General features: G+C 48.0%; 1 protein-coding gene across 1 annotated transcript; it reads left to right on the top strand.

The window, feature by feature from the left end:
* Positions 1-44,035: 44,035 nt before the first annotated feature.
* On the top strand, positions 44,036-62,968 carry LOC136588310 (myosin-9-like). The gene is made up of 4 exons (XM_066587420.1): positions 44,036-44,635; positions 44,683-46,230; positions 46,665-46,751; positions 62,933-62,968. The coding sequence occupies exons 1-4, from the start codon at positions 44,036-44,038 to the stop codon at positions 62,966-62,968; spliced, it is 2,271 nt and encodes a 756-aa protein (XP_066443517.1).
* The last annotated feature ends 9,121 nt before the right edge of the window (positions 62,969-72,089 follow it).

Below are 72,089 nucleotides of genomic sequence, written 5' to 3'. Positions count from 1 at the left end.
TTGCAAGACAACAGTACTAACCACTGAGCCACATCCACTGAAGAGCCGCCCCCTTCCCCATTAGAGATCTTCTGAAGGGCAAATTAGTGAACTTGATTTTTACTCAGGCTGTACCGGGTTCATGACTATTATTGTAAAATTAGGTTGCACCCCTCCCCTCCCCCCCACATAATTCAATACTCACTCATCACTAGTTCATACTCACTGAACTTAACAGGATGCTAAAATACACAGATTTTGGTGTTATTTTCCCTTCTCTGGATGGACACTACAGGGTAAGGGCTTATTCACACAAGCGTATATCAGCCCCTTTTTTTCACAGCTGGCCGATATACGTGACCATCTGATACATTGGATTCCAATGCATCAGTTCAGATGGCCGATGCTCCGGTGCATAAAAAACTTCCGAAAAGATACACATTCTGGTGCGCATTCTGTCTAGCCATTTTTACGCCAGCCGGAAAAGATACTTCTGGCCATATCATTCGGCCGGAATACGTCGGCTGGTCCCATAGACTCCTATGTGAGCCTATGAGAGCTGCTGGAAAATGGAGGTGGAAGGGAGTTTAGCAGCGTCTCTGCTGAACTCCCTCCCCCTTTCTGCCACTTGCAGGCTGTTGGCAAAGGGAAGGGGTAAGCGGGGTAAGCGGAAGATTAGCACACCAGCTCCTGCCCCATCCCTTTGCCGACAGCCGGCAAGGAGCAGAGAGGGAGGGAGTTTAGCACAGCTAAACTGTCTCCCCCGCCTGACAGTATTCAAGGTGCGGCGTATACTCGCTGCCCCCGGGCTGTCTGAATCGGCGCATACACAGGAGATGTAGCTGTGATTTGGTCACGACTGCCTCTCATGATGCAACCGACCAAAAATCGCAGTGCCCGTGTAAAGGAGCCCTAACACAGGACTTTATGGACTTGAGACTTTTCCCGATCGTTGGGAATATTGGTGGGGCTCAGGGTCGGCCCCTCCGGGGTGCAGTGCTGCTCACGGCTCGGTGGCTTCGGGTGATATCCTAGAGTCTGCGAAGTGGGGATTTATTATAACACTACTGGGAACCTCTGTATAATGCGCCACTCCAGACAATCTGACTTCAGCCATAAATCCAAGTACACTGGGCATTTCCAAGCAGCTAACGAGTTGATGGTAAATTAGCTGCCAGGAAATAGCCAATTAATGCAACACCAAACGAGACGCTCAGCATTTATATCTACACTTATACGTATGTGACCGGAATAAAAGGCGAGTCAGAGGATGAGAAAGGTGGAGCTGCGCGCAGCGAGTGGGATACTGACCTCCAGGGATCGGATACGCTACATGCAAGAGTGCAGAAATACCTATGGCTGAGCTACATACGGCATACAGAAAGTCCCCACACCCTCTCACTGTCCTACATGTTATGTTGTGTCCCCATCATTCTGCACTCAGGACCTCATAATGACAAAGTGACAACAGAACCGGAGAAATCTTTATACACTCACTGTCCAAACCAATCCCTCCACTAGAAGGAGTATATACATATATATATATGGGAATGGTTGAGGAATTACAGGTGGCTGGGACCTTAGGAGGCAGTGATCATGATATCCTTGGATGTTGGATAACAAGGGGAGGAAGACCTGAGAAGACTCAGACCTCAAGGTTGGATTTCAGAAAGGCAGATTTTACTGAACTCAGAAAGAGGAGAGGAAGAATCCAATGGCTGGATGTTCTTAAGCAGGGGTCCCCAACTCCAGTCCTCAGGGACCACCAACAGGTCATGTTTTCAGGATATCCTATAGTAAGAACCCCTGTGGCAATGTCTGAGGCGCCGACAATAATTACATCACCTGTGCAATACTGAGGAAATCCTGACAACATGGCCTGTTGGCGGTCCCTGAGGACTGGAGGTGGGGAACACTGTTCTTAAGGACAAGAAGGTTGGGAAATTTTGAGATTCTCAAAGCACAATCGTTACCAATCCCTAAGAGAAGGAAGAATGGGAAGCATTTAAAGAGACCCGGATGGATGAACACAGAACTTGTACATGTTAAAGAGGAAGAAAAATATGTTTATCAAATGGAAAGAAGAATATAATGGGGTCTGCAGAAACGGTAGGGCAAGTGTCAGAAAAACTAAAGCTGATAATGAATTGAGGCTTGTAAGAGAGGCCAAAAGCAATAAAAAGGGATTTGGGGGGTCAAAAGCAAAAGAAAAGTCAAAGATGTTTACAGGATGAAAATGGAGAATTGGTTAAATCCCTATTTTCTATCTGTTTTCTCTCAGAAAGTAGATGTAACATCAGCTGATCTTTCCTGTGCTATAGGGGAAATAAAAGAATGCAGGCCATCTGTAAGCAGAGAGATGGTGAGGGAACACTTAGCTAACTTACATGAATTCAAGTCTCAAGGTCCAGATGAATTACATCCTAGGATACTAAAGGAAGCAGTGGAGGCAATTGCTGAACCACTCGCCATAATCTGTGAAAACTCCTGGAGAACAGGAGAAGTCCCAGAAGAATGGAAAAGGGCAAATGTTGTCCCTATCTTCAAAAAAGAGAAGAAGGTGGATCCAGGAAACTACAGACCTGTGAGCCTCACTTCTAAACCGGGAAAGATCTTTGAACAAATTATTAAACAGCATGTATGCAAGTACTTGGATGAGAATGGAGTAATTAACCAGAGCCAGCATGGGCGTATAACAAAAAAGTCATGCCAGACTAATCTAATTTCCTTCTATGACAGAATTACCGACTGGGTTGATCAGGGAAATGCGGTGGATATAGTATATCTTGACCTTAGTAAAGCATTTGACAAAGTATCTCATACCATACTTGAAAAATGACCAAATCTGGGATTGACAAGACAACTGTTAGGTGGATTCACAGCTGGCTGAGTGATCGTACTCAAAGAGTGGTCATAAATGGCTGCACATCCAAGTGGAAGAATGTATCAAGTGGGGAACCACAAGGCTCTGTCCTAGGCCCAGTGTTGGTCAACATTTTTATGAATGATCTGGAGGAGAGAATTGATGGAAACTGATTAAATTTGCCAATGACGCAAAGCAAGGAGGGATAACTAACACTAGGGAAGAGAGAGAGTATTCAAAAGGATCTAGAAAAGCTTGCACAGTGGGCAGCGACTAACAGAATGGTATTTAACAAGGAGAAATGCAAAATCCTACAACTGGGCAAGAAAAATGAAGAACACACATACAGAATGGGAGGAATTGGGCTAAGCAGCAGCACATGTGAAAAAGACTTGGGTATACTAATAGATCATAGACTGAACATGAGTCAACAATGTGATGCAGCAGCCAAAAAGGCAAACACAATTCTGGGATGTATTACGAGAAGCATAGAGTCTAGATCACGTGAGGCCATTATCCCCCTCTACTCTTCCTTAGTCAGACCTCATCTGGAATACTGGGTCCAGTTCTGGGCGCCACACTTTAAGGACATAAACAAACTGGAGCTGTTAGGAGGAAACTTACCAGGAGCGCGGTCGGGTCTCGGCAGCACGCCGGTTCAGCTGCAGGGGTCCAGGCACGCCGTTCTTCCTTTCAGGTCCGGCAGCATTTCCCTTAGGGCGGCCGTGCGGCTCTGGGAGCCTTTTCTGATGTGAGTGGGTGGGTCTTCTTCCTCCCACCCACCAGCATGTTATTGGCTCCGCCCCTGTTCTAGGGATAAGAGGCAGCAGCTGGCAAGTTTCATTGCCAGTGTTTGTTTGTATCGAGTGAGGTTAACTAGGTCTCTCTGGTCCTCTTAGTCCTTGTGCTTCAATCCTTGTTTCCCTTTGCTGTAGTTTCATTGAGTCTTTTGTGTATCTCCGTGGTAGTTTCTTCCGTAGTTCCATTTTCCCCCCATTGTATCAGGCTCTCCCCCTGGTATGATAACACTGTTAAACTTGCTGTGAGTTTCATCTGTGTGCATGTGAGCTCTGGGTGGAGTCCGTGTTGTATGTACTACCTGTTGTAGTCTGGTGTGAGCAGTCTTGTTCAGTGCTCACTCTGTCTCTGTTTGTGGTGTGAACAGGTTGTATGTGTGGTGGCTGCTAGAAAGGTTGTGTTGCAGCTTGCTGTGTGACTTGTGTGCTGTTGCAGCTTGCATTGTGAACTGTGTCCGGTGCCTCTGAACTCCTGGTTAGTGTAGGGACTGGCAGTATAGCCAGGAGCCATGAAGTGGCCCGCTAGCTTCCACGTTTTGATCAAAATGTCAACTAATACCTGGTATTTATATTACTACCTGCTACTAGTGGTTGCATTTTGGCTGCTGTATGCTGTGTTTTCTGGCTCTGTGTGTCTTCTTGTTTTGTCCCTGTCATGTGGCATGTTTGTCCTGTTCTGGTGCGTGGTTCCTAGGAGCAGCTAGGGCCCAGATCCAAAGACCGCTGGGCCGCCCTTTATTGGGGTGATGTCCCCGCTTAGGTAGGGCCATGTCATCCTCCCTGTAGCACAGGGCCAGTTGCCTGAAACCTGTGTGTATCCTTCTCTTTGGTCACGATCGCATGGGCCCCGTGCTTAGTTCATAACAGGATCAAGTTCAGAGAAGAGTTACTATGATGGTGAGCGGTCTGCAAATCATGTCCTATGAGGAACGGGTAAAGGATCTGGGAATGTTTCGCTTGCAGAAGAGAAGGCTGAGAGGAGACTTAATAGCCATCTACAAATATCTGAAGGGCTGTCACAGTGCAGAGGGATCAGCCCTATTCTCATCTGCACAAGGAAAGACTAGAAGCAATGGGATGAAACTGAAAGGGAGGAGACACAGATTAGATATTAGACAGTGAGGGGGATCAATGAGTGGAACAGGTTACCACGGGAGGTGGGGAGTTCTCCTTCAATGGAAGTGTTCAAACAAAGGCTGGACAGATATCTGTCTGGGATGATTTAGTGAGTCCTGCATTGAGCAAGGAGGTCAGACCCGATGACCCCGGAGGACCCGATGACTCTGGAGGACCCTTCCAACTCTACTATTCTATGATTCTATGAAATGCAGTGTCCGTTGAGCGGGCCTCAGCCTAAGAGACAGTGGGGTAGAGTTTGGGCCTTGTCACAGGGCTCTACTGTCTCCCACCCTGAGGGTAGCATGGGACCCGTCCAAGTTGCTGCTGGAGGGGAGTTGCACAGGAGTAATCCAATAAGTGGTTTACCTTAACAGTCCTTGGTCACGGGTGCCACCACCGTTCCTTCCTCTGCTGTGAATCTGGAAGGTGAATTAAATGTTCCACACTCACAGGGAACGTTTAACTAGCAAACCCGGTAACGGTCGGCTTTACTGGTAGGAAAGTACTTACAGTCCAATCACAGGTGCAAACTCACGCCAGCAGGAATAACGGTGCATAAATCACCAAATGAGGCGACAGCGAGGAAATCACAGGATGACAGAAGAATCTGCAGTCCCAGTTATCTGCAGGGTTCTGTTCCTGGTACCAACTCCTTTTACTCTTGCCAGCTCTCTACTGGTCGACACTCACGTTTGGCAGGCACTCCACACTCTCTCCAATCATCAGTGGCTCAGGGCACCACTGGCATCTCCTGGGTGAAGCAGACCCAAGGAAAGCTGAGGTTATCTCTCAGTCTCTTCCATCTCAGACTACATGGGACTGAAGGTGCCCGTGTGGCTCACTTGTAGCTCCACCAACACTCTTCTCACTTACAAGTCCAGAACCGAAGACAGAAGACACCTTGTATCCACATATATAAAGCACAATCACATGACAAACAACAAGATACATTTCTCAGACATCTCACATACCAGACAGTTAATTCATTCAGCACTGCAGTTATGCCATACACATCATATTCATGCAATAGGAAAGACACTGACAATACAAAGCACAAGACAAATGCATTCATACATTATGGAGGGGCCCCGCTAACTCCGGGCCACTACATATATATATATTACACATACACTCATTGTCAGTAGCATTCCTCCCCTAGAAGTTGTCGGGATGAAATTTTCTCTGTGTGTTGGAATGTTGATATAAGTGATTACAATGTCAGAGCAAAAGCGTCATTTAGCTGTCACACGGGCAGGCATGAAGGCTCTAGTGCCCTGTTGTACCACCTCTAGCTTGGATACAAGATGTGATACAGGCAGGCATGGAGGCTCTAGTACCCTGTTGTACCATCTCTAGCTTGGATACAAGATGTGATACAGGCAGGCATGAAGGCTCTAGTGCCCTGTTGTACCGCCTCTAGCTTGGATACAAAATGTGATACGTGCAGACATGGAGGCTCTAGTACCCTGTTGTACCATCTCTAGCTTAGATACAAGATGTGATACGGGTGAGCATGGAGGCTCTAGTACCCTGTTGTACCACCTCTAGCTTGGATACAAGATGTGATACGTGCAGACATGGAGGCTCTAGTACCCTGTTGTACCATCTCTAGCTTAGATACAAGATGTGATACAGGTGAACATGGAGTCTTTAGTACCCTGTTGTACTGCCTTTTGCTTGGACACGATGCGATACAGGTGGGCATGGAGGCTCTAGTACCCCGTTGTACCGCCTCTAGCTTGGATACAAGATGTGATACGGGTGGGCATGGAGGCTCTAGTACCCTGTTGTACCGCCTCTAGCTTGGATACAAGATGCGATACAGGTGGGCATGGAGGCTCTAGTACCCCGTTGTACCGCCTCTAGCTTGGATACAAGATGTGATACGGGTGGGCATGTAGGCTTACAGGTTCTGTATGGTATCCTGCAGCATATTGCTCCACATTTGCTGTAATCGAGCCTCTAGCTCTTGAAAACTTGTAGGCTGTGGAAGTTGGAGCCTTAGATGGTCCCATACATATCCTATTGGGGATAAATCTGGCGACCGGTCAGCCAAGGAAGTGTGACAATGTTTTGGGGACACTAGGAACCCGGCCGTCGTCAACGGCCAAACTAAACCTGGATTCATTGTTGAAGACAACTCGGTTCCCCTCCGCAGCATCCAGTTTTATCGTTCATAACATCACTGCAAATGGAAGCGATGGTGGATGTCAGAGACCGTACATGTAATTCGGGCCGTGAGACCAAAATGTCCTTCAGCCAAGTGCCTGGAAAAGGATTCAACAGACTCAGGGGTGCAACGATGGTGCTCCCTGTCTCTGAATGGCGGACAATGGAACAGTTGGAGCTGCTGATACTTGTACGATCAGACACTCCTCTCTACTGTTGATCTGTAGGGGGTGTCCTGAGCCCGGTCACCTTGTGTGCCCCCATCTACTGGTCCCAACACCTCCTAACAGTCTGGTCAGATGCTCCTCTCTACTGGTGGTCTGTAGGGGGCGTCCTGAGCCCGGTCACCTTGTGTGCCCCCATCCACTGGTCCCAACACCTCCTAACAGTCTGGTCAGATGCTCCTCTCTACTGGTGGTCTGTAGAGGGCGTCCTGAGCCCGGTCATCTCATGTGCCCTCACACATCTACTGGTCCCAACACCTCCTAACAGCCTGGTCAGACGCTCCTCTCTACTAGTGGTCTGTAGGGGGCATCCTGACCCCAGTCATCTTGTGTGCCCTCATACATCCACTGGTCCCAACACCCCCTAACAGTCTGGTCAGATGGTCTTCTCTACTGGTGGTCTGTAAGGGGGTCCTGAGCCCGGTCACCTTGTGTGCCCCGATCCACTGGTCCCAACACCTCCTAACAGTCTGGTCAGATGCTCCTTTCTACTGATGGTCTGTAGGGGGCGTCCTGAGCCTTATGTACAGAAGTTAATGTGTATGAATATGATGTGTATTGCACCTTTGCAGCACTGAATGAGTTATTGTCTGGGTTATGTCTGGGAAAGTATCTATCTGTAAGTCATGTGACCTCGTTATATGTATGTCGATGCAAGATGCTTGAATGAGGTCTTCTGGTCTTTTCATTTGGTTGCTGTTTAGTCTACACTGTGGAGAGAGGAGCCAGTGGGTACTACTGGACTAGGCCTGTACTCCGATACCTTAAATCTGAATAGAAGAAGAGATAGAAGAGGCTGCGAGGATACCCCTCTAATTCTTCTATTCTACCCTTGTTATGTGTAGTTTTTTCCGCCATGCAGTGTGAGGTGAAGAGGATGTCAAGTTCCGTGAGAATGGACCAGTAGAGTGTTGGTGGTGTTTCTCAAGAGTCTGTGTCCGGGACCAGGGAACCAAAGTTTACGTGGCCTGTGTAAATCACCCTGTTTCTCCCGTGTTTCTTCCCCATCGCTTCACGTGTTCTAAACCCTCACTAATGTGCCAGTGGACGAAAAGAGGACTGTTGTGATTGTTATTCAAGTTATTCCGTAAACGGCTTTACTGACCATTCCCGGTTCAGCCTGTTGAATTCTACCCCGTGTGTGGACTTATTTATTTCTTCAGAGAGATCACCGTGGAGGAAATAATGGTGGCATCACAAGTGACAAAGAAGAACCAAGGTAATCCACTTGTGGGTTCCTATTTAATATAGCCTACCCGCGCGCCCTTGGACTTGTCCCTGGTTACCCTCTGGGTGGGAGACAGTACAGCCACTGTGAAAAGTGAACTACTCTACCCCGCTATCTCCTAGGCTTGGGCCTGTTCCTCGGATGCTGCACGGTCACCTTGTGTGCCCCCATCCACTGGTCCCAACACCTCCTAACAGTCTGGTCAGATGCTCCTCTCTACTGGTGGTCTGTAGGGGGCATCCTGAGCCTGGCCGCCTTGTGTTCCCCCCATCCACTGGTCCCAACATCTCCTAATAGTCTAGTCAGACGCTCCTCTCTACTGGTGCTCTGTAGGGGGTCCTGAGCCCGGTCACCTTGTGTGCCCCCATCCACTGGTCCCAACACCTCCTAACAGTCTGGTCAGACGCTCCTCTCTATTGGTTGTCTGTAGGGGGTGTCCTAAGCCCGTCCGCCTTGTGTTCCCCCCATCCACTGGTCCAGACATCTCCTAATAGTCTGGTCAGACGCTCCTCTCTACTGGTGGTCTGTAGGGGGTCCTGAGCCCGGTCACCTTGTGTGCGCCCATCCACCAGTCCCAACACCTCTTAACAGTCTGGTCAGAATGGTCGGTGGGGGACAACTCATCAATACGACCATCCAGCTTCTCACACCCCAATAATGCGCCCCCCTCTGGTAACGGGGTCTCTTCTCTGCGTCTAGTGGCCAACAAGCTCTACACAAGCGGAAGAAGAGGTCACTACACACAAGGAGCCTCGAGAGCCTTTTATAGGCCAAGGGGGGAACCATTCTTAGGGCCGCCAGTGACAAGACCGTCCATCTAATCACCACAACTCTCATCATTTACAGATCTGCCTGAGATGGAACCGCAGGATGGGATCTGCAGCAGAACACCTAATTCTTCTGGGGGCGGATGGTTTTTGACAAAAAATGCATTTTTTTTAAATTGACAAAACTACCATTTTGCACTGAGATAAGTATTCACACCCTTTAGAATAACACTTGTAGCTCTGGAGTTTCCCATTTCTCTTGTTCATCTCGGAGCTCTTTCTAACTTTCATTGGAGTCACCTGTGGCAAATTCATTTGATTGGACATAATCACCCCCCCCCCCCCCCCCGGCACCCTTCCTCCCGTCTATGTTTGGTCTCAGTGTTCACAATGCATTTCAGAGCCATAACCAAGCCATGAGGAGGAAAGTACTGCCTGTAGACCTCGGAGACAAATACATTTCTGCTGCCCTAAAAGTTCCCAAGAGCCCAGCGGTCCCCATAATACTTACATGGAAGAACAACCAGGACTCTTCCCAGAGCCGCCGACCCAGAAACTAAGGGGAGAAGGGTCTTTTAAGAGAGGTGACCAAGAACCCAACGGTCACTCTGGCTGAGCTCCTAAGATCCTCTGTGCAGATGGGAGAAACTTCCAGAAGGTCGACCATCCCTGCAGCCTCCACCAATCTGGGCTTTATGGCGGAGCAGCCAGAAAGAAGCCTCCTCAGTAAGACACACGGAAGATGCCTGGAGTTACCAAAAAGACCCTTAAGGCTCTCAGACTGTGAGAAAAAAGATTCTCTGCTCTGATGAAATCAGGATGAAACTTTTTGACCTCTAAGAGTTCCATCTGGAGGAAACCAGATATAAAGTATTTGGAGCTTTACTCCATCCACACCCAAAGCAGAACTTCGCTGGTTGCTGCTTATAATTGGCTTATCATACTTCTAAATCACACAACCATCCTGGATTCAGCGGGACAGTCCCAGATATTTGGTGCAGTCCTTGGAGGTGGGAGACATGGTCCACAGTGGCCGCTGGGAATGGAGTAAAATAAAAAAAAGCCTATACTCACAGGCTTCACTCACACCCGTGTGCTGGTCTGCGCCACCCGGGCCTGCAATCACATGTAATCTAGCATATGATAACTGCAGACAATAGCAGATCTCGGCTGCACCAGCGCCGAGCCCAGCTAGTGGATGCAGCAATCATGTGACCACACTGCCCAGAACTAAGCGGAAGATCAAACTGCTGCAGACCAGAGCAAGGCGGGGGACGATAGAGGGGAGTATAGGCGGTATTACTACTTTACTGCAGAAAAGGGGCATTACTAATGAGGGGCACATGTGTGGGCATTACTGCTGAGGGGGACGTCAGGGAGAATTATGACTGGGGGAGAGATGGGGGCAATATTGTTGAGGAGACATGTGATGGCACTATTACGTAAGGGACATATGGGGGCATCACTACACAGGGGATGAGTGGGGGCATTACTAATGAGGGGCACATGTGTGGGCATTACTACTGAGGGGGAAGTCAGGGAGAATTATGTCTGGGGGAGAGATGGGGCAATATTGTTGAGGAGTAATGTGATGGCACTATTACTTAGGGGACATATGGGGGCATTACTACAGAGGGGATGAGTGGGGGCATTACTATTGAGGCGGTATTCAGGGAGCATTATGACTGAAGGAGAATTGGAAGAGCATTATTACTGAGTAGAGCATTTGGGGGCATTATTTGTAAGGGGGAGGGAAGGCTTTATTACTGAGATGGGATGTGGAAGCATTACTATTGGAGGGGACATGTGGAGACATTAATTTTGAGGGGGACATTTAGGCATATTGTTAAAAAGGAGCACATGTGGGTCATAATAACTAAGGGGTATGTATAGGAAAATCATTACTAAGGGGGACATGTGGGGCCATTATTACTGAGGAGGACATGTGGGGCCAATATTAGTAATGGTGATACTGGGGGCTTCATTGCTGAGGGGGACATGTGAGGGATTACGGAGGGGGACATGTGGAAGCATTATTACCAAGGGGGACATGTGGGGACATTATCACCGAGGGGGACATGTGGAGGCATTATTACTGAGGGGCACATGTGGGGACATTATTACCAAGGGGGACATGTTGGGGCATTATTACGGAGGAGGACATGTGGGGCCAATATTAGTAAGGATGACACTGGGGGCTTCATTACTGAGGGGGACATGTGGGGATGTTATTACTGAGGGGGACATGTGGGGACATTATTACTGAGGGGACATGTGGAGACATTAATTTTGAGGGGGACATTTAGGCATATTGTTAAAAAGGAGCACATGTGGGTCATAATAACTAAGGGGTATGTATAGGAAAATCATTACTAAGGGGGACATGTGGGGCCATTATTACTGAGGAGGACATGTGGGACCATTATTACTGAGGAGGACATGTGGGGCCAATATTACTGAGGAGGACATGTGGGGTCAATATTAGTAATGGTGATACTGGGGGCTTCATTGCTGAGGGGGACATGTGGGGACATTATTACTAAGGGGGACATGTGGGGACATTATTACTGAGGAGGACATGTGGGGCCATTATTACTGAGGAGGACATGTGGGGCCAATATTAGTAATGGTGATACTGGGGGCTTCATTGCTGAGGGGGACATGTGGGGACATTATTACTAAGGGGGACATGTGGGGACATTATTACTGAGGAGGACATGTGGGGCCATTATTACTGAGGAGGACATGTGGGGCCAATATTAGTAATGGTGATACTGGGGGCTTCATTGCTGAGGGGGACATGTGAGGGATTACGGAGGGGGACATGTGGAAGCATTATTACCAAGGGGGACATGTGGGGACATTATCACCGAGGGGGACATGTGGAGGCATTATTACTGAGGGGCACATGTGGGGACATTATTACCAAGGGGGACATGTTGGGGCATTATTACGGAGGGGGACATGTGGGGACATTATTACTGAAGGGGACATGTGGGAACATTATTACTGAGGGGACACGTGGGGACATTATTACTGAGGGGGACACGTGGGGACATTATTACTGAGGGGGACATGTGGGGACATTATTACTGAGGGGAACATGTGGGAACATTATTACTGAGGGGGGCATGTGGAGGACATTATTACTGAGGAGGACATGTGGGTACATTACTACTGAGGAGGACATGTGGGAACATTATTACTGAGGGGGACATGTGGGGACATTATTACTGACGGGGACATGTGGGAACATTATTACTAAGGGGGACATGTGGGGACATTATTAGTAAGGGTAACACTGGGGGTTTCATTACTGAGGGGGACATGTGACTGACATGTTGCGAAATAATTACTGAGGGGACATGTGGGGACATTATTACTGAGGAGAACATGTGGGTACATAGTTACTGAGGGGACATGTGGGGACATTATTACTGAGGGGGACATGTGGGGATATTATTACTGAGGGGACATGTGGGGACATTATTACTGAGGGGGACATGTGGGGATATTATTACTGAGGGGACATGTGGGGACATTATTACTGAGGGGATATGTGGGGACATTATTACTAAGGGGATATGTGGGGACATTATTAGTAAGGGTGACACTGGCAGCTTCATTACTGAGGGGGACATGTGGGGACATGTGGGGAAATTATTACTGGTGGGGACATATGGGACATTATAACTGGGGGGGACATTATTACTGAGGGGGGCATGTGGAGACATTATTACTGAGGGGACATGTGGAGACATAATTAGTAAGAGTGACACTGGGGGCTTCATTACTGAGGGGGACATGTGGGTACCTTATTACTGATGGGGGGCATGTGGGACATTATAACTGAGGGGGACATGTGGAGACATGATTACTGAGGCGGACATGTGGGGACATTATTACTAAGGAGGACATGTGGGGACATTACTACTGAGGGGAACATGTGGGGACATTATTACTGAGGGGAACATGTGGGAACATTATTACTGAGGGGGGCATGTGGAGGACATTATTACTGAGGAGGACATGTGGGTACATTATTACTGAGGAGGACATGTGGGAACATTATTACTGAGGGGGACATGTGCGGACATTATTACTGACGGGGACATGTGGGAACATTATTACTAAGGGGGACATGTGGGGACATTATTAGTAAGGGTAACACTGGGGGTTTCATTACTGAGGGGGACATGTGACTGACATGTTGGGAAATTATTACTGAGGGGACATGTGGGGACATTATTACTGAGGAGAACATGTGGGTACATAGTTACTGAGGGGACATGTGGGGACATTATTACTGAGGGGGACATGTGGGGATATTATTACTGAGGGGACATGTGGGGACATTATTACTGAGGGGGACATGTGGGGATATTATTACTGAGGGGACATGTGGGGACATTATTACTGAGGGGATATGTGGGGACATTATTACTAAGGGGACATGTGGGGACATTATTAGTAAGGGTGACACTGGCAGCTTCATTACTGAGGGGGACATGTGGGGACATGTGGGGAAATTATTACTGGTGGGGACATATGGGACATTATAACTGGGGGGGACATTATTACTGAGGGGGGCATGTGGAGACATTATTACTGAGGGGACATGTGGAGACATAATTAGTAAGAGTGACACTGGGGGCTTCATTACTGAGGGGGACATGTGGGTACATTATTACTGAGGGGGGGCATGTGGGACATTATAACTGAGGGGGACATGTGGAGACATGATTACTGAGGCGGACATGTGGGGACATTATTACTAAGGAGGACATGTGGGGACATTACTACTGAGGGGAACATGTGGGGACATTATTACTGAGGGGAACATGTGGGAACATTATTACTGAGGGGGGCATGTGGAGGACATTATTACTGAGGAGGACATGTGGGGACATTATTACTGGGGAGGACATGTGGGGACATTATTACTGAGGGGGACATGTGGGGACATTATTACTGAGGAGGACATGTGGGGACATTATTACTGAGGAGGACATGTGGGAACATTATTACTGAGGGGGACATGTGGGGACATTATTACTGAGGAGGACATGTAGGTACATTATTACTGCGGAGGACATGTGGGGACATTATTACTGAGGGGGACATGTGGGAACATTATTACTGAGGGGGACATGTGGGGACATTATTAGTAAGGGTAACACTGGGGGTTTCATTACTGAGGGGGACATGTGACTGACATGTTGGGAAATTATTACTGAGGGGGCATGTGAAGACTTTATTACTCAGTGAGACATGTGGAAACATTATTACTGAGGGGACATGGGGGGACATTATTACTGAGAAGGACATGTGGGGACATTATTACTGAGGGGACATTATTACTGAGGAGGCCATGTGGGGACATTATTACTGAGGGGACATGTGGGGACATTATTACTGAGGGGAACATGTGGGAACATTATTACTGAGGGGGGCATGTGGAGGACATTATTACTGAGGAGGACATGTGGGTACATTATTACTGAGGAGGACATGTGGGAACATTATTACTGAGGGGGACATGTGGGGACATTATTACTGACGGGGACATGTGGGAACATTATTACTAAGGGGGACATGTGGGGACATTATTAGTAAGGGTAACACTGGGGGTTTCATTACTGAGGGGGACATGTGACTGACATGTTGGGAAATTATTACTGAGGGGACATGTGGGGACATTATTACTGAGGAGAACATGTGGGTACATAGTTACTGAGGGGACATGTGGGGACATTATTACTGAGGGGGACATGTGGGGATATTATTACTGAGGGGACATGTGGGGACATTATTACTGAGGGGGACATGTGGGGATATTATTACTGAGGGGACATGTGGGGACATTATTACTGAGGGGATATGTGGGGACATTATTACTAAGGGGACATGTGGGGACATTATTAGTAAGGGTGACACTGGCAGCTTCATTACTGAGGGGGACATGTGGGGACATGTGGGGAAATTATTACTGGTGGGGACATATGGGACATTATAACTGGGGGGGACATTATTACTGAGGGGGGCATGTGGAGACATTATTACTGAGGGGACATGTGGAGACATAATTAGTAAGAGTGACACTGGGGGCTTCATTACTGAGGGGGACATGTGGGTACATTATTACTGAGGGGGGGCATGTGGGACATTATAACTGAGGGGGACATGTGGAGACATGATTACTGAGGCGGACATGTGGGGACATTATTACTAAGGAGGACATGTGGGGACATTACTACTGAGGGGAACATGTGGGGACATTATTACTGAGGGGAACATGTGGGAACATTATTACTGAGGGGGGCATGTGGAGGACATTATTACTGAGGAGGACATGTGGGGACATTATTACTGGGGAGGACATGTGGGGACATTATTACTGAGGGGGACATGTGGGGACATTATTACTGAGGAGGACATGTGGGGACATTATTACTGAGGAGGACATGTGGGAACATTATTACTGAGGGGGACATGTGGGGACATTATTACTGAGGGGGACATGTAGGTACATTATTACTGAGGAGGACATGTGGGGACATTATTACTGAGGGGGACATGTGGGAACATTATTACTGAGGGGGACATGTGGGGACATTATTAGTAAGGGTAACACTGGGGGTTTCATTACTGAGGGGGACATGTGACTGACATGTTGGGAAATTATTACTGAGGGGGCATGTGAAGACTTTATTACTCAGTGAGACATGTGGAAACATTATTACTGAGGGGACATGGGGGGACATTATTACTGAGAAGGACATGTGGGGACATTATTACTGAGGGGACATTATTACTGAGGAGGCCATGTGGGGACATTATTACTGAGGGGACATGTGGGGACATTATTACTGAGGGGACATGTGGGGACATTATGACTGAGGGGACATGTTGGGAAATTATTACTGAGGAGGACATGTGGGGACATTATTACTGAGGGGACATGTGGGGACATTAATTTTGAGGGGGACATTTAGGCATATTGTTAAAAAGGAGCACATGTGGGTCATAATAACTAAGGGGTATGTATAGGAAAATCATTACTAAGGGGGACATGTGGGGCCATTATTACTGAGGAGGACATGTGGGGCCAATATTAGTAATGGTGATACTGGGGGCTTTATTGCTGAGGGGGACATGTGAGGGATTACGGAGGGGGACATGTGGAAGCATTATTACCAAGGGGGACATGTGGGGACATTATCACCGAGGGGGACATGTGGAGGCATTATTACTGAGGGGCACATGTGGGGACATTATTACTGAGGGGGACATGTGGGGACATTATTACTGAGGGGACACGTGGGGACATTATTACTGAGGGGGACACGTGGGGACATTATTACTGAGGGGGACATGTGGGGACATTATTACTGAGGGGGACATGTGGGGACATTATTACTGAGGAGGACATGTGGGAACATTATTACTGAGGGGGACATGTGGGGACATTATTACTGAGGGGGACATGTGGGAACATTATTACTAAGGGGGACATGTGGGGACATTATTAGTAAGGGTAACACTGGAGGTTTCATTACTGAGGGGGACATGTGACTGACATGTTGGGAAATTATTACTGAGGGGACATGTGGGGACATTATTACTGAGGGGGACACGTGAGGGCATTATTACTGAGGGGGATATGTGGGGACATTATTACTAAGGGGATATGTGGGGACATTATTAGTAAGGGTGACACTGGCAGCTTCATTACTGAGGGGGACATGTGGGGAAGTTATTACTGGTGGGGACATGTGGGGACATTATTACTGAGGGGGACATATGGGACATTATAACTGGGGGGGACATTATTACTGAGGGGGGCATGTGGAGACATTATTACTGAGGGGGACATGTGGAGACATTATTACTGAGGGGACATGTGGAGACATAATTAGTAAGAGTGACACTGGGGGCTTCATTACTGAGGGGGACATGTGGGGACATTATTACTGAGGGGGGGCATGTGAGACATTATAACTGAGGGGGACATGTGGAGACATGATTACTGAGGCGGACATGTGGGGACATTATTACTACTGAGGGGAACATGTGGGAACATTATTACTGAGGGGGGCATGTGGAAGACATTATTACTGAGGAGGACATGTGGGGACATTATTACTGAGGGGGACATTATTACTGAGGAGGACATGTGGGGACATTATTACTGGGGAGGACATGTGGGGACATTATTACTGAGGGGGACATGTGGGGACATTAATACTGAGGGGGACATGTGGGGACATTATTACTGAGGAGGACATGTGGGGACATTATTACTGAGGGGGACATGTGGGAACATTATTACTGAGGGGATATGTGGGGACATTATTACTGAGGAGGACATGTGGGGACATTATTACTGAGGAGGCCATGTGGTGACATTATTACTGAGGGGGACATGTGGGGACATTATTACTGAGGGGACATGTGGGGACATTATGACTGAGGGGACATGTTGGGAAATTATTACTGAGGAGGACATGTGGGGACATTATTACTGAGGGGACATGTGGGGACATTAATTTTGAGGGGGACATTTAGGCATATTGTTAAAAAGGAGCACATGTGGGTCATAATAACTAAGGGGTATGTATAGGGAAATCATTACTAAGGGGGACATGTGGGGCCATTATTACTGAGGAGGACATGTGGGGCCAATATTAGTAATGGTGATACTGGGGGCTTCATTGCTGAGGGGGACATGTGAGGGATTACGGAGGGGGACATGTGGAAGCATTATTACCAAGGGGGACATGTGGGGACATTATCACCGAGGGGGACATGTGGAGGCATTATTACTGAGGGGCACATGTGGGGACATTATTACCAAGGGGGACATGTTGGGGCATTATTACGGAGGAGGACATGTGGGGCCAATATTAGTAAGGATGACACTGGGGGCTTCATTACTGAGGGGGACATGTGGGGATGTTATTACTGAGGGGGACATGTGGGGACATTATTACTGAGGGGGACATGTGGGTACATTATTACTAAGGAGGACATGTGGGGACACTATTACTGAGGGGGACATGTGGGGACATTATTACTGAGGGGGACATGTGGGAACATTATTACTGAGGCGGAAATGTGAAGACTTTATTACCCAGTGAGAAATGTGTGAACATTATTACTGAGGGGACATGTGGGGACATTATTACTGAGGGGGACATGTGGGGACATTATTACTGAGGGGGACATGTGGGGACATTATTACTGAGGGGGACATGTGGGGACATTATTACTGAGGGGGACATGTGGGGACATTATTACTGAGGGGGACATGTGGGAACATTATTACTGAGGGGGACATTATTAGTAAGGGTAACACTGGGGGTTTCATTACTGAGGGGGACATGTGACTGACATGTTGGGAAATTATTACTGAGGGGACATGTGAATACCTTATTACTCAGTGAGACATGTGGGAACATTATTACTGAGGGGGACATGTGGGGCCCTAGTACTGAGGGGGCATATGGGGAAATCATTACTAAGGGGGAGTTGGGAAGGCAATATTACTGAGAGGCACATGTGGGAGCATAACTAATGTAGCGTTTTAGGCACTGGGTTGGAGCCACGGTGTTGTAGCCGTGCAGATCCAGAGAGTTGTCAGGATAGAGCCAGGAGTTGGCAACAGTAGGTCTCAGTTTATGGTACAAGGGAGGAGGTGGGAAGGGTAGCGTAGTCAGGGGGAAAAGCTGAGGGGGACATGATTAGTAAGGGTGACACTGGGGGCTTCATTACTGAGGGGGACATGTGGGGAAATTATTACTGGTGGGGACATGTGGGGACATTATTACTGAGGGGGACATGTGGAGACATTATTACTGAGGGGATATGTGGGGACATTATTACTAAGGGGATATGTGGGGACATTATTAGTAAGGGTGACACTGGCAGCTTCATTACTGAGGGGGACACGTGGGGACATGTGGGGAAATTATTACTGGTGGGGACATGAGGGGACATTATTACTGAGAGGACATGTGGAGACATTATTACTGAGGGGATATGTGGGGACATTATTGCTAAGGGGATATGTGGGGACATTATTAGTAAGGGTGACACTGGCAGCTTCATTACTGAGGGGGACATGTGGGGACATGTGGGGAAATTATTACTGGTGGGGACATGTGGGGAAATTATTACTGGTGGGGACATGTGGGGACATTATTACTGAGGGGGACATATGGGACATTATAACTGGGGGGACATTATTACTGAGAGGGGCATGTGGAGACATTATTACTGAGGGGGGCATGTGGGACATTATAACTGAGGGGGACATGTGGAGACATTATTACTGAGAGGACATGGGGAGACATTATTAGTAAGAGTGACACTGGGGGCTTCATTACTGAGGGGGTCATGTAGGGACATTGTTACTGAGGGGGACATGTGGGGACATTATTATTGAAGGGATATGCGGGGACATTATTAGTAAGGGTGACACTGGGGGCTTCATTACTGAGGGGGACATGTGGGGACATTATTACTGAGGGGGGCATGTGGTTAATAGCAGAAGGTCTCAGTTGTTTGTTGAGGATCAGGTTAGTAGTGGAGCTTGACTAAAGCTGTGGAGCTTAATAATAATGAGCTAAGGGAGTGGCAGGGCCAAGCCTTTATAATGACCCTAATCAGGAACCGGGCGGATCTAGGACAGGGACTGGGGTTGCAGGATCTGGGAACAAGACAAAAGTCATGCAGGGGGACTGTCCAAACGGCTGGATAGCTCAGCAGGGAGAGCTACTGACTGGAGAACAGGAGGTCCCGGGTTTGATCCCTGACAGTAGGCCCCTCCTTCTAGGATAGCCTTGAACATCCCAGGGGCTGACATACCCAGATGCTTCTTGTGGAATTCCCCTGAGAGCTTTGGAGCATGTACATAATGGTTTTGGTTCCCATGAGTTCTCTTATAGCCCATATCCCATCCACTGCACTAGATACTGTAGTCTTAGCCCATGCCTTTTGAAATTAAAGATTTTTTCCACTACAAACTCATCTTGACCTTGCACGTTTACAGGAGGCAGAGGTGGTTGCTGTCTTCTGTTGAAGGTGTTCTCCTAAAAAAGGTTTTAATAGGGATCCATGGAAGACGCGATGAACCCTCAGGCTGCCCGGAGCTGTAAATGGAAAGCTACCTGGTTGATCCTTTTCTATGATTTGGAAAAGTCAGATGAATCTTCGCACAAGTTTGGGAGAGGTTATATGAGCCTTTAGATTCTTGGTTGACAACCACAACTTTTCACCAAGCTGGAAGATAGGGGCCGCTTGGTGGTGTCTGTCTGCTGCTTTCTTATAAGCATCTTGGGCTTCCCGTAAGGCTTCCCTCAACTTCTTCTGCATTTTAGACAATGCCATTAGTCTGTGATTGACAGTCGAGACAGAAGTATTAATAGGAAGGTCAGGAATGAAGACAGGATGAGTACCATAATTAGTGTAGAAGGTTCTAGGCAGTTGAGCTGTGTTTGGCATTATTGTAGATAAACTCCGCAATTGGTAAATAATCCTCCAGTCGTCCTGGAGATTAGAAATGAAGCAGCGGAGATACTGCTCCAGTATCCGGTTCATCTTCTTGGTCTGGCTGTTAGACTGGGGATGAAAGGCAGAAGATAGAATTATGGTGGTTCCCAGGGCTGTACATAAGGGTTTCCAGAATTTTGATATGAACTGAACCCCTATCAGAGACCTCATCGTCAGAAATTCCATGTAGTCTGAAAATCTCCCAGATCATCAACTCCGTGGTGTGGTCGGCAGTGGGAATTCCTTGGATGGAGATTTAGTTGGCCATCTTATCTTTGTAAGTAAGTCCACGATGACAAGAATGGTAGTCATTCCTTTTGAGAGGGGCAGATACATAATGAAGTCCATAGATAAAGGTCCCCATGACCTAGATGGAACTGGAAGGGGCTGTAGAAAAGCCAGAGCATGAGCCCATGGCGTCTTGTTTCGAGCACATGCATCAGAAGAGGTGACATACCTCTTTCAGTCAGGCCACCAGGAGAAATACAGTAAGAGTTCCAAAGTTTTTGTGACCCATGGTGACCAACAAACTTTGAGTCATGGACAAGTCTAAGGACTTCAAATCGACTAGCCTTTAGGAACATACAGTTGTTTTTTTTGCATCAACCGTCCATTCTTTAAAGCAAACCCCACATACTTAGAGGGATGACTTAGATAAGTGTAATTTTTGTATCCTTCTTTAAACCTTGCTAGTAGGTGTTTGACCCCCTTCATGCTCCAAAAATATCCTCTGCATAAGTGAAGAAAGAGAAGAAGAAGGGCAAAGCACAGTGTACAGACCAATTTTCCTGCACTTTCAATTCTTATTGAGCCCTAATGTTAAGACAAGATTCCTGTACTTGCCTGCTACTGTCTACCTCAGAGTGAATCCTTGTTATTGAAGATATTGGCTGTTTAATGATACTCCGGGAATTCCCTTCTCACCACCATAACATCTGCACTGAAGTATACCCCACCACACTCTGGGAGGAAGGCTACTTTTCCATTTTATTTTTATTTTCTCATTTTTTTTACTTATTATTTTGTCCGGCACGGGTCTCGGCCTGTATACAGACTGGCGGCACGAACATGGCAAATACTTAACAGCCCCATATACTGCCTGACTTCAAGGGTAGCTCAAAACATCATGAATAGAGATGAGCGAGCACCAAAATGCTCGAGTGCTCGTTACTCGAGTCGAACTTTCAGTGATGCTCGAGAGTTCGTTTCGAGTAATAAACCCCATTGAAGTCAATGGGCGACTCGAGCATTTTTGCATATGACTGGTGCTCCGCTAAGGTTTTCATTTGTGAAAATCTTAGCAAATCACCAAAGTCATGTAAAAAACACAGAAATGGATAGGGCAGGCGAGGAGCAACATGCAGGGCTGCATTTCGGGCTCCGAGGTCTCACTATTAAGCCACAATAGTGGCAAGAGTGAGAACCCCCCCCCCCCCCCGCACTGCCAGCATAACGATTGTTCTCCTCTGCCACAGCTGTAACAGCTGTGGCAGAGAAGAATGATGTTAGCCCATTTAATTCAATGGAGCCGGCAATACAGCTGGCTCCATTGAAAGCAATGGGCTGCCGGCGAGCGCGGGATGAATTTTCGGAAGGGCTTAAAAATATAAGCCCTTACCCGAAAAAGAAAGATTTTAGTGTAAAAAAGAATAAAAATGCAGGCACTCTCTTCAATGGAGCCGCTGCTGCTGCCGGCGACTCCATTGAAGACAATGGTCCGCTGGCACACCTGAATTCTTTTTCAGGGAAGGGCTTTACATATAAGCCATTCCCTGGAAATGAATTAAAAGTGATTTAAAAAAAAAAAAAATAGATACTCACCTCCCTTCAGCTGCCGGGGAACAGCCGCGTCTTCTCCTGCTGTCCCCTGCACTGTGGTGCTGAACTGCTGTCATTCAGCTGAGAGCTGCGCTGAGCCAATCAGAGGCAACACTCACTCACCCATTCATGAATGGGTGTGAGTGAGATCTGCCTCTGATTGGCTCAGCGCTGAGCCAATCAAGGGCATGTCTGACTCACACCCCCTTCACACCCACTGCAGGCTGGCCGCGCTGAACTCCGTCTGCCAGGACAAGGTGAGTATATATATTTTTTTTATTTTTACACATTTCTGGATGAATTGCAGGGAAGGGCTTATATATTTAAGCCCTTCCCGACAATTCATCCCGCGATCGCCAGCAGCCCATTGCTTTCAATGGAGCCGGCTGTATTGCCGGCTCCATTGAATTCAATGGTCAGTGCTCATTTAATCGAGACGAGTACCGCGTGGTGTTCGTCTCGAGTAACGAGCATCTCGAGCACCCTAATACTCGAACGAGCATCAAGCTCGGACGAGTACGTTCGCTCATCTCTAATCATGAATAGACTTTATTTATACATCTGTTGGTAACCACCATTTGTGAGGGTCACAAAAGAGCCACCACCGTGATAGCATCCACAAGACCCCCTTCACAAGCGTGCCTACCACAGATCTTGGCGTCAAGAACAGGATTGTCTCTCTGTGCCTTATTGCTTAAAAATGAGCCGGACGCAAATCTTTAGCGTCTTTAATGGTTAAACCCCCAATAAGATTCTATACGCATTAAGCTTCTTTACCTTAGAAGAAGATTTTATGCTGAGAATGTGTCTCAGTGCGGTGGAAAGTGTGTTTGAAAATGTGTCAGCATACATAGGGTTAATCGGCCATCTTGGAAGCATAGAGGTCAGTTATTTAAAGAGAATTATGTAAGCGGAATGTATTGGCTATAAAGAGAGGCAGAAAAGAGTACGTGATGTGCTGTTTGCCTCCATAAGATGAGACTATCTCAAACATTATTGCCACGATAGAGATGTCCGAAATGGCGCCGAGAGAATGGAGAATTTTTGCTGCGCCACAGATTCACAAAATGGCGCCAGACAACAGAGAAGAGCGTGAAAAAAGCCTGCCTGGAAAAGCGCGCCAAGATACAGGTAAGAGAAGGGAGGGAGCAAGCCCCCGCAGTGGAGCGCACCCAGCCAGAGACTAAGCCCCGCCCTGGGGCGGATGCCACCGACTGCCCCTGCCAGTTATCCTGCCCCTGTAGGCACCATTGTCCCAATGGATGCCGCAACCTCTGAGATAGTGGAGGGAATACAATTTTCCGCAGCAATGGCTGTCAGACTTAGAGCCGCAGCAGCAAACAGAGAAATATCTCCAGTAGGAAAGACAACACGGGCCCTTCAGAGTGTCCATCCTGGATCCTAGTGGCTCAAGAGGACTTTGATAGTCTGTACAAGTTACCGGATCTCTTATGGCCTCATGGGATCTTGTACCCAACATATGAACTGGCCTTTCTATTTCGCCTGAAGGGCCATTCCAGTAAACCTTCCCTCATGAGGGAAATGTTGGCCCCCGCTGGAGCCATTATCATGGTGGTTTCGGGCCTATCTCTGCGTTAAAGGTCGCACCACAAACCGCACAAGAACCCACACATTCAAGAAGGCCCACACCTTCACGAAACCCGGTGCAGCAAGCTGCACAAAAAAAATCCCACCTCAGGCCGGGGCATCCGAAAACACCCCTAAACGCACACTGCAAATTGCGCAACACGCTGCGCAGGAAAACGCGTCTCAGGGAGTCATCTCTGGTTATGGGCTTAGACCTGTGCAAGCTTCTACGCCAGAAGAGGCGACATCACTGAGGCCTGCCTCAGACAGAAGAAAGCTCCGTCCACCCTTATTTCCATAAGTTGGTCGGGGAAGGAGAACGAGCGAAAAGATGACACAGCCTGTGGCCGCATTTATGCCGCAGACTGGGAACAGTTCCAATGTTGATGATGAGTACATGTGGGACCACGATAATGAATTCTACCCCTGTCGGAGAGCTTCTGTCTGCATGTCAGAGGGGGGTAGTAATTTTGGATCAGCAGAATCCCAATCTATTACCGGTTTTACCGCATCCATTACCGCACCGTTTAAGGATGTGCCAGGAGAGGCACCAGCACTGAGGTTCGCCTCAGCAAATACACTGAGTCAGCACTGTCCACTATTCACCCATCCATGATTTCACCTCAAACCTGGAAACAATTGCAGAAAGAAAAAGTTGCTCAAGAGAAACGGGCTGCGCCGACACAAGAGACCTGGGATGAGGAGGCCCGCTACAAACAGTCATCGCTTTCCATGTGGAGAAAGGCTATGGGTTCCTCCAGTCAGAAGATACATCAGGGACTGTAGTTGTGAATCGTCGATCAGGAAAACGACCACAAATCCCAGCATTCTTGTACAATTTGCAAAGAGGTGAAAAAGTGTATTTTCAGAAAATAAAAAAGTGAGAGCGGGCCGTGGGCTGTCAGAGTGATGCTCCCACATGAGAATCCTTCCGCTCACCCCACCTTCCTTAGTTGATACCTATGCCCCCCCTCCCCAACCGAGAACTTCTGGCCGACTTGTCCGCCTGTAAATATTGGATTCCCGTTGTAGAGCCAGTATCCCATTTATAAGAAACACCAATTGTCATGGACTCCCGTATGCAGAGCCATGTATCGCTTCCCAAGTGTGTTCCTGTCTATTATTGTCATCACAGCCCGGTGCAGAACATTTTATTTGAATATGGTCTGTGTGCCCCGAGCTGCGCCCAGGGACGAAACCTAGAAAAGATCACGTTTAGCCCTTTCCAATCCAATTTGTATTCTGGTTTTCCTAGGGGGCTTACTCTTTTTCTGCTGTTATACAATAGCGCTATATGCTGGCTAAAGCCAGTACTGCATGAGGTGACACGTTGGATAGGCTCTGACAGCAGAGAGGCTGGTAATATATAGTAAGAGAACCCCAACGGACGTCTTCCAACATCGGAGGTGTACAGCCTTAAATCATAATGTCTTCAGACGTCAGACAGTGGATTGGAAAGGGTTAATATATCTGTTCATCCTTCAAGAGGGTGTTGTGCACCCAACAATTTAGAGTCTTGAATTAAGCTTGTATTTGGGGGCCCAGTGCCATTGTACATCCATTGTTGTGCTACTACACGGTCGGGGACATGTTTGTAACATCTGGAGTAATATTGTGCCGGAGGAGGTGAAAAGTGTCGGTAAAATGTTATAGAATGTTTGAAGTATTTTGCAGAGGAGGGAGAACCACATGCATAAGGCATCACTGAGAAATGTAATTACGTCCTGCCTCATCGCCCCGCCGCTCTATTTTCAGGTTCTGCGATGAAGTATTTCTCGTCCAGACATGAAGGAGAGAGCGATGTTCTCTAAGCTGATGTTCCCAGGTGACACCTGGCTCAGCACCAACACTCAAAAAGAACATTTGGGATAGATCTATATATTTAGGCACGCTGTGATGTACCGTACTGGTTACTGGAAGTGACACTCCCTAGCCTAGACCCGAGTGGGGGGAAAGTGTAGTGAGCCACCGCCACCATGATAACATCCACAGATTCCCCTTCGTGCCCACCGCAAAATCTTCTGTAGAAATTTGCAAATCCGATAAGGTGCTGTACATCCTTTAAATGTTTTTGAATGAGCCAATCCATGATGGCTTTAATCTTGCTGGGGGGCCATCTGAAGAGAGAATGTATCCCAGGAATTGCATCTGGGTTTGTTCAAATTCGCACTTCTCTAATTTGATGTGGAGATTATTCTTTCGGAGTTGCTCTAAGACCACCCAGATGTGCTGCGATGTTCCTCCAAGTTATCAGTAAAGATAGGGATGTCATTGACTATGCCACCACGAATTGGTCCAACAAGCCTGGAAATACGTTGTTAATAAAGTGCTGGAAGGTAGCGGGAGCATTGCAAAGGCCGAATGGCATTATCAGATATTCAGAAGACCATGCCTAGTTCTAAATGCAGTCATCCACTCAACCCCTGGGCGAATCCATACAAGGTTATAAGCCCCTCTTAGTTCTAGGTTGGGGAAGATCTTAGCAGAGTGGAGTCTCTCTAGCAGTTCCAAAATCAAGGGGAGGGGGTAGCAATTTTTTAATCCTAATGTTATTTAACTCCCTGTAATCGATACATGGTCGCAGGGTTGAGTCACTCTTTTCCACAAAAAATATCGTCGCCCCAGTCGGGGAAGAAGGAGGACGAATTATCTCCTTTTTCAAGTTTTTGTCCAGGTATTCTCAGAGAACCTTCAATTCCTCTTCTGAAAGGCTGTAGCTCTACCCCAATAAAAATAGAAGCCCTGGAGAGCAACTCCACTGAGCAATCATATGACCGATGGGGTGGTGGTTGGTCAGCTTTCTTCTTGCTGCAGACATCCTTGAATATTTGGTACTGAGCCGGTAACTTTTCAAAATTCTGCTGACCATCCTCGGGGTCTTGCGCTGATTTGGGGGTGGTTGGTGCCATCTTGTAGTTTTCCCCACAGTATTCTGAAGGGAAGGATTCTGAGTAGAAAACCAGGGGATCCCGAGAATCACCGAAAATTTAGGGGAAAAGAAGGGATGGAAGCTGATTGTTTCTTGATGGTCAGGTTTTATGCGGCGCTCCAGTTCAATTGTCTTCCGTGTGACTGGTCCCGAGGACAAGGGTGACCCATCCACGGTTTCCATATCAACAGGTATGGGCTTAGGGCTGCTTGTAATGTTTTTGTCAAGAGTGAATCTTAAGTCCATGAAGTTTCTTCCTGCTCCTGAATCCAACATCACAAAGCACTGCGTCCTCTGACTTCCCAGTAAGATCTCTACAGCGAGTACAAAATGGTGGAACGAAGGAAGGGTTTTCACTTCATCTTGAATTACAGGTGCAAAGGCTTGTCTAGCGGCATCCCCCTGTTTCGTGATGGCTGGATTGGTCGTGATCTTGACATTGGTTAGGGCAAAAGTTTTTGGGAACTTATTTGGGCAGTTTAAAGCATAATGACCTGGGCTTCCACAATAAAGTCACAGGTTTTCAGCACGGCACCTTTCATTTTTAGTAGTGGAAAGGGGTTTACACATGACATCCACCTGCATCGGTTCTGGTGCGACTTCAGTCCTCAGGTGGGGACTCAATGTGGATTGACTAGGAGTAGATAGGGTTGTTGCCCCAACCCTGCAGTCTCTCCTTTTGCTGCTTGAAAAGCCTCTGGTGAATTCGAATGCACAGTTGAATAAAATCTTCCAGGTTACAAGGGTCTCCACTCTGGCAATAGTTTGTCAAAGGTTGTGTAGTAGCTGTGCAGATCCAGAGAGTAGTCAGGAGAGAGCCAGGAGTCAGCAACAGTAGCTCTAAGTTTATGGTATAAGGGAGGAAGTGGAAAGCGTTGTCAGGAGGAAAGTCAGAGGTCGATAACAGAAGGTCTCAGTTGTTTGTAGAGGAGCAGGTTAGTAATGGAGCTTGACTAAAGCTGTGGAGCATAATAATCACGTGCTGAGGGAATGGCAGGGCCAGGCTTTTATAGTGAGCCTGATCAACAAGATCCGAACAAGGCGGAGCTCGTAGTAGCCCGGAGTTAGAGTGTCTCTCTGTGATGTTTGTCATCTTTTTGTGGATTATAGTATGTAAGTTTATTGGTGTTTGCGCTTTGTGTTAACTCATCCTATCCTAGTCATGTGTTCTGTCTCCCTAACCTGCTGAATGCGGGATATGTGTGATGAATCAGAAAAAGGAGGGACGACTTAAAGTAAGTGGTTGTCATTGGGAAGAGAGAGAGGAGGTGTGATGCTACAGAGCAGCAGCTAAGGTTGCTCAAGCAAGAGTGGAGATGTGATCGGGGAAGGAGACCGTGCGAGGAGACATTAGATCTGGAGCTTACCATTGCCAAGTCCCAGGCTTACTCCCGTGGCTATCGGAGTCCTTTCCTCTGGGGAATGTGAGGAGCAGATCCTTTTATCTTGGAGTCGATGGTGGTGGGTGCATGGTTCCTCGGTTCATCTACCATAGTAGGAAGCGCAATAGAGAAACTGAATACCCAGAGGGATGAATGTGATTGTAACAGAAACAAATGTATGTGGCATGTGCCGAACAAGTAACGGGAGCACCCCAGTAATTATCCGCCAGATAACTTAGACTGTGGATATTCAGAATGGAGAGTGACTTCTGAATACCAACTTGTTGAGAGAAGAACTTGCACAGGAGTGTTTGCATTATAATGCCCAAGACTGTTAAATGCTGTTTTTTGGACACCTTTGCCTTGACTGTACAAGTAAAAGAAAACCACGTGCCTCTGGTTTAAAAACTATCTCTTTGACTGTGGACTTTATTACTTGTCTTATATAATTGCGAATGGGCACTGGCGTCACGAGGACAAGACAGACAATCAAGTTATTCAGCGCAATTCGCTATTCTTGGGTCCTGTGTGCGGCTGGGCCGACTGCACCTTGGGTTTGTTGGAAAAGATAGTACAGCCACTTGTGACATATAAAGAGATTTATCCACGCCATCTTTCCCGGGCGAAGGACTGTCCCTGCCCGCTACATAGCCCCGCCTGGCTTTCACGAACAGGATCACACCTCTGTGCCTTCCATGTTAAAAAGGACATTTGTTGCTCTCATCCTTGGATTACACGGGCAACTTTATTAGGACTAAGATGTATGTGAAGAAAATGCTTTACAAAATGAGAGGTGACTGCGTAGTGCTTGTGGAAGAAGTCACACTGTAAAACATTAATGAAATGCCAGAACTAATGGGCACTCAAGATAGCACCCGGCCCAAACCCTCCTTCTCTGCCAGAAAAGCCCGTTACGTAGGGAACAAGACAAAAGTCATGCAGGGGAACTGTCCAAAGAGCTGGATGGCTCAGCAGGGAGAGCTACTCCCAAGTTCGATCCCTGACAATTAGTGAGACGGACATGTGGAGACATTATTACTAAGAAGGACTATGAGGAGGAAATGTGGGGGTATTGTTACTGAAAGGGACATGTGGGGGTATTGTTACTGAAAGGGACATGTGGGGGCATTATTACTGAGGGGCACATATGGGTCAGCTCCGTACCTGTGTATGAGGTTATGTCTCCGCAGGTGTGTGAATTTCTGCAAACCACATTCAGATGAGTGCAACAAATGTGCCTTATGTGATTAGACCCCAACTGTGCAGCCCACCTCTGTGTCACCACCGCGCCTGCCCTCAGCTAAGAGCAAAGTCACCATATTCTAAATGTAGCTGTGAATGCAACTGAAGTGTAGGAACTGATCACACATGGACTGCTATGCTTCTACTCACGGATGCATGTAGAGAGCAACACATGAGGTCTTTTGGGATGCATGTAGAGAGCAACACATGAGGTCTTTTGGACAGTTTAACCCCTTCTCGAACAGCCCACAAAGCAGCAGCTGGTAAAGCTTCTTCTATGGAATTTATAGAATCGTAGAATGGTAGAGTTAGAAGGGTCCTCCAGAGTCATCGGGTGCTCTGGAGTCATCGGGACCTCCGGGGTCATCGGGTCCTGCGGGGTCATCGGGTCCTCCAGGGTCATCTGGACCAACCCCTGCTCAGTGCAGGATCACTAAATCATCCCAGACAAATGTCTGTCTGGCCTCTGAGGACTTCCATTAAAGGAGAACTCCCCACCTCCCGTGGTAACCTGTTCCACTCATTGATCCCCCTCACTGTCTAATATCTAATCTGTGCCTCCTCCCTTTCGGTTTCATCCCATTGCTTCTAGTCTTTCCTTGTGCAGATGAGAATAGGGCTGATCCCTCTGCTCTGTGACAGCCCTTCAGATATTTGTAGACAGCTATTAAGTCTCCTCTTAGCCTTCTCTTCTGCTAAACATTCCCAGATCCTTTAACCGTTCCTCATAGGACATGATTTGCAGACCGCTCACCATCTTGGTAACTCTTCTCTGAACTTGCTTCAGTTTATTGATGTCTTTTTTAAATTGGGGTGCCCAGAACTGGTCCCAGTAGAGTCATACCTCTACTTTCGTCGCCTTCATCTTTCGCCCATTTCCAATTTCGCTGATTCTTCAGGGCAGAATCTTGCCTCTTCTTTCGTCGCTTGCTTTTAGTCTCGCCAGCGGCCCACATGACCTCGCTGCTGATGTCACAGCCAATCATGGATTGCTCCAATCACAGCCATTCAGGGATGAATGGCTGTGTGTTTGGAGCATCCAGCGCTGGCTGTGAATGACTGAGAGGGCTGTCACTCAGCCGATTCAACCAATCAGAGCAATCTCTTGTTGGATGCAGGAGATTTCAATCCCCCGTCACTAGTAAGATGCTCTTCTGGCTTGACCAGCCTCCACAGAGCTCCGGACACCGACGGAACCTGCTAGGTGAGTATTGATTTTTTCTTTCTCAGGCAGTGTAGCTAGGGCATTTAGCGCTGCCAAAGAAGCAGTACCAAGTTGTGCCGTGTTTTCGGCAGCGCTGAAACCACTGCCTATTCGTTTTAATGGGCAACGCAGGGTCGAAAACGCTTGTGTGAGCAACCCCATTGAAATAAATGGGATTGTTGTACAGCGTTCAGCGCTGCGCTGAAAAAGCAGCGCTAAATACTGTACTAAATTGTGGTTTGGTGTTTTTTGAAATGTCGAGAACGAAATTGGATTTATATTGATCCCTATGGAAATAATTACCTCTAGTTCATTGGTTTGAAGTTTAGCCGATTGCTTTCGGACGGATCACCAACGAACTGGAGGTCTGACTGTATTCCAGATGAGGTTTGACCAAGGAAGAGTCGAGGGGGATAATCGGGGATCAGAAACTTTTACACCAAGAAGGACTAAACAAGGCCACCCTGGTGGTCCCTCTGTGACTGACAGGAGCGGATTGTTCTGGGTCTTATCTAATAGCTCTCAGGAATGATGCGATTCCTCGTAGCGCCGCTGACTCCATTCGGTTGCACATGTTTGTTTCATGGATTGATGGACGGAGGGGACACTGTGGCGTGAACATTCATCAGCCCAGCCAGGAACAGGATATCCACGAAGGTGAGAGGTTAATGGAAGAGTGTAAAACAAGTTGTAATGTGCGCTAAGTGCTAATAACAAAGATGTTATCGGCATCATGAAAGAGGAATTAATCATAACTCCCAGCAGCGGTGACATGAATTACCACGCTGATGTCACTCACTTGGCACTCACCGCCGGCTAAAAATTTGGATCAAGGCTCCACTAGACAAGGTTTGTGGAAGGTAATGATGCCGGTGGCACAAAGAAGCAGGATATTGACGTATTTATGTTATGCATGGCCGGACTATGCAACCCCTGGGGCAACTGGCTTGTACGGGGGCACCAAGAAGAGGTTGGCTGGAGGTGATCACCCCCTTAGGTCCACCTGGGCAGGTGATCTTGTCTGTGTAGCAACGTCTTGTGGAGCAGCATGAGTCATCCTGCTCCTGGCTCTGTCTACTTCATCAGATGTTCTGAGATGTAGCTGTCAGCTCAACGGCGCACCCATCACAATGGCTTAGTTCTGCTGCTATAGTTACTTACTGAGCTTGGTCCTGGTACTCAAACTCCCAACTTTTGAGCAAGAAAAAGAAGGATAATCTTAGAGGGCAGAGCAGCAGATTTTCGTGACAGACCACACCCCTTTTATGCTAGGCCATGCCCTTTATATTCCGTAATAGTGCCCATCTGCAATATGGAGATTCATCCAGGCCTGACCACTGGTCTCTTGAAGAACTGAACCCTATGGAAGACTGAACCCTATGGAACCCCAACAGTAGAGGGAACCGGAGAGCATCAAACACTGAGGAACCTCAACAGCAGGGGGGAGAAGAGAGGACTGAAGACTGAACATTGACGAACCCCAACAGCAAGAGGAAGAGGAGAAGACTGAACCCCGAGAAACTCCAAGCATAGGGGGAAGAGGAGAGGACCGAGGACCAAACCCTGAGGAAACCCAACAGCAGGGGCAAGACGAGAGGACCGAAGACTGAACCCTAAGGAACCCCAACAGCAAGAGGAAAAGTAGAGGACTGAACCCTGATAAACCTCAACAGCAGAGAAAAGAGGAGAGAATCAAGGACCAAACCCTGAGGAACCTCAACGGTAGGGGGAAGAGGAGAGGATTAAATCCTGAGGAACCCCAACAGCAGGGGGGAGAGTAAATGACCAAACTCTGAGGAACAACAACAGGGGGGAGTGTGCTGGGGGCTGAACCCTGAGGAATCCCAACAACAAGAATAAGAGGAGAGGACCTAACCCTAAGGAACTACAACAGCAGGGGGAAGAGGAGAGGACTGAACCCTGAAAAATCTCAACAGCAGTTGGAAGAGGAGAGGACCTAACCCTGAGGAAGCCCAACAGCAAGAGGAAGAGGAGAGGTCTGAGGACCTAACCCTGGGGAACCCTGAGAGCAAGGGGAAGAAGAGAGGACCGAGCACTGATTCTGGAGGAATCCCAATAGCAAAAGGAAGAGGAGAAGACTGAACATTGAGGAATCCCAAATGGAAGAGGAATGAACCAAACCCTGAGGAACCCCAACAGCAGAGGAAGGAAGAGAAGGTCAAATACTGAACTCTGAGGAACCTTAAAAACAAGAGGAAGAGAAGAGGACCAAACCCTGTGGAACCCCTAAAGCAAGGGGAAGAGCAAAGGACTGAGGACTGAATATTGAGAAACCGCAAGAGAAAGAGGAGAGGGATGAATCCTAAGGAATCCCAACCATAAGGGCAACAGGAGAGGAGCAAGGACTGAACCCTGAGGAACCCTTATAGCAGGATGAACAGGAGAAGAAGTAGAGTCAGCAAATGATACACTGAATGTGTGGTCAGAGAGGTAGGAGGAAAACCAGGAGGGCAGAACAGTCCTGAAGGCTGATGTGTGCAGTTTTTTCCTTATTATAGAGGGGGAGAATGGGCACCAAAAAGTCCCACGCAGAGTTCCATTGTGGTACAGACATAAGAGGGGGAAGCAGCAGGGAATAAGATGGTAGTCATGGTGGCTCTGCTGCTCCTCTAGAGAAGGAAACATGGTCTGGCGCGGTTGTGCACAGTGGTAAATTTGGCAGTTCTTATTGTGTGATGCTCACTGAGTCAGGCAGGGTAAGTTCGTGATACCCCAGTGGGGTGCTTCCCGCAGAGTCAGGTAGGCGAAGATGTTGTTTTGTCGTAACGCCAGTCTGTGTACAGGTAGGGACCCATTCCAAACAAAATAATAACTATAAAAAGTGGAGAAAGCAATGTAACAGGGGCAGAACCTCTGCCCCCGTGGAGCATGCAGTGTGGTACCACAGTGCAGGTGGTGAGTTGGTGGGAAGGGACTCCAGGAGTCTGTTTGTGAAGTAAACTGAAACAGCTTCATTCTTCAAGAGCAATGGAGAGTGTAGATTAACTTGCTTCATACAATTCACATGAGACGACAATGGAATAAACAGTCACATTTGCAGGCATTGATTACTTGTGCAGTTTCTCAGGGGATTACCATTAGTATCTAGACTGGAGCACTCAGCTTTAACTCCTAGCTTTTCTCCCTGGCTATGCCTATGTCTGGCTGACTTAGTTTCCTTCTCTTGCTGTGCCCATCAATGGCTGACTTAGTTCTCCTTCTCTCGGTCTCTCTTAGGACTTTCCCCTCATGTGGCCCTAAAAGACTGACTCTAGCTCCGCCCACTCTCTCCTTTTATACTGTCACTGTAACCCAGCCTATAAAAGAAATTTACCAATCACAGGCCCTCTCTCCTAATGAACCTTGATATAAACTCTTCTGACTGTTGCTAGGTGACCTGAGCTTACTAAGGGGCTGGAGAATATACCAGTACATACAATACATGGAGACATTGTGAACATTCTAACAACATATCACTTTATACTTATCACATACATTACTAACACCCCCACAGAAGTGCAGGAGTCCCCAGCTCTGGGTTACTACGCCATCTAACCTAAGGTCGCAGTGATCTGATGTACTGCATATAGCTGCAGAAGGTGCAATGCCTGCACGGCCCTGGATGCAGGAAGCAATGACAGAAAACTGGCAGGCAGAGATGCAGCTATGTGGTGGTGCAGCCATCTTTATCAGAGGTGTTCGCGGTGCGCTGTGGAGCCATCAGAAGAATCAATTCAAGGAAATGTTTTTGGAAAACCATATCGATGCAAATGTTTTTTTTTTTGAGTGCAGGTATCTCAGACATCGCTTATTTCTATGAAAGCAATGGATGTGAGAGGAGACATGAGATCACTGGAGGATCCCCCTAAAAATGTGGGCGCTGCCAAGAATGATCTGATGTAGAGCCTCTAATAACACTGTACACTGGGGACCTCTGGTGGCCATAATAGGTATCACAGGCACTTAAAACGGGTCAAAGAACTGTATATCCAGGCCAATACTTTTAACGCCTTACTGCCGCCGCTATTTTTCAGTTTTTAATTTTTTAATCCCCGCTTTCAAGAAAATCTGAACTTTTTCTTTTTCCATTGACATGGCCGTACGAGGGCTTGCTTTTTGCAGGCCGAGTTTATTTTCCATTGGTACCATTTGATGATTGCATAATATATTGGAAAACCTTTAGGGCGCGTTCACACGTTTTCAAATGTCCGATCTGAGAAAATACATAATGCCTTTGGTTTTATTGGTCACCACCACAAGCTGGAATATAAAGGCATCAAAAAGTCATATGAGCCCCAATAGGAAACCAGAAGATACTACAGCAAGCCGCACAAAAAACAAGCCTGCCCGCTGCTCCTGCGATTGAAAACGTGAAAAAACTGTGGGGCTCAGAATGTGGCTGCAAAAAGCAAATTATTTGTTAAAAAGCTTTTACATGTTTTTAAAGTAGTAAAACATTTTAAAAAAGATATAAATTTACCAATCGCCGTAATCACACTGAGCCGCGGGATGGAGTGAACGCGACATTGTGTCATTTTGTCAATGACGTAAAAAAAAACACAGAAATGGTGTTTTATTCCATTTCACCAAATAAACTTTTTATTATTTTAATTTATTCCCCCCGCCTTCCCAAGAATCTCCGCTCACTTTCTGCAGGACGACTTCTATACAACCTTTGGATCACTTTTTATGAAACAGAGTGATCAAAAAGTGCAATTTTGTCATTGTGCATTCTTTTTCTGACAGCGTTCACCGCGTGACATTAATCGGATATTTTAATAAACTAGACTTTTACAGATGCAGCAATGCCAATTTTTAAACATTCTTTTAATGCAACACATGGGAAAAGGGGGGGGGGGGTCCAACTGTTTTTTTCTGTAATAAACTGCAACTGGTTTCCACAAGTGTGCAGGAAAAAGCGTTTTTTCATAGCATGTAATGGACGGTGTTTTCCTGCGGATGTCCACAGTAAACATCCGTTAGTGGGGAGGCGACCTAATGCTCAGTAGTACACAGGGGGTTCAGATCATCTTGTAGGATCTATAGGCTCAGCACAACAAATATTGAGCAATATGCAGGAGAAAAGCTAACGAAACCTATATGACTCCATGCCTGTCCGTATCACCTCTTGTATCCAAGCTAGAGGTGGTACAACAGGGTTCTACAGCCTCCCTCCCCTCCCATATCACATCTTGTATCCAAGCTAGAGGCAGCCCTACAAAGTACTTGTGTAGCCGACAGGGTCAGTTCTTTGGGCTGGAAAAGATGGTGGGGTAAATTCTTCCATGGTCATGGTAGGGTCTACCATCTTCTCTCTCACAACCCCCAAATCTTGGTCAGCCCAGTTGCACACAGGACCCGGTATAATAACCGTGCTGGATCGTTTTATTATCTGTTTGTCTTCGTGACGCCAGTGCCCGTTTATAGTGAATGAAGTAAATAACAGAGTCCACAATCAAGGAAGTAGTTTCTAACCGGAGGCCCGCGGGTTTATTGTACTTGAACAGTCAAATGCAAATTTTCTTCATTACAGGGCATTAAACTGTCTTAAGCATAACAGTGCAAACACGCCTCCTCCTTATTCTTCCTTCAGCAGGTTTGTATCCAGAAGTCACTTTTCCCCTTTGAACATCCGCAGTCTCAGTTATCTGTCGGACTGTTACTGGGGTGTTCCAGTTACTTGTTTGACACGTATCACATACGCCCCATTTTTCTCTGTTCAGTCACTCTCATAACTCTAGTTACTCAGTTCCTTTTGGGGTGCTTACTGCGGTGGAAGATGAACAGGACAACCATGCCCTCGCCACCGTCGGCTCCAGGAGAAGAGGATCTGCTCCTCACACTCTCTGAAGGAAAAGCACTCCATAGCCACGGGAGTAAGGGTGGTTTCACACGAGCATGTTTTGGTTCATACATAAGTGCACACCCATGTACATGCAAAAACACACGTGAATGCAGGTCCGTGCATTGGTTTCAGTGGAGCCACGGCTGCTGCAGCGGTCTGCCGGCACCCCTGCAAAAATTTTAGTGTAAAAAAAAAAAAAAAAAGAGAAAAGTGTGATACAGCCTTTATCAAAGGGGGGGGGAGGGATTTGGAGAGGTGCACTACAGAGAATTGCCTGTAGGGGGCAACAGATAGACATTCTGGTGCCTGAGAAAAGGGAAAACGCCCATAGGTGTGGTCAGGAAGTTGGATATAAGGGTACATTCCTGCTACACCCAGGGAGATGTTGGCTGAGAGAGCCAGAGAGGACCTGTGCAGCAGAGCTAAGCTAAGCTGCTGCAGGCTGGTGGCCTAGGAAAGGCCAGAGTCCACCAGGGGTGACCACCTTAACACCCAGGTGGGGTGTATGTGGACTTTTATGTTTTGTTGAAGAACGTTATATGGACTCTGTTTACGTTGGTTGTACTGTGAATAAAGACTGGCAGGAGCCAGGTTTAAAGGAAATACGTGTCTCCAGAGAGTACTTCTATGTGGTCGGTGCCCATTCCGGTCTGAGAGTTGGCAGTCCGCAGGCAAGTGCACCCCGCTTGCTTACATATGGTGGAGGATGCGCTGGCGCAAGTGGAGTGGCGCACAAAGCAGCATTTAAAGAGCCAGGAGGCTGAATTTGCGGTTGCCTTAGGAGGTACAAACATCTGCTGGAGGCAATTTAAAGGGCCAGGAGGCCGAGTGTACAGTTGCTGCTGGAGCCACATGTAAAGGGCCAGGAGGCTGAAAAATTGTGGTTGCTGTGGGAGCAACAACGGACCAGACTGAGGACGTCTACGGGGCAAGTTGGTGAACTTGTTGCTTTATTTATTCATTGTGGACTGTGCAGTCAAGATGGCGGCTGTTGCAGGAGGCAACCAAAAAGAGCCATGCTGGGGGTGTCTACAAATGGACTTATGTATGTACGGGTGTCCAGTGGCAAAGTGGCCAGTAAAACCCCACTGGGCTGTGTTGGAGGCTGACTACAGCGCTTCGAGGGCACAACAGGAGGTGTCCCTGCCAAAAGACTGTGATAACAATCCATGGAGTGGTGAGGCCACTAAAAAGACTGTGCGGTCTGTGCGATACGGACCTGACGGTGAACAAATTGATGACAATGTGGTTAAAATGCTGCATAACAGAATGTTTTCCTTGCAGGAGGGTGCTGGGAAAGCGGCAGTATATGCATTGGGTGAAAAGAAGTCCCAAAATTGTATTGTGGATAAGGTGTTGCAGAAAAATTTCACTAACCTTGAAATTGTGGGATGTTTTCTGTATATGATATGTGTAGTAAGGTTCCGCAAACGAAGTTAGGATGTGAACAGGTTGCAATGAGGAGTGCAGCCAACGCCCATGTGGGAGTCAGGACAAGCATACCTCTAGTGAAAGAGGGAAGTAATAATGAACATAGTGTGTGTAGAACTAGAATTGCTGGAGTGAATAGTACTATGGTTTTAGAGAGAGAAAGGATAGATCGTACTAAATGTGCAAAGAAGAGAAAAGAAAAAGGCTGCTGCTAATGAGACAAGTGAGGTTGTCAGGGCAGATCCTAAGGTCCAGGGTGAGACAGCAAGAGAACGCTTGTTTAAACTGCAGGAGTGATTTGCACCAATGCAAGCTTATGTAAAGTTTCTTGAGGAGGCATCGCAAATAGAGATGAGCGAACGTACTCGTCCGAGCTTGATACTCGTTCGAGTATTAGCGTGTTAGAGATGCTCGTTACTCGTAACGAGTACCACGCGATGTTCGAGTTACTTTCACTTTCATCTCTGAGACGTTAGCGCGCTTTTCTGGCCAATAGAAAGACAGGGAAGGCATTACAACTTCCCCCTGCGACGTTCAAGCCCTATACCACCCCCCTGCAGTGAGTGGCTGGCGAGATCAGGTGTCACCCGAGTATATAAATCGGCCCCTCCCGCGGCTCGCCACAGATGGGTTCTGACAGAGATCAGGGAAAGTGCTGCTGGTGCCGGAGCTGCTATAGGGAGAGCGTTAGGAGTGATTTTAGGCTTCAAGAACCCCAACGGTCCTTCTTAGGGCCACATCTGACCGTGTGCAGTACTGTTGAGGCTGCTTTTTGCAGTGTTGCACTTTTTTTTTTTTTTTTTGTATATCGGCCGTGCAGAGCATTGCGTCCTCAGTCTGCAGTCATTGTACAGAGTATAGGGCCAGTACTGGTGAGGCAGGGAAAGAGATATTCAGGCTATATAGGCGGTGGGCTTTTTCCAAAAAATTGGGGAAAAATACTATATTTGGGCTGCCTGTGACCGTCTTCAGTTTACTGCGTGTCTGCTGGGGGTAGTAGTCCTAATTAATACGCAGCTAAGCGTTACAGCAGGCTTGCGCAAAATTGTTTCCTGGATCTGCTGTCTCTGTTACATCAGCGCCGTCATCCCGCCAGAGGGAAACAGTATACATAATATTATACGCTGCCTACAGTATCTATCTGCTGGTGGTAGTAGTCCTAATTAATACGCAGCTAAGCGTTACAGCAGGCTTGCGCAAAATTGTTTCCTGGATCTGCTGTCTCTGTTACATCAGCGCCGTCATCCCGCCAGAGGGAAACAGTATACATAATATTATACGCTGCCTACAGTATCTATCTGCTGGGGGTAGTAGTCCTAATTAATACGCAGCTAAGCGTTACAGCAGGCTGGCGCAAAATTCTTTCCTGGCTCTGCTGTGCGTTCCGTAAGCGAAGTCAGCCTCCAACCACAGGCCAATAAGCGGCACATTTAATTACAGCGTTCTGTTTCTGCACTACTGGTAATACAGCATGCTGAGGGGTAGGGGTAGGCCTAGAGGACGTGGACGCGGGCGAGGACGCGGAGGCCCAAGTCAGGGTGTGGGCACAGGCCGAGCTCCTGATCCAGGTGTATTGCAGCCGACTGCTGCGGGATTAGGAGAGAGGCACGTTTCTGGCGTCCCCACATTCATCTCACAATTAATGGGTCCACGCGGTAGACCTTTATTAGAAAATGAGCAGTGTGAGCAGGTCCTGTCGGGGATGGCAGAAAGTTCATCCAGCAATCTATCGACCACCCAGAATTCTGCGCTGTCCACTGCTGCAACTCTGAATCCTCTGGCTGCTGCTCCTCCTTCCTCCCAGCCTCCTCACTCCATTACAATGACACATTCTGAAGAGCAGGCAGACTCCCAGGAACTGTTCTCGGGCCCCTGCCCAGAATCAGCAGCAATAGTCCGAATCCTCTCCCACTGGAGGAGTTTGTCGTGACCGATGCCCAACCTTTGGAAAGTTCCCGGGGTCCGGGGGATGAGGCTGGGGCCTTCCGGCAACTGTCTCAAGAGCTTTCAGTGGGTGAGGAGGACGATGAGGATGAGACACAGTTATCTATCACTCAGGTAGTAGTAATTGGAGTAAGTCCGAGGGAGGAGCGCACAGAGGATTCGGAGGAAGAGCAGCAGGACAATGAGGTGACTGACCCCACCTGGTTTGCTACACCTACTGAGGACAGGTCTTCAGAGGGGGAGGCAAGTGCAGCAGCAGGGCAGGTTGGAAGAGGCAGTGCGGTGGCCAGGGGTAGAGGCAGGGCCAGACCGAATAATCCACCAACTGTTTCCCAAAGCACACCCTCGCGCCATGCCACCCTGCAGAGGCCGAGATGCTCAAAGGTCTGGCAGTTTTTCACTGAGAGTGCAGACGACCGACGAACAGTGGTGTGCAACCTTTGTCGCGCCAAGATCAGCCGGGGAGCCACCACCACCAGCCTCACCACCACCAGCATGCGCAGACATATGATGGCCAAGCACCCCACAAGGTGGAACGAAGGCCGTTCACCGCCTCCAGTTTGTACCACTGCCTCTCCCCCTGTGCCCCAACCTGCCACTAAGATCCAACCCCCCTCTCAGGACACAGGCACTACCATCTCCTGGCCTGCACCCACACCCTCACCTCCGCTGTGCTCGGCCCCATCCACCAATGTCTTTCAGCGCACCGTCCAGCCGTCGCTAGCGCAAGTGTTGGAGCGCAAGCGCAAGTACGCTGCCATGCGCCCGCACGCTCAAGCATTAAACGTGCACATAGCCAAATTTATCAGCCTGGAGATGTTGCTGTATAGGGTTGTGGAAACGGATTCTTTCAAAGGTATGATGGCGGCGGACCCGCGCTACTCAGTTCCCAGTCGCCACTACTTTTCCCGATGTGCCGTCCCAGCCCTGCACGACCACGTCTCCCGCAACATTGTACGCGCCCTCACCAACGCGGTTACTGCCACGGTCCACTTAACATCGGACACGTGGACAAGCACAGGCGGGCAGGGCCACTACATCTCCCTGACGGCACATTGGGTGAATTTAGTGGAGGCTGGGACAGAGTCAGAGCCTGGGACGGCTCACATCCTACCCACCCCCAGAATTGCGGGCCCCAGCTCGGTGGTGGTATCTGCGGCGGTGTATGCTTCCTTCACTAAACCACCCTCCTCCTCCTCCTCCTACGCAACCTCTGTCTCGCAATCAAGATGTGTCAGCAGCAGCAGCAGCACGTCGCCAGCAGTCGGTGTCACGCGGCGTGGCAGCACAGCGGTGGGCAAGCGTCAGCAGGCCGTGCTGAAACTACTCAGCTTAGGCGATAAGAGGCACACGGCCCACGAACTGCTGCAGGGTCTGACACAGCAGACCGACCGCTGGCTTGCGCCGCTGAGCCTCCAACCGGGCATGGTCGTGTGTGACAACGGCCGTAACCTGGTGGCGGCTCTGCAGCTCGGTAGCCTCACGCACGTGCCATGCCTGGCCCACGTCTTTAATTTGGTGGTTCAGCGCTTTCTGAAAAGCTACCCACGCTTGTCAGACCTGCTCGGAAAGGTACGCCGGCTCTGCGCACATTTCCGCAAGTCCCACACGGATGCTGCCACCCTGCAACATTGGTTTCATCTGCCAGTGCACTGACTGCTGTGCGACATGCCCACACGGTGGAACTCTACGCTCCATATGTTGGCCAGGCTCTATGAGCAGCGTAGAGCTATAGTGGAATACCAACTCCAACATGGGCGGCGCAGTGGGAGTCAGCCTCCTCAATTCTTTACAGAAGAGTGGGCCTGGTTGGCAGACATCTGCCAGGTCCTTGGAAACTTTGAGGAGTCTACCCAGGTGGTGAGCGGCGATGCTGCAATCATTAGCGTCACCATTCCTCTGCTATGCCTCTTGAGAAGTTCCCTGCAAAGCATAAAGGCAGACGCTTTGCGCTCAGAAACAGATGCGGGGGAAGACAGTATGTCGCTGGATAGTCAGAGCACCCTCCTGTCTATATCTCAGCACGTTGAGGAGGAGGAGCATGAGGAGGAGGGGGAAGAGACAGCTTGGCCCACTGCTGACGGTACCCATGCTGCTTGCCTGTCATCATTTCAGTGTGTATGGCCTGAGGAGGAGGAGGAGGAGGAGGAGGAGGAGGATCCTGAAAGTGATCTTCCTAGTGAGGACAGCCATGTGTTGCGTACAGGTACCCTGGCACACATGGCTGACTTCATGTTAGGATGCCTTTCTCGTGACCCTCGCGTTACACGCATTCTGGCCACTACGGATTACTGGGTGTACACTGCTCGACCCACGGTATAAGGAGAACCTTTCCACTCTCATACCCGAAGAGGAAAGGGGTTCGAGAGTGATGCTATACCACAGGACCCTGGTGGACAAACTGATGGTAAAATTCCCATCCGACAGCGCTAGTGGCCGAAGGCGCAGTTCAGAGGGCCAGGTAGCAGGGGAGGCGCAGAGATCAGGCAGCATGTACAGCACAGGCAGAGGAACAATCTCTAAGGCCTTTGACAGCTTTCTGGCTCCCCAGCAAGACTGTGTCACCACTCCCCAGTCACGGCTGAGTCGGCGGGAGCACTGTAAAAGGATGGTGAGGGAGTACGTAGCCGATCTCACGACCATCCTCCGTGACGCCTCTGTACCCGCCTGTAAACCGACAGTGCCGACAGGCTTACACTCATCAAGATGAACAAAGCCTGGATTTCCCCAGACTTCTGTTCTCCACCAGCGGACAGCAGCGATACCTAAACAATACGTAGGCTGCACCCGCGGATGGAAGCATCGTTCTCTATCACCATCAAAAACGGGGACCTTTTCGCTTCATCAATCTGTGTATTATATTCATCCTCCTCCTCCTGCTCCTCCTCCTGAAACCTCACATAATCACGCCGAACGGGCAATTTTTCTTAGGCCCACAAGGCTCAGTCATATAATTTTTGTAAACAATTTTTATACGTTTCAATTCTCATTAAAGCGTTGAAACTTTCACCTCAACCAATTTTTATTACGTGCAGGGGGGGGGGGGGGTTGGGCAGCATGTAACCCAGGAGAAGTGGCAGCGGAGTGTCATCCAGGCAGTGATTGTGCTTTGTTGGAGGTAGTGTGGTGCTTAGCTAAGGTATGCATTGCTAATGAGGGCTTTTCAGAAGTAAAAGTTGTTGGGGGGGGCCACTCTTGCCGCTATTGTGGCTTAATAGTGGGACCTGGGAACTTGAGATGTAGCCCCTCGCCTGCCCTATCCGTTGCTGTGTCGTTCCCATCACTTTCTTGAATTGCCCAGATTTTTACAAATGGAAACCTTAGCGAGCATCGGCGATATAAAAAAATGCTCGGGTCGCCCATTGACTTCAATGGGGTTCGTTACTCGAAACGAACCCTCGAGCATCGCGAAAATTACGTCCCGAGTAACGAGCACCCGAGCATTTTGGTGCTCGCTCATCTCTAATCGCAAACTGCTAATAGAAATTATGAAGTTCAGTTACAGAAAGAAAGGACTATCTTGTGTCTGCTTGGAGAAGAGGCCAAGAGGCAAAGGCTGTTCGCAGAGCAGCAGAAAGCAGAGAATGCAGCTCTCTTAAAGGAGAATGAGCGTCTTAAGAGATTGGCTAAGGAGGAAGCTGATCATTGGGTGTTGCTGGAACAGAAGAATGTTCAGTGTGAACAGAGCTTAGAAGAGATGAGAAGTGAGAAAAAGAAGTTTGAGGGATATCTTTCAACAGCCCATGAGGAGATACAAGACCTCAGAGATGTAGCCAGAGATGAGGCTGAACACAGAGTATGTCTGGAGGCACAATCTTTGCAGTATGAACAAGACTGTAAGAAACTGCAAATGAAAACCCAAGAGTTGGAGATGACGTGTTGCGAGTTAAAAGAGCTTCTACAGATGCACGGAATCAAACTGCAGGGTTGCAGAATCAGGCTGCAGAGTTGAAAATGCAGTTATCAAAGAAAAATGGTGACTTGGAGTGCCAAGTAAGTCAGCTCAAGGAAGAGCTGGAACTAGAGAAAGCTGCTTGCAATCAGGCAGAGAAGGAAGCCGAGATCTTGAAAGACTTACTGGGTTACAAGGAAAACCAAGAGGCCCTGCATGAGAGACTGGTGTCCCAGCTACAGATGAGCTTGGATGAGACAGCTGAAGAATATGAAGCTCAGATCCAGGAGCTTAAACAGAGTCATGCTGTCATTGTGGGGGAACTGTCAAAGGAGTTGAAGCAAATGGAAAAAGTGAAAGAAACGTTGAAAAGTGAGTGTCTTGAGCTGACCCAAAAGGTGAACGTGGTGTTGGAAGACAAATGTGAATTGGAATGTAAGAAAAATGCAGTAGAGATGCAGCTTCAAGGGCTACAAGTAAAAGTCACTGAAGGTGACAGAAGGCAGAAAGAGTTGTCTGAGCAGGTGAATAGGCTGCACGTGGAGCTGGAAGCTCAGAGTGAAGAGTCTCAGAAGTTGCTACAGGAAGAGACGCAACAGAGGCTTGGTCTCAGTGCACACCTGAAGACAATGCAAGATGAGAGAGATGTGTTCCTCAAGCAAGTAGAGGAAGATGCAGAAGCATGTCAGAGCAGATTGCAACACTTCAGGCTGAGGTCTCTGACCTAAAATATGGACTGGAGAAGACTGCTGTGTGCTTGGATTCTGTGGAAGAGCAGAAAAGAGAAATACAAGAGGAGTTAGAAGCTACACGGCAGCAGTATGAAGAGAAGACAGCTGCCTGTGATAAGCTTGAGAAGGTTAAAGTACATCTTCAGCAAAAGATAGAAGATGCTTCTGTGAAGCTTGGTCTCCAAAAGAAGCTTGTGTCCAAACTAAGAAAGACGCAGAAAATATGTGAACAGCAGCTTACAGAGGAGAAAATCAGGTCGGCAAGATATGTCGCTGAAAGTGAGCGTGCTGAAGAAAGGGTCTGTATGAAAGAGACTGAAGGGTTAACTTTGACACGCCCCCTGAAAATGATGTCAGAGAAAAAGCGGCTGTTCCAAAAGTTCGCCAAGAATTCAATCGTGAAGATGAAACGCTGGGCAGCACAATGTCATGTTGCTGAAGAGAGGGTTCAGAGACTAGTGCGGTCTAGGACCCAGTTCAGACAGCGAGTAAAAGAGAAGAAGGTCTTGTGGAAGATTCCCGATAACAATGCTGGAAAGCGAACTCTGGTACAAAGAAAACGCAAGGGCGTGGTCCAACAACTGATAGCACGAATGAAGAATTGTAAAAACAAGACACAAGTGGTGAAGCATACCAAATTATGTGAAGGTGACCTGGGCACTCCAGGTGAACAATGTGTAAAGACTTGGACAGTCTGGAGGAAAGAAATCACTTCTGTAAACAAAAGAAAAGTCATTAAGGTGAGAGCTGAGCAAAAGATGCAGACTGAACAGACCTCTGAAGTACAAGAGGCCAAGGAGAAGGCAGAAAGTGAGGCTACTGTAGCTGAGAAGGTCTCAGAAGTGGCAGCAGAAATCTTGGAAGAACTGCAGCAAGAGTATAAGGACCTCAAAAAGCAAACCCAGAAAGTGAAGAAACAGATGATCCAGATGGTAGAAGCCGATCACAGGGATGCTGGCTCCAAGGACCAACTCATCAGTGAACTGAATACTATCAGGCAAAAGTTAGATTCAGAGGTGAAGGAACTTCGAAGAATGCTAATGGGTCTAACCGATAATAACACTCTACTAAGAGAAGAAATAGAATTGTTACAAAGTGAGGAAAAGATAATTATAAAGCTGAATGGATTGCAAAATGAATTAGAGACTGTAATCCATACCAAGGCCATGCTGGAGCATGAGCTACAAGGGGAACTGGAAGAATACAGAGACAAGGTTCTTAGGTTAGAAGGAACCTTCAAAATGGAGGCTCAGTTTGAAAGTCTTAACAAGCCAGTGTGCACTGAAGTGGAGGACTTAGTTAGCTCCAAGGATGATGGTGAAAAGGGTGAACATGAACTAGAAAAGTCTAAGGAAGTAGAAGAAAGCAAGATTCAGTTAGAGGAACTTGAAGATGAGCTACAAGCCACAGAGGATACAAATTTGCACTTGAAAGTCAACCTTCAAGCTGGGAGGGCACAGTCTGAGAGAGATCTGCAAGGATGTGATGAGCCAAGTGAAGACATGAAGAGAGAACTTGTCAGACAAGTAAAAATAGAAAGAGACCCCCGAGCCTGGAGCTTCGACCCGAGAGGGCCAAAAGAAAAAAGTGTGATACGGCCTATGGTGTTTATCAAAGGGGGGGGGGGGGGGGGGTGTAGAGGTGCACTACAGAGAATGGCCTGTAGGGGGCAACAGATAGGCATTCTGGTGCCTGAGAAAAGGGAAAACGCCCATAGGTGTGGTGAGGAAGTTGGATATAAGGGTACATTCCTGCTACACCCAAGGAGATGTTGGCTAAGAGAGCCAGAGAGGATCTGTGCAGCAGAGCTAAGCCGCTGCAGGCCGGTGGCCTAGGAAAGGCCAGAGTCAAACAGGGGTGACTACCCTAACCTTAACACCCAAGTGGGGTGTGTATGTGGACTTTTATGTTTTGTTGAAGAACGTTATATGGACTCTGTTTACGTTGGTTGTACTGGCAGGAGCCAGGTTTAAAGGAAATCCGCATCTCCAGAGAATACTTCTACGTGGTCGGTGCCCATTCCGGTCTAAGAGTTGGCGATCCGCAGGCAAGTGCACCCTGCTTGCTTACGATATATATACTTACCTCTCCGGCGCTGCCGTGACCGTGCGGAGATGAACACATCTGCCGCATGCGGCAGATGTTTCCTTCATCCCCGCTAGTTAAAAGTATTCCCTGCTGCTGCATCTTCCACATCTGTGACAGATGCAGCAGAGAAATTCTTCAATTCTCTACCGCAGCTGTCATACATGTAGTCAGTCATTCAACGAGAGCTGCCTGTGATTGGCTGAGCACCCCAGCCAATCACAAACAGCTCTTTCAGCAGGATTTTAAATCCCCACCTGCTGATAGATCAGCACTAGAGAGCCGAGGACAGCCAGGAGACGACGCAGCTGAGCCCCGGCAGCTGAAGGGAGGTAAGTATGGTTTTGGGTTTTTTTTGCTTTTTAAACCACTTTTTCTGGATTTTCGGGGAAGGGCTTATATTTAAAGCCCTTCCCTGAAATCAATTGCCAGCAGCAGAATCCTTCACATGTCAGCTGCTGTAGAGAATTGAAAAATTCCTCTGCTGCATCTGTCACAGATGTGGCAGACGTAGTAGCAGGGCATTCTTTTAACTAGTGGGGATAAAGGAAACACCTGCCGCATGCGGCAGATGTGTTCTTCATCCCTGGGGGGTCACGGCAGCAGTGGAGAGGTAAGTAAATTTATTTTTTTTTACACTAAAATGTTTCTTCTTCAGGGAGGGGTTATATGTAAAGCTCTTCCCGGAAAAAGAATGCAGGGGTGCCGGCAGACAATTGTGCTGCTGCCGGCGGCTCCATTGCAAACAAAGCGTGCATTCCCTATGGTACACACATGTCCTATCTTTGCAGGCACACGCCTGTAAAGCACGGACATGTGAACACACCATGGGGAATGCATTGGGGCTAACAGACACGTGTTTTTCTGTGCATGCGTATGCACGCACAAAAACACGCTCGTGTGAAGCCACCCTAAGCCTGGGACTCGGCTCGAGTAAGCTTCAGCTCTCCTGTCTCCTCGGCACAGGGTCTCCTTCTCGGATCACATCTCCACACACGGTCGTGAGCGTCCTTTACTGCTGCTTTCTCACATCACCCCGTTTCACTTTCCCTCTCCGACTACCACTCTCCTCTGACCCCTTCCCCAAGAGCTCTTCACTCACAGGTCACACGCTCAGCAGGGTAGGGAGACAGAATTTAACTACAGCCGCTAGCCGATGGCACTTTGAGGATTCAGCTTGCATTGCATCTTTCTAAAACTACCAAGACACTGCGAGAGAAGTGAGCCCATATTTTCATTTTTAATTTTATTACCTTAGGGAGACAGACCACTCAATCAACATAGGTTGAATCCCCACAACACACAGCCATGGATACAATACACAAAACAGAAGACAAAACATCACAGAGACACTAACTCTGGGCCACTACAGTTCCCCCCTACTTAAAGAAAGCCACCCCAGCGTCCTCCAAAAACACAGGGATTGAGTCCGAAAGGAGGATTCTCCAGTGCACCAACCCATTATTGGCTCTTGACCTCTAAGTAAGGGAAGCATTTACTGATTCCAGTAAAGAAAATGACAAGGCCCACAAAAATCACTAATCCAGGCTAGAGAGGTCATAGCAGGACCACCACACTGTGACAAAGCATACAACCCATCCCGGCAGGACTTACCAAGGATCTGTTATTAAGTGAGGACTAGCCAGTACCTTTTATAAAATTACTGCTGAGCTGAGCGGAACCCGGGATACATCAGCATATGCTGTGGGACCCATACATTATTCTTCTACCCAAAGCCTTTAACCAATTACACACACTGAAGCTGACACACAGATAGAAAAAGGGCATCTGGTTAGGCAGAATATGGGTGAGAGTGGAATGACCTTCACTCCCCCCTGGTTTGTACTGGGTAGTGGGACCATTATTTTTTGGTCCCAGTCAAACTTCTACGCTTGTAGAAATAAATGAGGATGTGCTCTTGAGATAATGATGTCTTACTGAAATACAAGCAGACACTGACATCCTAAAGGCCCATTTAGACGGGATGAATGTTGGACAAGCGATGCCTGACACTCGCCCTTGTGTGTCCTTGCTCCCGTGCTTTTGCATGGGAGTTAGTATTATTGGCTCACTCACAGAGCGGCCAGCAGGGGGGCTGCAGGAGATTTCTCTCCTCGCGCTCCCCCGCTCCTCTCCATTTACATAACATAGCGGCTGTTCAGTACTGACCGGCTGCTGTTTACACTGAGCGATCAGCTCATTGTCCATCCTTTATGCTGCACATGGTGCTGGACGATGAGCAGATCGCTGATCACTCAGTGTAAGTAGCAGCCTGTCAGTATTGAACGGCCGCTGTGTTATGTCAAAGGAGAGGGGGAGGGGATAGCGAGGAGTGAAATCTCCTGCAGCCGCCCCGCTGTGAGCCAGCAATCCGATCACCCATACAGCAGCACCACAGCCAGTATGTGCGGGGACCAGGGGCGGGCATGGTTTGCCCGACATTCGTCCCGTCTACAAGGGCCTTAACTGTTGACCACTCATCCAGAATCCTCTCTTGCATACAATAGTACACCTTTTCTTGCTTATTACCACAAGACTATGCACTGTCATTATTACACCCAGCACATCATCTACTCGCAGCATAATAAATGGTATTACACAAAGTATTTAAAGAATCCTTCAAATGATTTGCATAAAATTAACTTTAGATTCCCAGAAGGAAAAAATAAATCAAATCCAGAGTTTCCCACAAAACCCCTCAATAAGTGCAACTTCAGTGTCCAAATATTCTTAATATACTATTAGTCCTCTTGGCTGATCCCAGCAGTCGCACCGCTCTTTGGTTTCCAACGCCGAAGTAAAGCTAGTAGGAGTTGGGTTTGCTTTCCCACAACCGATCTCCAAGGCTGAGCAGACAGAGGGACCGGGACTCAGAAGTCCACAAACCTCCGGATCCTCCTCGTCTGATTCCTCTTTCTCCGCTGCAGTAGGAGTCTCCGCTCTCGGGGAACTTTTACAAGGACTCAAGGGAAGTAGTCTGCTGTTTTTGGTGCATGGCAGATGCAACACAATATGGGGACTTTTGTTCACTGTCGGCCGCTCACTCCAGAACACAAACCAGAAATTCTCATCTCCGTATTCTTTAATAAATGGCTGCAAACGGGCCGGCAAGGCTGACGAGCGTCCTCAGTACCTTTATGGGTTAATATCCAGGGTGGGCAGTAGGAGTATAGTGTCCCAACGAAGCAACAAATGGGGGGCACCCTACTGTCCCTATACGGGACCCGTCCTCCACCGCATCCGCAGAGGCTAGTAGCCCTGTATGGGACCCATCCTCCACCGCATCCGCAGAGCAGGCACAGCCCTGTATGGGACCAGTCCTCCACCGCATCCGCAGAGACAGGCACAGCCCTGTATGGGACCCGTCCTCCACCACATCCGCAGAGGCAGGCACAGCCCTGTACGGGACCCGTCCTCCACCGCGTCCGCAGAGGCAGGCACAGCCCTGTACGGGACCCGTCCTCCACCGCGTCCGCAGAGGCAGGCACAGCCCTGTACGGGACCCGTCCTCCACCGCGTCCGCAGAGGCAGGCACAGCCCTGTACGGGACCCGTCCTCCACCGCGTCCGCAGAGGCAGGCACAGCCCTGTATGGGACCCGTCCTCTACCACATCCGCAGAGCAGGCACAGCCCTGTATGGAACCCGTCCTCTACCGCATCCGCAAAGCCAGGCACAGCCCTGTATGGGACCCGTCCTCCACCGCATCCGCAGAGCAGGCACAGCCCTGTATGGGACCCGTCCTCCACCGCATCCGCAGAGCAGGCACAGCCCTGTACGGGACCCGTCCTCCACCACATCCACAGAGGCAGGCACAGCCGCCATGACGGTATCCACCTCAGTCTCTGTCTGGGGATTATGTAGTATTTAATATGCTTGTTGTAGTATTGTCACTACTGTAAACATGGCTGTGACAGCGCTGGATATCTGCTGCTCACGTCTCCAGTAACAGGACGAGCTGCCTTCCTTTTTTGATGCATTATTTCTTTTTGTTTGGGAACTCGTCTCTTCTGTAATGTGATATTGTAATACAATTCTCCTTAATGTACTTTAAAAGTTTTTTTATAGAGGCTTTTATGTGCCAACCTCCTTTTTTGTCTATCCATTATGCAGAAGAGCGAGTGTTTATGGGTGTAATGTATGCAACCTTCATTTACTGGATTTCAGGATCACATCTTGTATCCAAGCTAGAGGCGGCCCAACCGGGTCAATGACAATGTGTGTGTGTGTATATATATATATATATATATATATATATATATATATATATATATATATATATATATATATATATATATATATATACATATATATATATACATACACACACACACACTTCTTCTAGGGGAGGGATCGGTTTTTGACAATGGGTGTATATTTCTGCTAGTTGTCGGTTTCTCAGGAAGCGTTGGGCACATTTAGGCTATTTATCTGATTCCGGCTGTTTTTATGCACCGTGTGATCAGAACTCCCATAGACATCACTACCAAAAGTTTGGATTTCACTCCGCCTCGGATCTCTCCCCCGTCTGCTTCCATCTCACTCCTGATCTGATTTGGGGAAGTCGCTCTTCTAACACGACAAACATTTGCCTTGGTGCAGCAGAAGGGTGTTGGTGGTGAGCGGCGCACCGTGTCGCTCCTTGTGAAACATGCAGCGTGGCTTTGAAGTTGGGTTTTCACATTCAGATACAGCGTGTTTGTGCTCCTGCTTGTGAATTATAGATCACCCTCCGAGCATCACCTGCTTTCCAGGGAAGATGTAAATGGGCTGACGGCGGGGCCGCACCGCAGCAATGGATTACCTACAAAGCTAACTCCGCTCTACAAGCTCTCGCCTGCGCTGCGACTAAGACAGACCTGCGGGGAAGACGAGGCTCCATTCTCTGCGGTGACATTCCTGCCTGCATCTCAGCTCCTTAAGACATCTTGTGTTTGCAGATCTCCCCGCAGCCCCACAAGTGCCGTTGCGTTAGTTTCCCACTGTTGCCGCTCACTTCTGACAGTTTTTCAGACTAACGAGTCGTTGACTGATGGGTTTCTTTTTGGGTTTCGCTCCGCAAGGGGAAGAGTTTAGAGAACAGAACGGAGATTTAGTGACAGCAATTTCTTTCTCCGCCCGGGAATCCATCATCTATTAATGTGAGAATGCACGGCGTCAGGATTTAGGGTGGAAGTGCGTTATACAGATCCGCAGCGCATCCTCTCGCCGCAGCAGTGAGGTCTCAGAAAGGCCCTGAGGATTCAATGCACACCGCTATCCTGAAGGGACGTATTGCAATGAGGGGGCACCAATAAGGCAGCTAGGTGGCATTGGGTGGAGTTAGGTGGGGCATACTGCAAAAAAACCATTTGCGGAGGCCGGTTACGAGTAGCACATGGACTTTTGGTTTCTGAAAAGTTGGGCGCTCTCCAGGCGTCAGCACATAGTTTTCACCCGTGTATGGAGTATTTCTACCACCTGAGGTTGCAGGGATGTCACTAGAGGCCTCCCTAACATGAGGCAACTTCAGCCTGCTGCCTCAGAGGGGCAATGGGTTGCTGACCGGCTGGTATTTATTATTTACTGGCCAGATTAATGGCTGATAGAAAATAATTGCCAGTTATGAGCTGGATGGGCAATAACCCGACAGGCATTTCACTCACTCCATAGCTCCGGTCAGGTGGCCACCATCGCTGTACTCAGCCTGTGACCCCTGACCTCTCCTACCCCTGGTGTCTGCAATCATGGATGCCCCCAGTGATGCCCTTTATGCCTCCCTCTTCCTATTATATTCATGAAGCTGGAAGGCTGACTCACGTACTGCTGTTATTTCAAACTTGACGATCTTCCTGTCTGATTGCTGATGCCACCTCAATGAGTACTCAGATGGTTGGTGGTCCTTCAATTTGACTCTGTGGTTAGCACTATTGCCTTGCAGGGCTAGGTTCAAATCTGACGAAGAACAGTATCTGCGTGAACTTCATAAAACTCCATGCAGATGTTGTCCTCGGTCAAATGTGAACTCAGGACTCCAGCAATGCAAGGCAATAGTACCGTGCCAATGAGCCACCATGCTGCTTCCTTCTACAGCGGAAGAGAAGGAGGAGCAGAAGGAGATGAACAAGAAATACAAACACAGAAAGAACATACAAAGTCCATGCAGATGTTATCCTGAGTCAGATTTGAATCTAAGATTGCAGCAGTGCCAACTACTGAGCCACCAGGCTTCTTCCTCCTTCTCCAGAGAAGGAGCAGAACAAGAAACACAAACACAAGAACATACAAACTCCATGCAGATGTTATCCTTGGTCACATTTGAATCAAGTACTCCAGCACTGCAAGGCAGCAGCGCTAACAACTGAGCCGCCGTGCAGGGAGGAGGGGGAAGAAGATTGGAGCTCCAGGAAGATTATCTGCATATGCCAGGTGCATTGTGGGAAAAGGGAAGAGTTGCTGTGAGAAGGACAGTCGCTGCGTTTAACCGGGTCTCGCTGCTTGGAGGACATCACCAGGCTGCGCGCCAAACACTTAGTAACATCTTACAGGTTACATATCACGAAAAATCTTCACTATAAGAAGTTTGGAAGTGACATCAACTGACTGTGTGCAACATGAAAGGGAAGAGCAGCCATATGGTGAGCTGCAGCACATGCTATATGGTTACAGACCGACCAGAGGAAGAGCCAAACTTCACCTGCCAGAAATGCAAATTTGTGTCTCTACTGGAAGGAAAGTCTCAAGGAGAGAACAGCTACATTGTAACTCATTAGCACTTTCCAATCCAATTTTGGATTCAGGGTTTCCTAAAAGGCTTTCTCTTTTTGCTATTATACAATGGTGACATCTGCTGGCTAAAGACAGTGTGTGCGCCAGAGAGGCTCCAACAGTGGAATGGCTGGCAATAGACGGTAAGAATACCCTGTCGGACATCTTCTGACATTGGAGCTGTACAAGTTTCAATCAGAATGTAGGAAGACGTCAGACAGTGGATTAGAAAGGGTTAAAATTAGGATTTACTTTAGAGCAGAAGAAAGTCTCCAGAATGAAGAAGGAAAAGAAATGCTCAGTGTAGCTGCAGTAGAATGAAAGCATGTGACCCAAAGAAGCTGGAGCACCAGAGGTCAGCCAGCACCCATACTGCTCAGGGACCGGTACCAAGTTCTCATGGTGGAGAACAACAAAGAGGTAAATTTATGACCAGTAACATCCCTCCCCTAGAAGGATTATGTATATGTGTGTGTATATATTATATAATGTATATAGTAGCTGATATACCCAGTAGATTCTCCTCAGTATATACACATAGAGGTGAGGTAGATTCTCCTCAGTATATACACATAGAGGTGAGGTAGATTCTCCTCAGTATATACACATAGAGGTGAGGTAGATTCTCCTCAGTATATACACATAGAGGTGAGGTAGATTCTCCTCAGTATATACACATAGAGGTGAGGTAGATTCTCCTCAGTATATACACATAGAGGTGAGGTAGATTCTCCTCAGTATATACACATAGAGGTGAGGTAGATTCTCCTCAGTATATACACATAGAGGTGAGGTAGATTCTCCTCAGTATATACACGTAGAGGTGAGGTAGATTCTCCTCAGTATATACACATAGAGGTGAGGTAGATTCTCCTCAGTATATACACATAGAGGTGAGGTAGATTCTCCTCAGTATATACACACATAGAAATGAGGTAGATTCTCCTCAGTATGTGCACATAGAGGTGAGGTAGATTCTCCTCAGTATATACACATAGAGGTGAGGTAGATTCTCCTCAGTATATACACATAGAGGTGAGGTAGATTCTCCTCAGTATATACACATAGAGGTGAGGTAGATTCTCCTCAGTATATACACACATAGAAATGAGGTAGATTCTCCTCAGTATGTGCACATAGAGGTGAGGTAGATTCTCCTCAGTATATACACGTAGAGGTGAGGTAGATTCTCCTCAGTATATACACATAGAGGTGAGGTAGATTCTCCTCAGTATATACACATAGAGGTGAGGTAGATTCTCCTCAGTATATACACACATAGAAATGAGGTAGATTCTCCTCAGTATATACACATAGAGGTGAGGTAGATTCTCCTCAGTATATACACGTAGAGGTGAGGTAGATTCTCCTCAGTATATACACATAGAGGTGAGGTAGATTCTCCTCAGTATATACACATAGAGGTGAGGTAGATTCTCCTCAGTATATACACACATAGAAATGAGGTAGATTCTCCTCAGTATGTGCACATAGAGGTGAGGTAGATTCTCCTCAGTATATACACATAGAGGTGAGGTAGATTCTCCTCAGTATATACACATAGAGGTGAGGTAGATTCTCCTCAGTATATACACATAGAGGTGAGGTAGATTCTCCTCAGTATATACACACATAGAAATGAGGTAGATTCTCCTCAGTATATACACACAGAGGTGAGGTAGATTCTCCTCAGTATATATACATAGAGGTGAGGTAGATTCTCCTCAGTATATACACATAGAGGTGAGGTAGATTCTCCTCAGTATATACACATAGAGGTGAGGTAGATTCTCCTCAGTATATACACATAGAGGTGAGGTAGATTCTCCTCAGTATATACACATAGAGGTGAGGTAGATTCTCCTCAGTATATACACATAGAGGTGAGGTAGATTCTCCTCAGTATATACACATAGAGGTGAGGTAGATTCTCCTCAGTATATACACACAGAGGTGAGGTAGATTCTCCTCAGTATATACACACAGAGGTGAAGTAGATTCTCCTCAGTATATACACATAGAGGGGAGGTAGATTCTCCTCAGTATATACACATAGAGGGGAGGTAGATTCTCCTCAGTATATACACAGAGGGGAGGTAGATTCTCCTCAGTATATACACATGGAGGTAAAGTAGATTCTCCTCAGTATATACACATAGAGGTAAGGTAGATTCTCCTCAGTATATACACATAGAGGTAAGGTAGATTCTCCTCAGTATATACACATAGTGGTGAGGTAGATTCTCCTCAGTATATACACATAGAGGTGAGGTAGATTCTCCTCAGTATATACACATAGAGGTGAGGTAGATTCTCCTCAGTATATACACATAGAGGTGAGGTAGATTCTCCTCAGTATATACACATAGAGGTGAGGTAGATTCTCCTCAGTATATACACATAGAGGTGAGGTAGATTCTCCTCAGTATATACACATAGAGGTGAGGTAGATTCTCCTCAGTATATACACGTAGAGGTGAGGTAGATTCTCCTCAGTATATACACATAGAGGTGAGGTAGATTCTCCTCAGTATATACACATAGAGGTGAGGTAGATTCTCCTCAGTATATACACACATAGAAATGAGGTAGATTCTCCTCAGTATGTGCACATAGAGGTGAGGTAGATTCTCCTCAGTATATACACATAGAGGTGAGGTAGATTCTCCTCAGTATATACACATAGAGGTGAGGTAGATTCTCCTCAGTATATACACATAGAGGTGAGGTAGATTCTCCTCAGTATATACACACATAGAAATGAGGTAGATTCTCCTCAGTATGTGCACATAGAGGTGAGGTAGATTCTCCTCAGTATATACACGTAGAGGTGAGGTAGATTCTCCTCAGTATATACACATAGAGGTGAGGTAGATTCTCCTCAGTATATACACATAGAGGTGAGGTAGATTCTCCTCAGTATATACACACATAGAAATGAGGTAGATTCTCCTCAGTATATACACATAGAGGTGAGGTAGATTCTCCTCAGTATATACACGTAGAGGTGAGGTAGATTCTCCTCAGTATATACACATAGAGGTGAGGTAGATTCTCCTCAGTATATACACATAGAGGTGAGGTAGATTCTCCTCAGTATATACACACATAGAAATGAGGTAGATTCTCCTCAGTATGTGCACATAGAGGTGAGGTAGATTCTCCTCAGTATATACACATAGAGGTGAGGTAGATTCTCCTCAGTATATACACATAGAGGTGAGGTAGATTCTCCTCAGTATATACACATAGAGGTGAGGTAGATTCTCCTCAGTATATACACACATAGAAATGAGGTAGATTCTCCTCAGTATATACACACAGAGGTGAGGTAGATTCTCCTCAGTATATATACATAGAGGTGAGGTAGATTCTCCTCAGTATATACACATAGAGGTGAGGTAGATTCTCCTCAGTATATACACATAGAGGTGAGGTAGATTCTCCTCAGTATATACACATAGAGGTGAGGTAGATTCTCCTCAGTATATACACATAGAGGTGAGGTAGATTCTCCTCAGTATATACACATAGAGGTGAGGTAGATTCTCCTCAGTATATACACATAGAGGTGAGGTAGATTCTCCTCAGTATATACACACAGAGGTGAGGTAGATTCTCCTCAGTATATACACACAGAGGTTAAGTAGATTCTCCTCAGTATATACACATAGAGGGGAGGTAGATTCTCCTCAGTATATACACATAGAGGGGAGGTAGATTCTCCTCAGTATATACACAGAGGGGAGGTAGATTCTCCTCAGTATATACACATGGAGGTAAAGTAGATTCTCCTCAGTATATACACATAGAGGTAAGGTAGATTCTCCTCAGTATATACACATAGAGGTAAGGTAGATTCTCCTCAGTATATACACATAGAGGTAAGGTAGATTCTCCTCAGTATATACACATAGTGGTGAGGTAGATTCTCCTCAGTATATACACATAGAGGTAAGGTAGAATATCCTAAGTACATACAAACAGCTCAGTTAGATTCTCTTCAGTTTATACACACAGAGGTCAGTTAGGTTCTTCTCAGTATATACAAATAGAGGTAAGGTAGATTCTCCTCAGCATATAGAGATAGAGGGGAGGTAGATTCTCCTCAGTATATATACAGCGGTCAGTAAGATTCTCTTCAGTATATACACATAGAGGTGAGGTAGATTCTCCTCAGTATATACACATAGAGGGGAGGGAGATTCTCCTCAGTATATACACATAGAGGTGAGGTAGATTTTCCTTAGTATATACAGATAGAGGGGAGGTAGATTCTCCTCAGTATATACACATAGTAGGTGAAGTAGATTCTCCTCAGTATATACATATAGAGGTGAGGTAGATTCTCCTCAGTATATACACATAGGGGTGAGGTAGATTCTCCTCAGTATATATACACAGAGGTGAGGTAGATTCTCCTCAGTATATACACATAGAGGTGAGGTAGATTCTCCTCAGTATATACACATAGAGGAGAGGTAGATTCTCCTCAGTATATACACATAGAGGAGAGGTAGATTCTCCTCAGTATATACACATAGAGGTAAGGTAGATTCTCCTCAGTATATACACATAGTGGTGAGGTAGATTCTCCTCAGTATATATACACATAGAGGTGAGGTAGATTCTCCTCAGTATATACACATAGAGGTAAGGTAGAATATCCTAAGTACATACAAACAGCTCAGTTAGATTCTCCTCAGTATATACACATAGAGGTGAGGTAGATTCTCCTCAGTATATACACATAGAGGTAAGGTAGAATATCCTAAGTACATACAAACAGCTCAGTTAGATTCTCCTCAGTATATACACATAGAGGTAAGGTAGATTCTCCTCAGTATATACACATAGAGGTAAGGTAGATTCTCCTCAGTATATACACATAGAGGTAAGGTAGATTCTCCTCAGTATATACACATAGAGGTAAGGTAGATTCTCCTCAGTATATACACATAGTGGTGAGGTAGATTCTCCTCAGTATATACACATAGAGGTAAGGTAGAATATCCTAAGTACATACAAACAGCTCAGTTAGATTCTCTTCAGTTTATACACACAGAGGTCAGTTAGGTTCTTCTCAGTATATACAAATAGAGGTAAGGTAGATTCTCCTCAGCATATAGAGATAGAGGGGAGGTAGATTCTCCTCAGTATATACACATAGAGGGGAGGGAGATTCTCCTCAGTATATACACATAGAGGTGAGGTAGATTTTCCTTAGTATATACAGATAGAGGGGAGGTAGATTCTCCTCAGTATATACACATAGTAGGTGAAGTAGATTCTCCTCAGTATATACATATAGAGGTGAGGTAGATTCTCCTCAGTATATACACATAGGGGTGAGGTAGATTCTCCTCAGTATATACACATAGAGGTGAGGTAGATTCTCCTCAGTATATACACATAGAGGAGAGGTAGATTCTCCTCAGTATATACACATAGAGGTGAGGTAGATTCTCCTTAGTATACAAATCATTTCACTGGGCTATATGGTTTCTTAGAAAAGAATTCTCTTATTTATTGCGGATTTTTGTAGTTTTTCACATTTAGAGTTGTATATTTATGTTGCAACCCTTTTACTTTTCCTATTTAGGAACTATAGAATGGTCGTGTCAAATTTCAACTTTGGACAACACTGGGAAGTTAGAGAATTAGATGAGGTACATTATCTTTGAGACCTTTCACTCCCTCCTCAGCCCCAAGGAACAGGCCCCTGCGACAGACCTGACTGCTGGAGAACTAGCTGCCTATTTCAAAGAAAAAGTCGACCACATTCAAAAAGAAATCTCTGAAAGCTGCATGGTTAGCCCTGATCCCAGCTCCATCAGCACTGCACCCAGCACCTACTCACTATCTACGCTAGAACCAACGACAGAGGAAGAAGTCTCCAGGCTCCTTTCCACTGCCCGCCCTACCACCTGCGCCAGCGACCCTCTCCCCTCTCACCTCCTCCGCTCCCTTTCCCCAGCTCTCATTACTCACCTTACCACAATCTGCAACCTCTCCCTAACCTCTGGCACTTTTCCCTCCTCATTCAAACACTCCATTATATCCCCTCTGCTTAAAAAAACAACCCTAGACCCGACTAATGCTGCTAACTACCGACCCGTCTCAAACCTCCCCTTTATCTCCAAATTACTGGAACGCCTGGTCTACTCCCGGCTTACTCGCTTTCTCTCTGACAACTCGCTCCTTGACCCCCTCCAGTCTGGTTTCCGCTCTCTACACTCGACCGAAACTGCTCTTACAAAAGTAACAAATGACCCGATGACTGCAAAGTCGAGAGGTGATTACTCCCTACTAATCCTCCTTGACCTGTCTGCTGCATTTGACACTGTCGACCATAATCTCCTTCTCACTGTGCTCCACTCTATTGGTCTAAAGGACTCTGCTCTCTCCTGGTTCTCCTCCTACATCTCTGACCGCTCTTTCAGTGTTTCCTTTGCTGGTTCTATCTCTGCTCCACTTCCTCTCGCTGTCGGGGTACCCCAGGGCTCGGTCCTTGGCCCCCTTCTTTTCTCTATCTATACTGCCCCAATTGGACAAACAATCCACAGATTCGGCCTCCAATACCATCTCTATGCTGACGACACCCAACTATACACCTCCTCTCATGAGATCTCTGGACCATTCCTCCAAAATATCACCGACTGTCTGTCCGCTGTCTCTAACACTATCTAACACTATGTCCTCCCTTTTTCTCAAACTAAACCTCTCTAAAACTGACCTCCTTGTCTTTCCACCTTCTAACCGACCTCCCCTCAACATCTCCATTCCAGTGTCTGGCACCATCATAACCCCCAGACGGCATGCCCGATGCCTTGGGGTCACGCTGGACTCTGACCTCTCCTTTACCCCCCATATCCAATCTCTGGCCCAAACATGCCACATGCACCTCAGAAATATTGCTAAAATACGTCCGTTCCTAACCACGGACACGCTAAAGACGCTCGTGGTTGCGCTCATCCACTCCCGGCTTGACTACTGCAACTCGCTACTCATTGGCCTCCCCCGCACTAGACTCGCTCCGCTCCAATCCATACTAAATGCAGCAGCTAGGCTCATTTTTCTATCCAGTTGTTACTCAGACACCTCTGCATTATGCCAGTCGCTGCATTGGCTGCCCATCCACTGCAGAACTAAATTTAAACTCCTCTGCCTCACTCACAAAGCTCTGCATGGCGCTGCGCCACCATACATCGCCTCCCTCCTGTCAGTATACCACCCAGCCCGCTCACTCCGATCGGCTAACACACTCAGACTAAACACCCCTGTAATACGAACCTCTCATGCTCGCCTCCAGGACTTCACCAGAGCAGCACCCATCCTCTGGAACGCTCTACCCCAAGGCATCCGGACAATTCCCGATGCACGAAATTTCAGACGTGCCTTAAAAACGCACCTCTTCAGGGAAGCATACCAAATCTCCTGACCTAGTCCCTCGCCCCTCCCTATGGTGCTCCACCCTGTTTGCCTTCTGATAAATGATCTGTACATGAAATCCCCTATTGCCTGTGTTCCCCAACCCCTGCACCTCCTGTACCACCCTCAACCCATTTGTGTCTAACCCAATGTACCTTATATTGTAATTGTTGTATTGTTTTGCATTTATCCATGCCTGAAAGCGCTGCGGAATAAGTTGGCGCTATACAAATAAAGATTATTATTATATAGGGGCTCATTCATTTTTGCACTTAGCATTGAATAATCAAGTTGTGACCCCTTTTCTTTTCTTATTTACGACCTAAAGAATGGTTGTGGCAAATTTCCATTGGTAAGACATCGGGAAGTAAGAGAATTAGTGGGGGTACGTTAAAACTAAAAGAAAAGTCAAAGATGCTATAAGATGTTTACAGGATGAAGATGGTAAATTGGTTAAGAATGATGTTGAGAAGGACGAACTTTAAATTCTTATTTTGTATCGGTTTTCTCTCAGAAAGTAGATGGAACATCACCTGATCTTCCCTGTACTATTGGGGAAGCACAGAGTCTAGATCACGTGAGGTCATTATCCCCTCTACTCTTTCTTAGTCAGACCTCATCTGGAATACTGGGTCCAGTTCTGGGCACCCCACTTTAAAAAAGACATAGACAAACTGGAGCAAGTTCAGAGAAGAGTTACCAAGATGGTGAGCGGTCTACAAATCATGTCCTATGAGGAACAGTTAAAGGATCTGGGAATGTTCAGCTTGCAGAGAAGAAGGCTGCAAGACTTTAAGGGAGTCTGTCATCATGTTTTTACATAAACCTACCATACATCTCTATCAGTGCTGCTAATGAGATTTCCTTATCGCTCTTTGGTTTTGGAATCCCTGTTCTGGTAGTTTTACAAACTGCTTTTGAAGGTTTACGGCGCCGTATTCTAATGAGCTGAAAAGAGTCAGATTTTACAAAAGAGAGTCCGATTTCTGCCCAGCGCTGCGCCAGGCACGGCCCTGTGCTTGATTGGCATGCATGCGGATTTCTCTTCTTCGCTGTAATCCTGTGCAGGCACCAAAGTAAACCCTGCCCTCACCTCAGCTCTCCTTTACTAGCTGTAACTTCAGCGGCGTGCTGCGTTGGAGCCTTGAGGATCGCTACACCCACTGTGTCTGAAGTCAGATGACTGCGGGAGCAACAATCCTCAAGGTGCATGCGCAGTATGAATTATAAATGATACAGTGTAACAAGTCTTGCAGCTGTGTGAAAGAAGATTTATATTAGGTTTACAGCTTCTAAATACTTTCCATTCACTGACAGCAAGCAGATAACATGAAAATGGTGCAGGAAATCTGTTACAAAGTTGCTCATCTTCTCGTTATACATGTCCAGCAAAGCCTGCAGAACTCCTATGCCATTACTCGTATGTAACAATAGAAGAAAGTTTCTACGCTCTCACATGAGAACTCTTTGCGCCCCTCCCCTCCCGCGCACAAATTGTTATGCTTCATATATAGAAAAACAACGATTTTTCCCTACAGATCGGTTATAAACGCACAAGATAATTGCCGGTAAATAGTGCTGAAACATTAAAAGGATTTTAGAAATGAATGTTATAAACTACAACTGCAATTATGAAGCCGCAACAATCCCGTCACTGCCGGCTTCTATCTTACTGCATTATGGCCCCCCTCTGCTGGGCACTATAGGGGCACCTCATGCCTGGCTCATAATGACTGGCACTAAAAGATGGATCCTTGGTGGGAACAAAACTGAAGCTCTGGATGAGAAGCAGCGAAGCAGAGAGCATGGAGCCCAGATGGAGGCACGTGCAATCAGTGACCGTTCGGCACCACCGCGGGGCGCTGCATTCCCAGATAGAAGCAATGCCTAAAGGGGATTTCTCATGTCAGCGGGGGCTCCAGCAATGTCTTTTTTCTGTTCATACTCATGGCCATTCCTTTGTACAGGTCTCCGTAGATTATATTCAGCTTCCGGAGCTGTGAATGTGTCCAGTGGGCGGTCCCCTCACTGTCAATGAACTCTAGCATCACCCATTACCAGTGAGCCTGGGACCGCCCACTGGACACATTCATAGCACTGGGAGCAAATCTAAGAAGACACATACAGGGGAACGGGGTGAGTATAAATAAAAGAGCAACATGGGGACGGGCCTCTTTAAAGGGGTGGGCCACCTTATACGTAATGAGTACGGGACAGTGGGAAACATGCACGATGGAATATTCTTAGTTGTTCACGGACGGGGGCGCGAAGGCGCCGGACCCTTCACGGACGGGGGCGCGAAGGCGCCGGACCCTTCACGGACGGGGGCGCGAAGGCGCCGGACCCTTCACGGACGGGGGCGCGAAGGCGCCGGACCCTTCACGGACGGGGGCGCGAAGGAGCCGGACCCTTCACGGACGGGGGCGCGAAGGAGCCGGACCCTTCACGGACGGGGGCGCGAAGGAGCCGGACACTTCACGGACGGGGGCGCGAAGGAGCCGGACACTTCACGGACGGGGGCGCGAAGGAGCCGGACACTTCACGGACGGGGGCGCGAAGGAGCCGGACACTTCACGGACGGGGGCGCGAAGGAGCCGGACACTTCACGGACGGGGGCGCGAAGGAGCCGGACACTTCACGGACGGGGGCGCGAAGGAGCCGGACACTTCACGGACGGGGGCGCGAAGGAGATGGACACTTCACGGACGGGGGCGCGAAGGAGATGGACACTTCACGGACGGGGGCGCGAAGGAGATGGACACTTCACGGACGGGGGCGCGAAGGAGCCGGACACTTCACGGACGGGGGCGCGAAGGAGCCGGACCCTTCACGGACGGGGGCGCGAAGGAGCCGGACCCTTCACGGACGGGGGCGCGAAGGCGCCGGACCCCTCACGGACGGGGGCGCGAAGGCGCCGGACCCCTCACGGACGGGGGCGCGAAGGCGCCGGACCCTTCACGGACGGGGGCGCGAAGGCGCCGGACCCTTCACGGACGGGGGCGCGAAGGAGCCGGACCCTTCACGGACGGGGGCGCGAAGGAGCCGGACCCTTCACGGACGGGGGCGCGAAGGAGCCGGACCCTTCACGGACGGGGGCGCGAAGGAGCCGGACCCTTCACGGACGGGGGCGCGAAGGAGCCGGACCCTTCACGGACGGGGGCGCGAAGGAGCCGGACCCTTCACGGACGGGGGCGCGAAGGAGCCGGACCCTTCACGGACGGGGGCGCGAAGGAGCCGGACCCTTCACGGACGGGGGCGCGAAGGAGCCGGACCCTTCACGGACGGGGGCGCGAAGGAGCCGGACCCTTCACGGACGGGGGCGCGAAGGAGCCGGACACTTCACGGACGGGGGCGCGAAGGAGCCGGACACTTCACGGACGGGGGCGCGAAGGAGCCGGACACTTCACGGACGGGGGCGCGAAGGAGCCGGACACTTCACGGACGGGGGCGCGAAGGAGCCGGACACTTCACGGACGGGGGCGCGAAGGAGCCGGACACTTCACGGACGGGGGCGCGAAGGAGCCGGACACTTCACGGACGGGGGCGCGAAGGAGCCGGACACTTCACGGACGGGGGCGCGAAGGAGCCGGACACTTCACGGACGGGGGCGCGAAGGAGCCGGACACTTCACGGACGGGGGCGCGAAGGAGCCGGACACTTCACGGACGGGGGCGCGAAGGAGCCGGACACTTCACGGACGGGGGCGCGAAGGAGCCGGACCCTTCACGGACGGGGGCGCGAAGGAGCCGGACCCTTCACGGACGGGGGCGCGAAGGAGCCGGACCCTTCACGGACGGGGGCGCGAAGGAGCCGGACCCTTCACGGACGGGGGCGCGAAGGAGCCGGACCCTTCACGGACGGGGGCGCGAAGGAGCCGGACCCTTCACGGACGGGGGCGCGAAGGAGCCGGACCCTTCACGGACGGGGGCGCGAAGGAGCCGGACCCTTCACGGACGGGGGCGCGAAGGAGCCGGACCCTTCACGGACGGGGGCGCGAAGGAGCCGGACCCTTCACGGACGGGGGCGCGAAGGAGCCGGACCCTTCACGGACGGGGGCGCGAAGGAGCCGGACCCTTCACGGACGGGGGCGCGAAGGAGCCGGACCCTTCACGGACGGGGGCGCGAAGGAGCCGGACCCTTCACGGACGGGGACGCGAAGGAGCCGGACCCTTCACGGACGGGGACGCGAAGGAGCCGGACCCTTCACGGACGGGGACGCGAAGGAGCCGGACCCTTCACGGACGGGGACGCGAAGGAGCCGGACCCTTCACGGACGGGGACGCGAAGGAGCCGGACCCTTCACGGACGGGGACGCGAAGGAGCCGGACCCTTCACGGACGGGGACGCGAAGGAGCCGGACCCTTCACGGACGGGGACGCGAAGGAGCCGGACCCTTCACGGACGGGGACGCGAAGGAGCCGGACCCTTCACGGACGGGGACGCGAAGGAGCCGGACCCTTCACGGACGGGGACGCGAAGGAGCCGGACCCTTCACGGACGGGGACGCGAAGGAGCCGGACCCTTCACGGACGGGGACGCGAAGGAGCCGGACACTTCACGGACGGGGACGCGAAGGAGCCGGACACTTCACGGACGGGGACGCGAAGGAGCCGGACACTTCACGGACGGGGACCCGAAGGAGCCGGACACTTCACGGACGGGGAAGCGAAGGAGCCGGACACTTCACGGACGGGGAAGCGAAGGAGCCGGACACTTCACGGACGGGGAAGCGAAGGAGCCGGACACTTCACGGACGGGGAAGCGAAGGAGCCGGACACTTCACGGACGGGGAAGCGAAGGAGCCGGACACTTCACGGACGGGGAAGCGAAGGAGCCGGACACTTCACGGACGGGGAAGCGAAGGAGCCGGACACTTCACGGACGGGGAAGCGAAGGAGCCGGACACTTCACGGACGGGGAAGCGAAGGAGCCGGACACTTCACGGACGGGGGCGCGAAGGAGCCAGACACTTCATAGACACGAGTCTGAACGAGCGGGACACTTCCTCGAGGCATTTCCAAATGAGTGGAAAAATGGCTGGAAAGCTGGGTGACCATTTGGGTTCACTCATAATACTTACTTGCTTTTGTGACTTTCTTAAGTGTCAGTTGCTCCCCTCGATTGATAGGCAAATATAAATGGATCCAGCTCAGCTGCATTGCCCAATGGAGTCTAAAATGCATCCCTGGTCTCTGATATAAGAGGCTTCAGCAGCTGCTGGCTCCCTTCCCCATACTTTACACTGAAGCTATGCTCAGGGACTCCAGCTCAGCTGCATTGCCCAACAGGTTCACTGACCGAACTCCTTTTAAAACATAACTTTTACTAATGAAAAATTAAAAAACGTAAGGCTTCAACAACAAGCATAAATTAATAATCTAGTATGACAGGCACCCTCGTGACGGGGTTAATAGACCCTGGGTTTTATCATAGCGTAGTTAGAACACAATTCCTATGCGTTGGTCCATTAATTGAATGTATAGTCTTTGATAGACCTATGGCCAACTGCATAGAGCAGAGTAAGATTTCTGTCAGGAGGAATGGCTTCGAATAAGGGTACCGACGTACCCCCAACCTACTACAAAACAGGTAGATGGTGCCCACCTACCCATGTCCAAAGCAACAAGGTTTGTCCATTCCAAGACAAGGATAGAAACCAAGCCTTATATAATATTAGTATCAGGATAAGACAAGGAGAACCACCAAGTCTATGTTATACCAATATCAAGGTACTGGGCCAGATGTCATTCAATAAAGAAAGACTAGAAGATGTTTGGCTCTAGGATTGTCTATGTATGAACAAGAATACGAGCCAAATCTAGATAAACGTCAATTCTGGATAATTCACACATTTAACCTCTTAGTGACGGAGCCAAATTTTGGAAATCTGCCATGTGTCACTCAACATAGAATAACTCCGTAAAGGTTCTGCAGATCCCAGTGATTCTGACATTGTTTTTCGCCACATGTTGTACTTCATTTAGGTGGTAAAAATAGACCGATAGAATTTGTGTATATTTAATAAAAGTACCAATATTGGAAGAATTTTGAAAATTTTTTAATTTTTTCACATTTTCAACTGTAATATCTCAAATATGTGCAAACATCCTGTACACATTTAACATTACTTTTCAGCATTTTGAGGAACACTTTGTTTTCTTACAGCAAGCCAAGTTTGCAAAGGCTCATAGGTGTCAGAATGATAGATACCCCTACAAATGACCCCATTTTAAAAACTACACCCCTTAATGTATCCACTGAGGGGGTCATTAATATTTTGACCCCACCGTTTTTTTTTTCAGGAATTAATTCAATTTAGGGGAGAAAAAAATAAAATTTCATATTTTTGCAAATATGTCATTTTAAAGACATATTATTTTCTATAGTGCACATGAAAATGAGGATTTACACCCCAAAATGGATACCCCCGTTTCTCCTGTGTTCAGAGACATCTCCATTGTGGCCCTAATCTTATGTCTGGATGCACAACGGGACCCAAAATGAAAGGAGTAGTCAGTGGCTTTCAGAACAGACATTTTCCTTGAAGGCGTTTTAGGCCCCATTGCACTTTTATAGAGTTCTTGAGCAGCCAAAACCAAAGAGAACCCCAACAAATGACCCCATTTTGAAAACTAGACCCCTTAACGAATTTATCTAGGGGTGTACTGCGTATTTCGACCCCACGGTTTTTGAATGAATTCAAGCAAAGCAAAAGGAAAAAATTGTGATTTTCGTTTTTTTGGCAATTCTGTCATTTTAAAAACAGTTTTTTTTTGTACAGCACACATATGAATGAAGACTTGCACCCCAAAATAGATACCCCTGTTTGTCCCGTGTTCAGAGACATACCCATTGTGGCCCTAATCTTTTGTCTGGATGGACAACGGGGCCCAAAATGAAAGGAGTAGTCGGTGGCTTTCAGAACAGAAATTTAGCATGAAGGTGATTTAACATAGTAACATAGTATGTAAGGCCGAATGAAGACATTGTCCATCTAGTCCAGCCTGTCTATCCTACTGTGTTGATCCAGAGGAAGGCAAAAAACCCAAGGCCAGAAGTCAATTAGCCCTTTTGGGGAAAAAATTCCTTCCCGACTCCCTAATGGCAATCAGACTGGTCCCTGGATCAACCCCTAATAGTTCCTACCTGCCTATATGCCAGGATTGACACTTAACCTAATATTTATATCCTGTAATATCCTTCTTCTCCAGAAAGACATCAAGTCCCCTTTTAAACTCCTCTATGGATTTTGCCACCACCACTTCCTCCGGTAGAGAGTTCCACAGTCTAACTGCTCTTACAGTAAAGAACCCCTTTCTGTGTTGGTGATGAAACCTACTTTCCTCTAATCGTAGCGGATGTCCTCTTGTTACCGTCGCAGTCCTGGGTGTAAACAGATCACGGGAGAGATCCATGTGTTGTCCCCTCATGTACTTATACATGGTTATTTGGTCGCCTCTTAACCTTCTTTTTTCTAGAGTAAATAGTCCCAATTTGGACAGCCTCTCTGGGTATTCCAGTCCCGTCATTCCATGTATTAGTTTAGTCGCTCTTCTTTGAACCCCCTCAAGCACTGTGACATCTTTCCTGAGCACCGGTGTCCAGAATTGTACGCAGTATTCCATGTGAGGCCTGACAAGTGCCTTATATAGTGGAAGGATAATGTTCTCGTCCTTCGCCCCTATTCCTCTTTTGATGCACCCCAAGACTTTATTTGCCTTTGCAGCGGCTGACTGGCATTGGTTACTCCAGTTTAGTCTATTATCCACTAATACCCCCAGATCCTTTTCCATATCACTTTTCCCTAGTGGTACCCCATTAAGTGAATATTCGTGACATCCGTTTCTCCTGCCCATGTGCATAGTCTTACATTTTTCAACATTGAACTTCATTTGCCATTTTTCTGCCCAAGCCCCCGGCTTATCTAGGTCCGTTTGTAGCCGCACATTGTCCTCCGTTGCATTAATTACATTGTATAATTTTGTGTCATCTGCAAATATTGATATTTTGCTATGCAGCCCCTCTATCAGGTCATTAATAAATATGTTGAACAGAGTGGGGCCTAATACTGAACCCTGTGGCACCCCGCTAGCGACTGTGGTCCAATCAGAGTACGAACCATTTATTACCATCCTCTGCTTTCTATCGTTGAGCCAATTTTTTACCCACTTACACACGTTTTCGCCCAGTCCGAGCTGCCTCATTTTGTATATTAGCCTATTATGTGGCACGGTGTCAAAGGCTTTAGAGAAGTCCAGATATACAAGATCAATAGATTCTCCCTGGTCCAGCTTAGAGCTTACCTCATCGTAGAAACTGATCAGATTTGTCTGACATGAGCGACCCTTCATGAATCCATGCTGGTGAGGAGTTATTCCCTTAATCTCCTTGAGGTACTCATCGATGGCGTCTCTCAGAATCCCCTCGAAAATTTTTCCCGTTACTGAAGTGAGACTTACTGGCCTGTAGTTACCAGGCTCACTTTTGCTCCCTTTTTTGTAGATTGGAACCACGTTGGCAATGCGCCAGTCCAATGGTACTACTCCGGTCTTGATAGTGTCTAGAAATATAAGGTATAGCGGCCTAGCTATCTCGTCACTTAGTTCCTTTAGTATCCTTGGGTGTAATCCATCAGGGCCCGGTGATTTATCAATTTTAGTTTTCTTTAGACGCTTCCGCACCTCCTCCTGCGTTAGGTATGAGATGTTTTGTGAGGGGTTCGTTTTATTCCCCTGCTCCTCGTGTGGCATTTCCTTTTCTTTGGTGAACACACTTGAGAAGAAGCTGTTTAGTAGATTTGCTTTCCCTTCGTCATCATCAATGATTTCTCCTGCATTGTTTTTTAAAGGGCCAGCTCTCTCCCTGCAAATCCTTTTGCTGTTTATGTAGTTGAAAAATAGCTTCGGGTTGTTTCTGCTCTCTTTGGCGATCCGTCTTTCCGCTTCCTCTTTGGCAGTTTTAATCGTATCTTTGCATATTTTGTTTTTTTCCCTGTATGATTTTAGCGCTTCTTCGCTGCCTTGTTGCTTTAGTAGTTTGAACGCTTTCTTCTTTTCGTTTATTGCCCCTCGTACCGTCTTGTCGAGCCACATTGGTTTCCTTTTAGCTGAGTTACTTTTATTTTTGAAGGGAATGAACTGCTCACATGAGGCGATTAGGATCCTTTTGAACTTTTCCCATTTTTCCTCCGTACTGATATTTTTGAGGATGTTGTCCCAATTAATGTTACCGATAGTAGTTCTAAGCTCATCAAATTTTGCTTTACTAAAGTTTAGTTTCTTTGTTACTCCTTGATAAGGCATCCTATTGATTGACAGTTGGAAGTTGATTATATTGTGGTCGCTGTTCCCCAAGTGCCCCTCAACCTGCACCCCCTTTATACGTTCCGGTTTGTTAGTTAGCACTAGGTCCAGAATGGCTTTCCCTCTTGTTGGTTCCTGCACAAGTTGGTTCAGGTAATTGTCTTTAATTACTCTCAAGAACTTATCACCCCTGTGAGATTTGCAGGTTTCGTTCTCCCATGTTATATCTGGGTAATTAAAATCCCCTATGATAATTACTTCGTTTCGTTTTGACACCTCTTCTATCTGCCTTAGTAGTAAGTCTTCAGTTTCTTTTGTTGTTTTTGGTGGTCTATAGAAGACCCCTATCAGGATTTTGTTGTTTTTTCCCCCCTGTATTTCTACCCACAGAGATTCCACCTGTTCGTCTCCTACCCCTATATCCTCCCGTAGCCTCGGCTTCAAGTTCGATTTGACGTACAGACATACCCCTCCCCCTTTCTGGTTCCTTCGGTCTCTTCTGAAGAGATTGTACCCCTGCAAATTCACCGCCCAATCGCACTTATCATCAAGCCATGTTTCAGTAATTCCGACCAGATCATAGTTTTCATCAGTCATTCTCGCTTCAAGCTCGCCCACTTTACCGATCAGACTTCGTGCATTCGTGGTCATACAATTTATTTCATTTTTTTTGTTTTTTAAATTTGTTTTGTTGCTATTCGTACTTATGGCTGATCTGTCAGTTCTAACTGTACTAACCCCACCCCCTGCTCGTCCCCCATTCCCCTTGCTTGGGCCCAGATCACTAATTACACTGGCTACCCCACTATTTCTCATTTTACCCTCCCCCCCAGTCCCTAGTTTAAACACTCCTCCATCCTTCTAGCCATCTTTTCCCCCAGCACAGCTGCACCCTCCCCATTTAGATGCAGCCCGTCCCTACGGTAGAGCCTGTAGCCGACCGCAAAGTCAGCCCAGTTCTCCAGGAACCCAAATCCCTCCTTCTTGCACCAACTCCGGAGCCACTTGTTTACCTCCCTAAGGTCCTGCTGCCTTTCTAGTGTGGCTTTAGGTACAGGTAGTATTTCCGAGAAAACTACCCTGGAGGTCCGCGCCCTGAGCTTGGACCCTAAGTCCCTGAAATCATTTTTGAGGGCCCTCCATTGACCTCTAATTTGTTCATTGGTGCCAACGTGCACCATGACCGCTGGATCCTCACCAGCCCCTCCCAGTAACCTGTCAATCCGATCCGCGATGTGTCGAACTCGAGCGCCAGGAAGACAACACACCGTTCGACGATCCCGGTCTTTATGGCAGATTGCCCTCTCTGTCCCCCTAATAATTGAGTCCCCCACCACTAGAACCTGTCTAACCTGCCCTGCACTCCCCGTCCCCGTCTCACTGGAGCAGTCATCCCCCTGGCGTTCAGAGGGCGTGTCGTGCTGCAGCGGTGCTGGCTCTGTAATGGCATCCCCCTCATCTGCCAATCGTGCAGACTTGTTGGGTTGTGCCAGTTCAGGACTAGCCTCCCTGGATCTATTCCCTCTACGCCTCCTTCTATCTGACACCCAGCTGACTGCCTGTGCCCCCTGCTCTTCCGTACTACCATCCGCCCTCGCCTCTACCCCAGCGAGTGCCTGCTCAGTGAGCACCAAACTCCTTTCCATGATGTCAATGGCTCTCAGTGTTGCCAGTTGCCCATTTAGATCCAGAATTTGGGCTTCTAAATTTGCAACGTGCACGCATCTTGCGCAACAGTATGCACCCTCGATCGGCTGATCAAGGACCGCATACATTGCACAAGTAGCACACTGGATGACATTGCCAGGCATGGAGCTCATCC

This window comes from Eleutherodactylus coqui, chromosome 13, assembly GCF_035609145.1.
Source record: "Eleutherodactylus coqui strain aEleCoq1 chromosome 13, aEleCoq1.hap1, whole genome shotgun sequence".
Taxonomy (NCBI): domain Eukaryota; kingdom Metazoa; phylum Chordata; class Amphibia; order Anura; family Eleutherodactylidae; genus Eleutherodactylus; species Eleutherodactylus coqui.
The sequence above is the reverse complement of the archived record's forward strand: the minus strand, read 5'-3'. Positions and strand labels throughout refer to the sequence as shown.

What these genes read in the sequence shown, in the direction of transcription:
- LOC136588310 (XM_066587420.1), top strand. Translation starts at nt 44,036, where the DNA reads ATGCAGTTATCAAAGAAAAATGGTGACTTGGAGTGCCAAGTAAGTCAG. An exon ending in GAGATGTGTTCCTCAAGCAA is followed by an intron (nt 44,636 to 44,682) that starts GTAGAGGAAGAT and finishes GCAACACTTCAG; the next exon opens with GCTGAGGTCTCTGACCTAAA. An exon ending in AGAGAGAACTTGTCAGACAA is followed by an intron (nt 46,231 to 46,664) that starts GTAAAAATAGAA and finishes TTGTACTGGCAG; the next exon opens with GAGCCAGGTTTAAAGGAAAT.